This window comes from Rhinoderma darwinii, chromosome 1, assembly GCF_050947455.1.
Source record: "Rhinoderma darwinii isolate aRhiDar2 chromosome 1, aRhiDar2.hap1, whole genome shotgun sequence".
Lineage (NCBI taxonomy): Eukaryota > Metazoa > Chordata > Amphibia > Anura > Rhinodermatidae > Rhinoderma > Rhinoderma darwinii.
Window position 1 is genome coordinate 455,864,377 of NC_134687.1, and position 72,089 is coordinate 455,936,465.

Consider the following 72,089-nt stretch of genomic DNA (forward strand, 5'->3'; position numbering starts at 1 on the left):
TCTTGCAGAGCTGTGCTTATCTTCCCCTGGTTGATATTAGCCTGAATCAGCTGTTTAAGTATTTCATCCATTTTAACAGTCTCTTTTAGCCCTGTTGCCGCCTTCACCCAAGACATACTCTTCCAAGCACTCTCGGGGAGAAAAAATTGTGTTGTTGCCCCTAACAACGATTTTCCACTTGGAGCAGCAAAAGTCCTTTTAAATAGGTGTATGTCTCTTTAAGACCACGCCCGCATCGGCCACCATATGTGAGGGTTTAGCATCAGGAGAGGTTGGTACAGCGGTTTCTTTGTAGCCAGAGACAGGGACACTGTGCATTAAAAGTCATAACAGGGCTTTGCCTGTGTTTTTATTCTTGTCAAAGAAACAGCCTCTTGTACAACAAGGCAAAATACAAAATAAATCCTGCTCGTCTGAGCACTAACTAAACAAGATATTATCTAACTATACCAAGTGCCTTCCTACCAGGCACTGGACACAAAGTAACACAGGTCTTTACTCACATAGCATACAGGCTACTCCAGCCTTAGTAGTCTCCAGTCTGAGTCAGGGGTGAGACTCCCACACACTGTGTCTGCACCTTTTTATACACAGGCTACAGGTGCAGCTAATTGAGCAGCAACCTTGTCCTACAAACAGAGATGGACTAGGGATTGGGGAACCCGCCCTGCTCTTCTCCAATCCAACTCCAGGCCCTTTTTTCCGGCTTTTCCTTAAGCCGAGATTGGAAAACTAGAGCTTTCTATTGCAAGAACTACTCATTCCCTGGAGCCTAGGATACATATGACAGGACTCTAGGGGAAATATACCTTCCCTCAATGACTTTACCTGTCACTGTCTCACAGTATATATATATATATATATATATATATATATATATATATATATATATATGTGCATGTATGTATGTTTGCATGTATGTATGTATGTTGGCATGTATGTATGTTTGCATGTATTTATGTATGTATGTATGTATGTTTGCATGTATGTATGTTTGTATGTATGTATGTATGTATGTATATATATGTGTGTATGTATGTATATATGTGTGTATGTTTGTATGTATGTATGTTTGTATGTTTGCATGTATGTATGCATGTATGTATGTATGTATGCATGTATGTATGTTTGCATGTATGTATGTTTGCATGTATGTATGTTGGCATGTATGTATGTATGTATGTTGGCATGTATGTATGTATGTATATATGTGCATGTATGTTTGCATGTATGTATGTATGTTGGCATGTATGTATGTTGGCATGTATGTATGTATGTATGTATGTATGTATGTTGGCATGCATGTATGTATGTATGTATGTGCATGTATGTATGTATATATATATATATATATATATGCATGTATGTATGTTTGCATGTATGTATGTATGTTGGCATGTATGTATGTTTGCATGTATTTATGTATGTATGTATGTTTGCATGTATGTATGTTTGTATGTATGTATGTATGTATGTATGTATATATATGTGTGTATGTTTGTATGTATGTATGTTTGTATGTTTGCATGTATGTATGCATGTATGTATGTATGTATGCATGTATGTATGTTTGCATGTATGTATGTTTGCATGTATGTATGTTGGCATGTATGTATGTATGTATGTTGGCATGTATGTATGTATGTATATATGTGCATGTATGTTTGCATGTATGTATGTATGTTGGCATGTATGTATGTTGGCATGTATGTATGTATGTATGTATGTATGTATGTTGGCATGCATGTATGTATGTATGTATGTGCATGTATGTATGTATATATATATATATATATATGCATGTATGTATTTTTGCATGTATGTATGTTGGCATGTATGTATGTTGGCATGTCGTATGTATGTATATATGTGCATGCTTGCATGTATGTTTGCATGTTTGTTTGTATGTATGTATGCATGTATGTATGTTTGCATGTATATATGTGCATGCATGTATGTTTGTATATATATATATATATATATATATATATGTATGTTTGCATGTATGTATGTTTGTTTGTTTGTTTGTTTATATATATGTCTGTATGGCCATGTATGATACTGTCTGATGGCGCCCTGTATCTAAGCCAACTTTGCGGCAGGCTTCTATACATGGTATAACAGTCAGTATCACACATGAAACTGAAACGAAGCCTACGACATGTTTTATTCTCTTTTTTTTATAGAGTTTTTTCTACAGGTTTAGTCGTTGGACTACGTCGGTTTCGAGGACTACTTTGATGACTGCTTTTTTTTTCTACAATAAAATGGTTAATGAGGGTTGTGTTGGGGGTGCTTTATTTCAATAAAATATTTTATCTATATCTTTGTCTTTTCTTTTCAACTTTTATTACTACCACTTTAGTAATGGCCGCTGCCTGAGTGACAACGTCCATTACTAAGGCGAGGCTTAGTTAGTTAGCCGGTGCAGAGTCTAACACTAACCACCCTTATTACCCCGGTACCCACCACCACCAGGGGTGCCGGCAAGAGCTAGGTACGATCCAGTACCCGACCATCTGTTGTGATGGTCGGGCACTGGATCAGCCGCAGGCTGGTATTATGAGGCTGGGAAGGGTCAAAAACAGTGGACCTTCCCACCCTTGTAATGCTAGGCTGCTGCTGCTGTGTTGCATCTGGCTGGTTATGAAAAATGGGGGGGACCCCCACGTCATTATTATTTTTTTTTTTAAAAGGCATGGGGTTCCACGCCATGTTTCATAACCAGCCACATACAACACAGTGTTATTAGCCTGGGAATGGACAAAACCAGTGGCCCTTCCCACCCGTGTAATGCCAGGCTGCTGCTGCCTTGTATCTGGCTGGTTATTAAAAATGTGGGGGACCCAACGTCTATTGTTAAATTTGTTTAATTTAAAAAAAAACGACGTCGGGGTCCCCCCCATTTTTATAACCAGCCCGATACAACACAGCAGCAGCAGCCTAGCATTACAAGGGTGGGAAGGTCCACTGTTTTTGGCCCATCCCAGCCTCATAATACCAGCCTGCGGCCGCCCCAGTGCCCGACCATGACAACAGATGGTCGGGTATTGGATCGTACCAAGCTCTTCCCAGCACCCCTGGTGGCGGTTGGATACCGGGGTAATAATGGGTGGTTAGTGCTAGCCTCTGCACCGGCTAACACTAAGTACCGCCTTAATAATGGACGCTGTCAATCAGCCAACTGAAATTATCTAGGCACTAATAAAGTTTAAAAAAAAACCACAAAGACAATTTTTTTTATTGAAATAAGAAATCCCCAACAAAACCCTCATTAACCATTTTATTAAAATTTGAGAAAACGTAGATCTACGCAGTAGTCCAAAGAATCGAAGATGTAGTCCAATCGATACATCAAAATCTGCAACAGCATCAAAAAAAAGTTATCAATGTGAACAATACCAATACTTACACTCACCTACACACATATATACACGGACACACAAACAAACAACCATACACAAACACACACACACAAATATACACAAACACACACACACACATATACACAAACACACCAAGATATACACAAACACACACACATAAACAGACAAACACACACACATATACACACATATACACGACCACACACATACACAAACACACATATACAAACAAATACACACATACACAAACACACACACACACACACATACACAAACACACATATACACACACACATATACACAAACACATATATACAAACACACATATACAAACAAAAACACACACATACCCAAACACAGATATATACACAAACACACACCCATACACACAAACATACACACACACAAACATATACACAAACACACACACACACAAACACACACATACACACAAACATACACACACACATATACACAAACACACACATATACACAAACACACATATACAAACAAAAACACACAAACACACATACCCAAACAAACACATATACACAAACACACACACAAACATATACACAAACACACACATATACACAAACACACACACACACACACACATATACACAAACACACATGTACACAAACACACACACACACACACACACACACACATATACACAAACACACATATACAAACAAAAACACACATACCCAAACACACATATATACACAAACACACACATACACACAAACATAAACACACACAAACATATACACAAACACACATATACACAAACAAACACACACACACACACACACACACACACACACACACACACAAACACACACATACACATATACGCAAACACACACATATACACAAACACACATATACAAACAAAAACACACAAACACACATACCCAAACAAACACACACACACACACACACACACACATACACACAAACATATACACAAACACACACAAACAAACATATACACAAACACACACATATACACAAACACACACACACACATATACACAAACACACACACAAACATATACACAAACACACACATATACACAAACACACACACACACACACACACATACACACAAACATACACACACAAACATATACACAAACACACAAATACACACATACACATACACACACATACACGCAAACATACACACAAACACACACACATATACACAAACACACCCATATATACACAAACACACAAACACACACACATATATAAATATATATATATATATATATATACTACTGCGCATGCGCCGAGATGCGCGTTCGAATAATTACATCCTCTACAGAGGACGGAGAGGATGTAATTGCGCATGCGTGGCCACCGCTAAAGGAGCGGTGGCCGGATACCTAGACAACGAGCTACAAACAAAGAGGGACCGACGTGGATTTCAATCAACAACAGCAAGAAAACAACATCTCAACGCTACAGAAAGGTAATTACAAAATTTCTTAACTTTACATGGGTGAGCTTCCTAGCTACATTTATGAAGTTGGGAATAACCCTTTAAGGCCCAAACTAGGCTGCGTCCCTAAGGGGTTAAAGTGTGTTTCCTGGAAACAAGCAATATGTACCTTATGCTTATGGAGGTGGTGCAGGATCTGCGCTCTCTTCTCAGGCGTATTCAACCCCTTCACATTGAAGGAGGCTACAGTGAGGTCAGCCATGGGCGCATGCAGAACCGCATTCTGAAATGTTCCGGAGAGAACAGGAGAGGAAGGAGTCCAGGATCACCACAAGGAAGAGGACGAGAAGAGGGGGAAACAATCTAGGTAAAGAAAACACTGTGTGAGAGAAAAAACAAAAAAAAAGGCAGCAACACAGAGACTGCCAAAAAAGCTAAACACAAAAATGTGTGGGACCAGTAAGCGACAGCTGTGCTCTGGATTGGTCCAGTACCTATGGGGGGGAAAGTGACAACTATTCATGAGAGGGACCCGCTCTCCCAGCATATAATAACATAAATATAAATATACACAGCTATTATTAGAGATACATTGAGAATAGAGGGGAAGGCATATGGCATCAGTACTGAATACAATTTCTAAGGCAGAAAACAAACTAGGCATCTCACAGTAAACAAGAGCAAAAGAGGACTTCCAGGAACATAAAGAATCTCGTAAGGCAAACTAAGTCCCGGAGTAGACACACGAGGCTCCCATCAGCACAGGTCCTCATGCTGAAGGGGCAGTCTCATCTGTGCATGTTCCCAGCCGGGTCTTCTGGGACCTCTCGGAGGCCGTGTTTTTACTTTTTGACCAAGTGGGTGTTGTGGAGAGAAGTGTATAATGCTGACCAATCAGTGTCATAAACTTCTCTCCATTCATGTACTCACACACAGCGTGATCTTGCGAGATCACGCTTGCTGTCACTTACTCACACAGTAACGTTACTGAAGTGTCTTGAGAGTGAATAGACATCGCTTCCAGCCAGGATGCGATGTCTATTCACAATCCCGACACTTCGGTAACATTTGTGTGGGACTTAATGACACGCTGTAAATCATAGCACAGAGTGATCTCGATGTGCTGTGCTGTAAGTCCCACACAAACGTTACCGAAGTGCCGGGATTGTGAATGGCTTCCAGCCAGGACGCGATGTCTATTCACTCTCATAGCACTTCAGTAACGTTAATGTGCGAGTAAGTGACAGCATGCGTGATATCGCAAGATCACGCCTTGTGTGAGTACATGAATGGAGAGAAGTGTATGACGCTCATTGGTCAGCGTCATACACTTCTTTACAACGCCCACTTGGTCAAAAAGTAAAAACATGCCCAGTTGTCTATTAAGAAAGTCATTAGCATAAATCCCAAATAGGTCATAACTCCACATAAAAACCACTGCTGTGAAATACATTACAGCGCCTATCACATTATGTAAGAGATAGGGCACTTATAATGTGGTGACAGAGCCTCTTTAAATAAGACGCCGATTGTATCAGGTGGTAAAGGCTGGATCAATGATATATCGGGTCAGCAGCGCATGTGCCTGATACGAGATAACGTTCGAACCCTAGCTCCAGGTCGTCACACGCTAATGTGCATGCGCCGCTCCCCTGATGCGTCACCAGGGAGACGGTGCAGGCGTAAAGTGCACTACATGACAACTGAAGCAGACGTCCCGCGTACAGGATCACAACGCATGCGCAACCCCAGACATACATGAATAGCTTCTTTAGATGCATATATATGTAAGAACATATTTAAACGATGAATGTAAAAAATCTTTTTACCCTAACCCCACTTAGTTACCTCTCCACTGTGGATCTATTCATTACAGTGCAGTTAAAGTGCAGTACATATGTAAATATTACGTGATATATTAATCACCATAAATATATTCAGGAGATATTAATAATACAAAACAAGTGAGAAAAAATGAAATGTATTAAGTACATAATAGTGTAAATATCATGCATGATGACTGATATATCAATAGGTATTATCACACAATGCCCATTAGATTGTGAACATAATATAGTGTGAAAAGCAAGTATGAAGTGAATTTAGCATCAGTAAGAAAAAAAAGAGCAAATCCATATAAAAAGTTATGTGTAAATAGAAACGGAAAAACAAAAAAAAAAAGGGAAAATAAGGGGAGGGGGATTAATTGCGTGTGAAATTATTCACAACAGACACATGAAAACATTTGGCGAAACGCGCGTCGGGGCGCTATCACTGCAGGCTGCAGTGTGGGAACACAAACCTTGACTCTAATGGGTAAGCCTACCTCATAAACCAGCTACATTCATAGTGGTTCCTTTGTGGGCCAACGTGTATCTTTTATTTCTATTTAATCTCTTTCCCTTGGCTGGTTGTATCTCCTTAAGAGGGTCTTCTTTACACTTATTTCTCATCTGGGCAGCACAGGGTTTATAACCCTATGACCCCGGGCACTTGCCTTATACCTATTGTATGATGCACTTAATGTGCCTGTATATTGGACTGTTTCAGATATGCTCTTTACACCATTGAGATTTTACTGACATAACTATGTGCATTTGTCATGTACAACCATGCTAAGGCAGAACAGAATTGTAGGATACCCTTAACCCACTGATGCTATATCCCACATTGTTCCTTTTAGATCTCCTTGTATTTTAATGCAATTCTTATGTTGTATGTCCAATAAACTATTTATATTTTCTATTAATCTTGTGGCTCTTTGGCTTTTTGGTTCTAATTAAGTTTGTATAGGTACAATGCTGCATCAATATATAATACTGGCATCCTTTCGATCCAACATAGAAGGGATCAAAGGTCTTGAGTCCAAAATGGGGTCAAATGTCCGTTATTATAAACATATGGCGTCACACATTGTAGGAAGAATAAAATAATGCATAAAATTTAGAGATACAGAAACGAAGATTAGTACAAACACAGTTAAAAAGACTATTTAAAGATTTAAAAGAATGGCAACGGAACCACAAAAAGGATGCACAGCTCAATTTTTCATTAAGGCCAGTGGGAGCAATAGTCCCAAGCATTATGATCCATTTACATTCCATCTGGGCCAGCAATTTTTTCGCATTCCCTCCTCTCACACCACAGTGCACCATGTCGATCCCCCATACCTTGAATGTTTTTGGATTGTATCTGTGATGTAATTTAAAGTGTTTAGGGATCGTTCTAAGTAGAGTTAGGGTCTCAATCTCTTTTGCAGCAATGATATCCTGTACATGCTCCATAATTCTAATGCGTAGCTGCCTAGAAGTTAGACCTACATACACTTTCAGGCATCCACGAGTGGCATAATATATCACGGAGGTAGTACTACATGATATTTATTTTTACGAAGAGGTGAGCAGAAGCCTAGACGGGGCCGCTGTGGAAATAGTGTTTTTGAACTTTGCAAAGGCATTTGACACTGTCCCTCATAGACGTCTAATGGGTAAATTAAGGACTATAGGTTTAGAAAGTATAGTTTGTAATTAGATTGAGAATTGGCTCAAGGACTGTATCCAGAGAGTTGTGGTCAATGATTCCTACTCTGAATGGTCCCTGATTATAAGTGGTGTACCCCAGGGTTCAGTTCTCGGACCACTATTATTCAACTTATTTATTAATGATACAGAGGATGGGATTAATAGCACTATTTCTATTTTTGCAGATGACACCAAGCTATGTAGTAATGTTCAGTCTACGGAAGATTTTCGTAAATTGCAAGTGGATTTAACCCGTTAGTGACCGCCCCATAGTGTTTTTACGTCGGTCACTAACGGGCTTTATTCCGATGCAATAGACTTTTTACGTTACTGCATCGGAATAAGTAAACAGAGCAGGGAGCTGTCAAATCTCCCTGCTCTCAGCTGCCAGAGGTAGCTGAGGGCTGGGGGTGTCCCTGCTCGAACGTGTGAGATCGATATAAGTATCGATCTCACCCGTTTAACCCCTCAGATGCGGTGCTCAATAGCGTGCACCGCATCTGAGTGGTTTTGGAGAGAGGGAGGGAGCTCCCTCTCATCCCATCGGCACCCGGCGATAAAATCGTCGAGTGTCTTTGTCTCCGATGGCAGCCGGGGTCCTAATAAAGGCCCCCAGGTCTGCCTGTAGCGAATGCCTGCTACATCACGCCTCTGGCATGACCTAGCAGATGCCTGTCCGTTTTACACAGACAGGCATAATACACTGCAATACAGAAGTATTGCAGTGTATTATAAATGCGATCGGATAATCGCATAGTGAAGTCCCCTAGTGGGACTAGTAAAAAAGTTTCCAAAAAAGTTTAATAAAAAGTGAAAAAAAAAAGTGAAAAAAAAATGAAAAACCCACTTTTCCCCCTTAGGGTATGTTCACACGATGAGAGGCATTTACGTGTGAAAAGACAGACTGTTAACAGCTGCCTCGTTTCACACGTAAATGCTCCTCCTCGCATTTTGCGAGCCGTCTGAGACGCTCGTAAATCTTGAGCTGTGCTTCATTGAGTTCAATGAAGAACAGCTCAAATTACGTGGCAAAGAAGTGTCCTGCACTTCTTTGCTGAGGCAGTCCATTTACACGTCGTCGTTTGACAGCTGTCAAACGACGACGCGTAAATTACAGGTCGTCTGCACAATACGTCGGCAAACCCATTCAAATGAATGGGCAGATGTTTGCCGACGTATTGTAGCCCTATTTTCAGACGTAAAACGAGGCATAATACGCCTCGTTTACGTCTGAAAATAGGTCGTGTGAACCCAGCCTCACAAACTGCTTTATTATTAACAAACAAAATAAAGTAAAAAAGTTACACATATATTTTGTATCCCCGCGTCCGTAACAACCCCAACTATAAACTTATTACATCATTTAACCCGCACGGTGAACGTCGTAAAAAATAAAATAAAAAAACATGCAAAAATTGCTGTTTTCTTTGAATCCAGCCTTAAAATTTTTTGGATAAAAAGTGATCAAAAAGTCGCATCTACTCCAAAATGGTACCGATAAAAACTACAAGTAGACCCGCAAAAAAAAAGCCCACCTACAACAGCATCGGCAAAAAAAAATAATATTGAGTTATATATACAGTGGAGGAAATAAGTATTTGATCCCTTGCTGATTTTGTAAGTTTGCCCACTGTCAAAGACATGAACAGTCTAGAATTTTTAGGCTAGGTTAATTTTACCAGTGAGAGATAGTTTATATTAAAAAAAAAAAAGAAAATCACATTGTCAAAATTATATATATTTATTTGCATTGTGCACAGAGAAATAAGTATTTGATCCCCTACCAACCATTAAGGGTTCAGCCTCCTCCAGACCAATTACACGCTCCAAATCAACTTGGTGCCGCATTAAAGACAGCTGTCTTACATGGTCATCTGTATAAAAGACTCCTGTCCACAGACTCAATTAATCAGTCTGACTCTAACCTCTACAACATGGGCAAGACCAAAGAGCTTTCTAAGGATGTCAGGGACAAGATCATAGACCTGCACAAGGCTGGAATGGGCTTCAAAACCATAAGTAAGACGCTGGGTGAGAAGGAGACAACTGTTGGTGCAATAGTAAGAAAATGGAAGACATACAAAATGACTGTCAATTGACATCGATCTGGGGCTCCATGCAAAATCTCACCTCGTGGGGTATCCTTGATCCTGAGGAAGGTGAGAGCTCAGCCGAAAACTACAGGGGGGGAACTTGTTAATGATCTCAAGGCAGCTGGGACCACAGTCACCAAGAAAACCATTGGTAACACATTACGCCGTAATGGATTAAAATCCTGCAGTGCCCGCAAGGTCCCCCTGCTCAAGAAGGCACATGTACAGGCCCGTCTGAAGTTTGCAAATGAACATCTGGATGATTCTGAGAGTGATTGGGAGAAGGTGCTGTGGTCAGATGAGACTAAAATTGAGCTCTTTGGAATGAACTCAACTCGCCGTTTTTGGAGGAAGAGAAATGCTGCCTATGACCCAAAGAACACCATCCCCACTGTCAAGCATGGAGGTGGAAACATTATGTTTTGGGGGTGTTTCTCTGCTAAGGGCACAGGACTACTTCACCGCATCAATGGGAGAATGGATGGAGCCATGTACCGTCAAATCCTGAGTGACAACCTCCTTCCCTCCACCAGGACATTAAAAATGGCTCGTGGCTAGGTCTTCCAGCACGACAATTACCCGAAACATACAGCCAAGGCAACAAAGGAGTGGCTCAAAAAGAAGCACATTAAGGTCATGGAGTGGCCTAGCCAGTCTCCAGACCTTAATCCCATCGAAAACTTATGGAGGGAGCTGAAGATCCGAGTTGCCAAGCGACAGCCTCGAAATCTTAATGATTTACAGATGATCTGCAAAGATGAGTGGGCCAAAATTCCATCTAACATGTGTGCAGACCTCATCATCAACTACTAAAAATGTCTGACTGCTGTGCTTGCCAACAAGGGTTTTGCCACCAAGTATTAAGTCTTGTTTGCCAAAGGGATCAAATACTTATTTCTCTGTGCACAATGCAAATAAATATATATAATTTTGACAATGTGATATTTTGTTTTTTTTTATATATAATCTATCTCTCACTGGTAAAATTAACCTAGCCTAAAAATTCTAGACTGTTCATGTCTTTGACAGTGGGCAAACTTACAAAATCAGCAAGGGATCAAATACTTATTTCCTTCACTGTATAGCCTATAAATAAGGTCAATTAACACTTTTTTTTTTTTAGAAAAATGTAAAACATTCTTTAATTGATTACATACATTAAACATACAGATTAAAAAATGAATCATGCAATGCAAAACAAGGTGTCTATCAGGGCATGGAGCATATGTATATCAAAGAGTATGGTAATAATATATAACCACAAAAATAGATATAAAAAATGTCAGAATGCGTACAAAATTATAGGGAAAATCCCCATGCATGTAATAGAAAGAGCAGGGATAAAAGATCAAAAACATTGCAAGAAACACCAAATTGTCTGAATAATGTGGAAAACCCTGGTAAGTAAACTATTCGATCAAAGAGTAATGTCAATAGCCTGACAAATCTGAAATAAGGTACTAGAGATGTTGCTCCTGAACTGTAAGGACACCAGACCCGACGCGCGTTGCGGCGGGATGCTTTCGTCCGGGGGTCACTGCCCTACTAAATTTTCAGCACATCATCGTTATACCTCAACCAGCACTGCACATGATCGACGGCATGGGTGCCATTGCCATAAAAAACCTGCCTCTTCCATGAGCCAAAAAACAGGTTTGCATATGATGGCGCGCAAGCCGCCCCCATGGCAGTGTCTTTGTAGATAGAACACCTCCTTAAACACAAAAAAATCTAAATGTACTGCAACAAATCCAGTACAAGTTCACAAAGTAGGCTGTCCCAGTTGCTCATCCCCAGAAAGAGACGAACCACCTCAATACCGTCATTATGTCGAATGCCGGTGTAGAGAGATTCTACATCAGCCGTTACCAAAATCATATCAGGATTAAGAGAGATCCCATGAATTTGTGTTAGGACATCTGTTGTGTCCTTCACATAGGAAGGTAGGCATTGAACCAACGGTTTCAAGTAGTGGTCAATAAATTTACAGACTGGGTTACAATGTCCACCAATGCCTGACACAATAGGCCGTCCTGGGAGATCTAACAAATTTTCGTGGACCTTGAAGTGAAAGTATATGGTTGGAATCTTAGAATATTGAACCATCAAACCATCCAAAAATTTTTGGGCAATTATCCCTTTCTCATGGGCTGCATGTACAATCCTAGACGGCTCTGTTGAAAAAAGATTAAGAATGCAAGTCTTCTATTCGTTCATGATTGACGATGATTAATTTAAAACAAAATGGGAGGAATTATCTACTGATTGTTCCAGGGGCTTTATGCACCTCATTATTCAGTCTAACCAAGCTTCCTTGACTGAAATAGAAAATGAGATAGAGGAAGCACAGTGTAAGATCAAAAAAGACCTTCCCAGTGATGCACTTGATAAATTAAATGCTGATCTAGTCAAAGAATTCCAAAAATGGGAACAAGACATTTGCTCAATTAAATTAAAAAAATGCCAGAGGGATATGAGTGATCACCAGCAAGCTCAAGTATATAGATGGCGAAAATCTTAATCTCATTATCTGTCCCGTTCGAAGTCTGGTTCAGTATCTTCCTCAGCTTCAAATGATGAACACCTAAGTAAGTGAGTGAGAGGGGCAGGCGACATAGCCAATAATCAGGAATCCATCTACCCACGTAGAAATAGAGAAAGACAAGCGGCTAAATGTAAAACTACTCCTCCATATCAGCAAGGATAGAAATCTAAGAATAATCTGGAGGTAATGAATTTATCTTTGCATACCCTCTCTGATACACAGTGTGACGTTTTGAGTAAGGGGCTCACTTTTTCTCTAAGTAACTCCTTTCATTTTTTACAGCAATGAAAGACCTATACTTATTCTCCCGTAAACTGATTTTGAAAAAACTACACAGTAGGGGAGAAGCAGATATGGGATTAAACAGTGATTTGGAGAGAGAGGCATTGAAGGCTCTTGAAGACCTGTTACAAGAGCAAGTCTCTACTGAACAAGGTAGGTTTCCAGCATCGATTGCATCCAGATCAACGAAGTTCCCACCCCTGTCTGTATGCCCACAAGTGGAGATTTTCACTAAATTGGTGGTCAATTACTTTAAACAGATGTCAACAAATAGAGAACTGGACAATTTGACATCTGCCCAGCGTGCAGCCTTGAGAGAGTTACAGTCATACGATGACGTAATCTACACAGCTGCAGACAAGGGTGGGAATGTCGTGATCTGGCCGGTAGACAAATACGAGAGGGAAGCCTTTCGCCACTTAAAAGACAAACCTATAATAAACTGATATATAACCCAGTGAACTCATTTTCAAATGAGCTATCTAGGATTCTACATCCAAAATTTTTTTGTATGGTTTGATGATTCAACATCCTAAGATTCCAACCATATACTTTCTCCCCAAGGTCCACAAAAATTTGTTAGATCCCCCAGGCCTGCCTATTGTGTCAGGCATTGGTGGACTTTGTGATCCAGTCTGTAAATTTATTGACCACTACTTGAAACCGTTGGTTAAATGGCTACCTTCCCATGTGAAGGACACAACAGATGTCCTAAGATGAATTGATGGGATCTTTCTTGATCCTGATATGATTTTGACATGACGACGGTATTGAGGCAGTCCGTCTCTTTCTGGGGATGAGCAACTGAGACAGCCTAATTTGTGAACTTGTACTGGATTTGTTGCAGTACATTTTGACGCATAATTTTTTTGTGTTTAAGGAGGTGTTCTATCTACAAAATCAAGGCACTGCCATGGGGGCGGCGTGCGCGCCATCGTATGCAAACTTGTTTCTCGGCTCAAGGAAGAGGCAGGTTTTTCATGGCCATGGCGTCCACACCGTCCATCATGTGCGGTGCTGGTTGAGGTATATCGATGATGTACTGATAATTTGACAGGGCAGTGAGGCCCAGCTGGATTTTCTGGATATCGCCATTGAGGTGGATGAAGATAGACACTTACAAACAAATGTCTTTAGCAAAAAGATATCTGCGAGTTCCCTGTTACATGCAACATCGGCACACATCCAATCCACGATTAAGGCTGTCCCAGTTGGGCAATTCCTCAGAATGAGACGAATTTGCTCATCTGATACGAAATTCGAAAACCAATCTAGGAACGGAGGGGAAATACCTGGAAAGAGGATTTAGCCGCAGATGTATTAAGCGTGGATATAGATGCGCAAAGTTCACTGAACGAAAAATACTCTTACATCCAGCAGAAAATAAAAATATTACAACAGGGGAAAATACAATTAGGTTAATTTCTACATACAACAACCAGTGGCAGTCAATGAGGCACCATACTAAATAGGCATTGGCCTATATTACAAATGGAGCCTACTTTGGCACTAAATTTATCAAAAACTTCCTTAATAACCGCGAGAAGTAGAAATCTTAAGGAGATGCTGATTAACCCCTTAGCGCACCAGGATGCACCGGTACGTCCTGCATTGAAGTGCTTTAAGGCACAGGGACGTACCGGCGCGTCCTGGCTAAAAACTGTCACCCTGTCAAAGGACAAGGTGATAGAACTGTGCCGTCAACTGTTTATGACAGTTGACCGGCACAGTAAGACGGCAGGGGACCATTCACAGCGGTCTCCTGCCGGCGATCGCTGTGATTGGTCAGTCAAAGCAGACTGACCAATCACAGCTCCATGACGTAGTGTATGTGATGGCGCTGGCTCAGAAGCTGAGCCAGCGCTATCACCGCTGGGAATCAGCTGTCCGACGCCCCTCTGTAACGGCCAGGACCGGAGCTAGGCTCCGATCCGGCCGATTAACCCCTTCGATGCATCGATCAACGTGATCGATGCATCGAAGTGTCTTGTAGCCTGTCGGCAACCACGATGGTTGCCACGGGCGCAGGTGTCAGCTGTTTGTCACAGCTGACATCGTGCCCTAACGGCCAGGACCGGAGCAAGGCTCCGATCCGGCCGATTAACCCCTTAGATGCAGCTATCGCTGCATCTAAGTGATTAGATCGTACCCTATGGTTGCTAATGACAACCATCGGCACCCGCGGGTGTTCCGATGGTTGCTATGGCAACCATAGCCTAACAATCGCTTCCTAGTACGGAAGCCTATTAGGCCCCGCCGGGAGGCGAAGCCTAATAGGCTTGCTGTCAGTGAATAGCTGACAGCTCTAATACACTGCACTATGTAGGTAGTGCAGTGTATTAGAATAGCGATATGGGCTTCATGCCTTCAAGTTCCCTAGTGGGATAAAAAAAAAAGTTAAAACAAGTTAATAAAAATGTTGTCAAAAAGTTAAAAAAAATAAGTTTCATGTTAAAAAACACTATAACAGCCTTTTTTCCTATAATAAGTCTTTCATTATAGGAAAAACAAAAAAACATTAAAAAAAAGTACACATATGTGGTATCCCCGCGTCCGTAATGACCCAAACTATAAAAATATCACGCTATTTTACCCGTACGGTGAACACCGTAAAAAATTTGTTCGTTTGTTAGTCGCTACCCCTCGCAAAACAGAATAAAAAAGGGATCTAAAAGTTGCATGTACCCCAAAATTATACCATTAAAAAACGCAGCCCGTCCCGCAAAAAACAAGCTCTCCCACCGCTTTTTTGACGGAAAAATAAAAAAGTTATGGCTCTCAGAATATGGTGACACCAAAAATAAATTATTTGAAATAAAAGTGATTTTATCGTGCAGACGCTTCAAAGCATAAGAAAAACTATATACATCTGGTATCACCGTAATCGTATCGACCCGCAGAATAACGTAAAATTGTCATTCATAGCGCATGGCGAACGCCGTAAAAATATAAATAATAAAAATCATCAGAATTGCAGGTTTTTGGTCACCTTGCTTGCCAAAAAAATGAAATACAAAGTGATCAAAAAATCGCATGTACCCCAAAATGGTACCAATGAAATCTACAGATTGTCCCGCAACAAATAAGCCCTCACACGGCTCCGGTGGAGAAAAAATAAAGTCGTTTTGGCTCTCAGAATATGGCGATGCAAAATGTGCAAAGTGTCCAAAAGCGGATAAGATCGGGCGCCATTTGTCAGTGCGACACCGGCCACATATCTGTGGATAATTATTTATTTACCCCATTATTATACTCTCTTATTATACCCCTGATGTTCTCCGCACAGATTACATATGCCCCCCCCCACATCATAACTGAAATACCAGCATAACCCCAAACAAAACAACTAGCGAGCAAAATCCACTCTCCAAAAGCCAAATGGTGCGCCCTGCAGCGTGCCCAAGCAGCAGTGTACGTCCACATATATGGCATCGCCATACCCGGGAGAACCCGCTTAACAGTTTGAGGTATTTGTCTTCAGTGGCACGAACTGGGCACAAAATATTGTGCACTAAAACGGCACATACCTGTGGAAATTTGCAATTTTCACTTTGGACCATCCACTGAGCATTCATTTCTAATAGAAAAAAACCTGTGTGGTCAAAATGCCTTGACGGTGCAGTTTCCAAAATGGGGGTCACTACTTGTGGGTTTGTTTTACTATTTGACCTCAGAGCCCTGCCGTTGTGGGCTAATGCTGCGAAAATCACCAAAATAGGTCTCACATGCGCCTGTCACTCCTAAGCCCTGTCATATGTCCAGGCAAATGATAAATGCCTTGAGGGGTGTAGTTTACAAAATGGGGTCACTTCTCATGGTTTTACACTCTACTCTGGTACCTAAGAACGCTCTGCAAATGCGACATGGCGCCCATACACCAGTCCAGCAAAATCTGTGCTCTAAAAGCCACATGGCACTCCTTCCATTTTGAGCTCTGCCATGTGCCCAAACAGCATGGGGTATTGCCGTGCTCGGGAGAAATTGGGTAACAAATTATGTGTTGTTTTTTCTCCTATTACCCCTTGTGGGGAAAAAAAATTGGGTGCAAAACTACATATTTTTGGGAAAAAAAATAATTTTTCATTTTTACTGCCTCATTCTAATACAATCTATGAAACACCTGTGGGATCAAAATGCTCAGTACACCCCTAGATGATTACCCTGAGGGGTAAAGTTTCCAAAATGGAGTCACTTCTCAGGGGTTTCTACTGTACGGGTACCTCAGGGGCTCTGCAAATGCGACATGGCGCCCAAAAAACAATCAACCAAAATCTACCTGCCAAGTAGCACTCCTGCAATTCTGAGCCCTGCGGTGTATCGAAGCAGCAGTTTATAACCACATATGGGATATTGCCGTATTCGGGAGAAATTGCTTTAAAATTGTTGTGGCGCTTTTTCTCCTTTATTCCTTGTGAAAATGAAAACAATTCAACATTTTAGTGGAAAGAATGTAGATTTTTCATTTTCACTGCATAATCCCAATAATTCAGCAAAAAAAACAGTGGGGTCAAAATGCTCACTATACCGCTAGATAAATTCCACGAGGGGTATAGTTTCCCAAATGGGGTCACTTTTGCCGGGTTTGCACTATTTTGGCCCCTCAGTGGCTTTGCAAATGTGACATGGGGCCACAAACCATTCCAGCAAAACTTGAGCTCCAAAAGTCAATGGCGCTCCGTCCTTTCTAACTTCCGCCATGTGTCCAAACAGCAGTTTATTACCACATATGGGGTATTGCTGTGCTCAGAAGAGTTTGCTTTACAAATATTGGGGTGTTTTTTCTCCTTTATCTGTTGTAAAAATTAAAAAATCTGAGCTAAAACTACATTTTATTAGAAAAAATTTAGATTTTCAATTTCACGGCATAATTCCCATAACTTCAGCAAAAACCATGTAGGGTCAAAATGCACACTATACCCCTAGAAAAATTCCTTGAGGGGTGTAGTTTCCAAAATGGGGTCACTTTTGGGGAGTTTCCACTGCTATGGTCCCTCCAGGGCTTTGCAAACACGACATGGCACCGAAAACCAATGCAGCAAAATCTGCGCTCCAAAATCCAAATGGCCCTCGTTCCCTTCTGAGCCCTGCCGTGGGTCCAAACAGCAGTTTATTACCATGTATGGGGTATTACCGTAATCGGGAGACATTGCTTTACAAATGTTGGGGTGCTTTTTCTCCTTTATTCCTTGTAAAATCTAAAACATTGTATGTTTTTTCAGAAAAAAAGTAGATTTTCATTTTCACAGACCAGTTCCAATAAATTTAGCAAAAACCCTGTGGGCTAATAATGCTAACTATACCTCTTGAAAAATTCCTTGAGGGGTGTAGTTTCCAAAATGGGGTCACTTTTGGGGAGTTTCCACTGTTTTGGTCCCTCCAGGCCTTTGCAAACACGACATGGCACCGAAAACCATTCCAGCAAAATCTGCGCTCCAAAATCCAAATGGCCCTCGTTCCCTTCTGAGCCCTGCCATGGGTCCAAACAGCAGTTTATTACCACATATGGGGTATTGCTGTAATCGGGAGACATTGCTTTACAAATGTTGGGGTGCTTTTTCTCCTTTATTCCTTGTAAAATCTAAAACATCGTATGTTTTTTCAGAAAAAAAGTAGATTTTCATTTTCACAGACCAGTTCCAATAAATTTAGCAAAAAACCTGTGGGCTAAAAATGCTAACTATACCTCTTGAAAAATTCCTTGAGGGGTGTAGTTTCCAAAATGGGGTCACTTTTGGCGGGTTTCCACTGTTTTGGCACACAAGACCTCTTCAAACCTGACATGGTGCCTAAAATATATTCTAATAAAATAGAGGCCCCAAAATCCACCAGGTGCTCCTTTGCTTCTGAGGCCGGTATTTCAGTCCATTACCGCACTAGAGCCACATGTGGGATATTTCTAAAAATTGCAGAATCTGGGCAATAAATATTGAGTTGCATTTCTCTGGTAAAACCTTCTGTGTTACAGAAAAAACTGTATTACAAATTAATTTCGTAAAAAAAAAATTACATTTGTAAATTTCACCTCTACTTTGCTTTATTTCCTGTGAAACGCCTAAAGGGTTAAAATAATTTCTGAATGTGGTTTTGAATACTTTGAGGGGTGCAGTTTTTAAAATGGGGTGTTTTATAGGGGGTTTCTAATATATAAGGCCCTCAAAGCCACTTCAGAACTGAACTGGTCCCTGAAAAAATAGCCTTTTGAAATTTTCTTGAAAATGCGAGAAATTGCAGCTAAAGTTCTAAGCCTTGTGAGGTCATAGAAAAATAAAAGCACGTTCAAAAAACAATGCAAACATAAAGTAGACATATGGGGAATGTTAACTAGTAAATATTTTGTGTGGTATTACGATCTGTTTTACAAGCAGATACATTACAATTTAGAAAAATGCAGATTTTTGCAAATTTTCTCTCAATTTTGGTGTTTTTTACAAATAAATATTGAATTTAAACGACGAAATTTTTTCAGTATCATAAAGTGCAACATGTCACGAGAAAACAATCTCAGAATCGCTTGGATAGGCAAAAGCATTCTGGAGTTATTACCGCATAAAGTGACACATGTCAGATTTGCAAAAATAGGCTGTGTCCTTAAGGCCAAAACAGGCTCAGTCCTTAAGGGGTTAAAAGTCACTATGTGTCACGATCTGTGGGTATGTGGACCCACTAGGCCGCACTGCCGCAGCGGGGAGGCAGTGGTCAAACCACAGAGCACGCCAGCAATACAAAGTCCCGCACGAAGGTACCTGAATAGTCCAGACAGTGGCCGAGGCTTAGGCACGGATGGAGGTGGGTGCAGCAGGTTACGCAAGACGTGGCAGATGACAACAGGTGCAGCACGTTGCACCAGACGTGGCAGATCACACTGGACGAGGAAGATGGCACTGGATGTGGCAGATGACAGCAGGTGCATCACGTTGCGCCAGACGTGGCGGATCACACTGGACGCGGAAAATGACACAGGACGTGGATGATGACCCAGGACGTGACAAACGACAGAAAGTGCAGTAGACACGACTCCAACACTATTAGGCAGAGGAACAGGAACACAGCACAGGATACAGGAACAAGTAACAGGGCACGGGTAACAACTGGACGTACCATATGGGACACAGCGGACCGGAGCGGAAGTAAGCGCTGGTGTCTCCTAGGAAGGAGAAGCGAGCCAGCGCTCACTGATCCATGGCTGCGGGCATCGGGAGGTGAGTAAGCCCGACGGCCCGCGACCATGGACGCTATAGTATCCCCCCTCTTACGCCCTTCCTTTTGGGGCCAGAGCGAGAGAGGAATTTCTTATTGAGAGCAGGAGCACTGAGGTTCTCTTCCGGCTCCCAGGACCTCTCCTCGGGACCAAACCCTCTCCAGTCCACCAAATAGAAAGTCCTTCCTCCTACCCTTTTGCAGTCCAGGATCTCCCTCACCTCGAATACATCAGAAGAACTGCTGGGAGCAACTGTGTAACTGGAAGTCTTACTGTAGCGGTTCAGGACCACTGGTTTCAGGAGGCACACATGAAAGGAGTTGGGGATTCTGAGGGTAGGAGGCAGCCAAAGCTTATAAGAGACAGGGTTAATCTGTTGCAAAATCTTCTTTTTGTCTCCGCTTTTCGCTTCATGCGATCGACTGCCAGCAAAAATAGAGGATCGGGTCTGTTGCCAGATTTGCAGAAAGTCCCCAAATGCAGAGTCAGCAGCGGGTACCTGACATGTAGTCGACACAGGAAGAGGGACAATAGGATGTTGACTGTACATAATGTACAACGGTGTGGAAGTGGTGGACTCACTTATGTGGTTGTTATACGAGAACTCGGCCCATGGAAGAAGCTGTACCCAGTTATCATGCTGCAAGGAGATGAAGTGGCTGATAAAATTCTCCATGATCTGGTTGATCCTTGCCCATTGGACTGGAGGTAATAGGCTGAGGAAAAGTCCAATCTCACATCCAGGAGTCTACGGAGGGCTCTCCAGAATTTTGAGGTAAATTGAACTCCCCGATCGGACACAATGTGAAGGGGCAAGCCGTGCAAGCGGAAGATGTGCTGAGTGAAGAGACTCGCCAGTCAGGGAGCAGAAGGTAGGCCGGTCAGTGGGATAAAATGTGCCATCTTCGAGAACCGGTCCACCACCACCCAGACAGTGTTGCATCTTGCTGAGGGAGGAAGGTCCTTGACAAAGTCCATTGCAATGTGCTGCCAGGGGGCATTGGGTACAGGCAGAGGTTGAAGCAGGCCGGCAAGCTTGGAGTGAGTAACGTTGTTAGAAGCCCACACCGTGCAGGAAGAGATAAAGTCCACAACATCTATGGGTAGCGTGGGTCACCAGAAGTGATGAGCAATCACTTACGAACACCAGCGTGCCCATTTAGTCTAGAGCTCTGTCAACAGCGGAGAATTCTTCACCTGTCTGCCAACCAAAAAAAAGTCCTCCCCGGAGGGATGTCTCTAACCTGCAAAGGATTAGCAGTGACAATGCAGGACGGGTCTATGATACTCTGAAGGGACTCCACCGTGTCATCCGACTCAAATAACCAGGACAAGGCATCGGCCCTCACATTCTTGTCATTGGGACGGTAATGGAGCACAAATTGGAAACGGGTGATGAACAGCGACCACCTGGCTTGATGGGGATTTAGTCGTTGATCTGACTGAATATAAGTAAGGTTCTTGTGGTCGGTGTAGATCAGGATAGGGTGAGCTGTGCCCTCTAGAAGATGTCTCCATTCCTCCAGAGCCAATTTGATGGCCAGTAGCTCCTGATCCCCAATAGAGTAATTGCGCTCTGCAGAAGAAAAAAGTCTTCAGTAAAAACCACATGCAACTGCCTTTCCTTTGGAGAACCTCTGGAACAGAAGTGCACCTGCACCAACAGAATGAAAACTGCCGAGATACGTCAGGATGATGGAGGATCAAGGCTGAAGTTAAGGCTTTCTTGAGGCTAATAAATGCGGATTCTGCCTCTGGAGCCCACACCTTGGCGTTCATACCCTTTGCTGTATGGACCTCAGGCCTTGAGGACGTGGCCATTCCAGGACAGCTCTTACTTTTTCAGGATTAATCTTGAGACCTTGATCCGAGATGATATAGCCCAGGAAGAGCAGAGAATTATTTTCAAAGACGCACTTCTCCAGCTTGGCATATAAACGATTCTCCCTTAATCGCAATAGAACTTGACAGACGTGCCTCCAATGAGTCGTCGGTTCTGGGGAGAAAATCAAAATATCATCAAAATAAACTACAACACAGACATAGAGGAGATCTCAAAAGATATCATTGACAAATTCCTGGAAGACCGCGGGAGAGTTACACAGTCCGAATGGCATCACCAGGTATTCGTAGTGCCCATGTCGAGTGTTGAACACCGTCTGAAGCGGCGAAACATGTCGGGGGGGGGGGGCTAGCGCTCTTTTAATAATCTTAGTCGGTACAAGCTATAGCATCTTACTCAGTGTGACAAAGAGGTTCCCTAGCAGTCTGCAGCTGCTGACTGTGCCTGCCACACTATTCCTATGAGATTCTAATACACACCGGACCTCAAACGTTACGCTAACCGACTTGGAACCATTTTAACTCACCTCAATGTTGTACGTCTTTCTTCTCTCTGCTGTGCTTCATTTCTAAATTAAAATAATAAAAGTTACGTTTTAATGAATTCAACAATTTAATAGCAGCTGGGAAATTGGGATCATCAGTGCTTTTGCACACCAATTTGCTTTTGAACACCGTCTTCCACTCGTCCCCTTGACGGATTCGGATTAAATTATAAGCCCCACGGAAGTCTAGTTTCGAAAAAAATGTTGGCTCCTCGTATACGGTCAAACAGTTCGGATATAAGTGGCAACGGGTATTTGTTCTTGACCGTGATCTGGTTGAGACCACGGTAGTCAATGCAGGGTTGAAGGGATCTGTCTTTCTTTTTAACGAAGAAGAACCCAGCCCCGGCCTGGGAGGAAGACTTTTGTATAAAACCCCTCTCCAAATTCTCCTTGATATAGGCCGACATGGATAGAGACTCTGGCTGTAATGGCGGGGTAGGGAGACAGACAGGTGAGCCCTAATCTACCCGCCACTCAGTCCCTGCCTACTTGCAACGACCCGTCCTAGGCGACGGGGTACAACTGGGCGACGGTCCCTACGCTCAGTAAGTGCACGACAGAAAAACAGACAAGGGTACACAGAAGCTAGGGAAACGGGGCAGCTGCCCACGGAGACACCGTGAGGAATGAGAGTAATGAACGAGCCGAGTCAAACCAGGAGTGCACAAGGTACAAAACGCTGAGCAGGAGAGTGGTCAGTAAGCCAAGGTCAATAACAAGCAAAGGATCAGTAGTTCAAGCAGCAGCAGAGCTAGGAAACAAGCAGAGCAGAATCACAGGCAAAGGAGGAACAGGAAAGGCAGGTATAAATAGACAGTGGGCGGGAGCTAGCTCCATCTGGTCAGGCTGTGATAGGCTCTCCCACTCCTAAGCCTGCCATCCTGAGTGGTGGAAGATGGAGTCAGTCTCACAGACATAGGAGTAGGTGCAGACTGATTACCCACGGGCGTCGACACAGAAGCTGTGTCTGGCAGATCCTTTACACTGGCAAGGAGAGAAGATATACCCGTCCATGGGGGAGAGAGGCATTAGGAACCAGTTCAATGGGGCAGTCGTAATTCCGATGTGGAGGCAGCGTCTCAGCCTCCCTCTTGCTGAAGACATTCGTAAACGGAGCAAAATGGGGCCGCAGTCCCGCCAATGACTGAGGCAGAGGAGGCTGGACAGGATGGATCTGCAACAGACAACGACCGAGGCACTTGGGGCCCCATTGAAGAACCTCTTTAGAATTCCAGTCCAGGACTGGGGCATGCAGTCGAAGCCAAGGCAGGCCCAGCAGAACAGGATTGATGGCCTTGGGCAAAACAAGAAATTAAATTACTTCAGAATGAAGGGCTCCAACTTGGAGTTTCAACGGCTTGGTCTTAGATACGATCGGATCGGGCAGAGCCAGTCCATTCACTGAGGCAACAGCCAAAGGTGTTTCCAGGGGAACTGTGGGCAACTGGAGATGATCCACTAGCTCCTTTTGGATGAAGTTTGCAGCGGACCCGGAATCTAGATAGGAGGAAACCTGATGCGTCCTCTCGCCGGATACTAGGGTCACAGGAATAATCAACTTGGAGCAGAATGCTTTATTTGGTACCGTTCCACCTAGGGTTGTCTCTCCAACCAATCCTAGGCACTGGGGTCTCTGGCCTCTGGGGACACAAACGCACAATATGGCCTCCGGGGCCGCAATGCAGACAAAGTCCAGAAGTGCGTCTGTGTTGTCTCTCCTGGGTAGACAATTTGACTAGGTTCATCTGCGTAGGATCCTCTGGTGGGGCGACTGAGGAGGATAGTAAGGATTGCTGGAAAGTAGAATCCAGCCTAGGAAGTTCTCTCTCCCTGAGAACCTCTTGGGAACACTCCCGGATCCTCATGTCAACCCGGCTGGCACGTAGGATGAGATCATCCAGAGTAGATGGCAGATCGCAAGCGGCCAGCTCGTCTTTAATCCCAAAAGACAGTCCCTGCTAGAATGTGGCCACCAAAGCCTCGTTGTTCCAAGTTAATTCAGCAGCCAGGGTATGGAACTGGATGGCATATTCGCCCACGGAGTTGTCTCCCTGGTGTAGGGTCAGCAGTGATGCAGCAGCCAAAGAAACTCTCCCAGGTTCTTCAAAAATCAAGCAGAAACTCCGTAAGGAGCACTGCAAGTCACGGGTCTCTGGTCCCTGATGTTCCCACAGAGGATTAGCCCATGCTAGGGCTTTGCCAGTAAGGAGAGAGAGGATGAAGGCGATCCTGATGTCATCAGAAGAGAAGGCCCTGTAGTCTGAAGTGGATCTGGCACTGATTCAGAAATCTCCTGCAGGTCTTCGTGTCTCCGTCATAACGATGAGGTAGCAGCAAGAAGCACAGGGGATCGGCACTGGTACTGACAGGAAGTTTAGTAGGAGAAACAGCAGAAATGGGTGCGGTGACGTCTGTGGTTGGAGCAACCAGCCGATGAGCAATGGCGTTCACAGACAGGAGGAGTTGATCTTGCCGTGACTGGAGGTCTTGCATCTCGGCCAGAATGGCTTGTGTCGTCAAGGTCTCACGTTTACCAGCGGAGTCTATGGCCTTATTGTAATGTCACAGTCTGTGGGTATGTGGACCCACTAGGCAGCACCGCTGTAGCGGGGAGGCAGCTGGCCAAACCACAGAGCACCCCAGCAATACAAAGTCCCGCACAAGGGTACCTGAATAGTCCAGACAGTAGCCGTGGCTTAGGCACGGATGGAGGTGGGGGCAGCAGGTTATGCCAAACGTGGCAGATGACAGCAGGTGCAGCACGTTGCGCCAGACGTGGCCGATGACCCAGGATGTGACAAACAATAGCAGGTGCACTAGACACGACTCCAACACTAGTAGGCACAGGAACAGGAACACAACACAGGAACAGGTATCAGGGCACGGGTAACAAATGGAATGGGAAAACACTAGGGACCATTTGCAAGATAGACTTGGGATACACTAACAACGCTCAGGCAAGGATCAGAAGGGCAGGGCCCTTCTTATTCTTCAGGTAATCATGTGTAGTTGATGATGATGATTGTTCACATGTGTGCATACTGGTCCTTTAAGACCGGGCACGAGTGTGTGAGCGCACCCTACGGGACACAGCCGACCAGAACGGAAGTGAGCACTGGCGTCTCCTAGGAAGGAGATGTGAGCCAGAGCTCACTGATCCATGGCTGGGGTGTCGGGAGGTGAGTAAGTCTGATGGCCCGCGGCCATGGACGCTAGACTATGTACCTAAACAACAGAACCCCTTTCGGATCTAGGGCCCCTATTTGGGGTTGCTATCCATGTGGTGACTCTGTTTCAAGCACTAGCATCGTTCGCGCGACCTCTTTCACATCAATGAGTGATGGGCAGCAATTCAAAATTCAACATTATATTTCATGTCGTACTACCTCCGTGGTATATTATGTCACTTGTGAATGCTCTGAAGTATATGTAGGTCTAACTTCTAGGCAGCTACGCATTAGAATTAGGGAGCATGTACGGGATACCATTGCTGAAAAAGACATTGAGGCCCTAACTCTACTTAAAACTGTCCCTAAACACTTTAAATTGCATCACAGATGCAATCCAAAAACATTCAAGGTATGGGGGATCAACATGGTGCACTGTGGTGTGAGAGGAGGGGATGCGAAAAAATTGCTGGCCCAGATGGAATTTAAATGGATCATAATGCTTGGGACTATGGCTCCCACTAGCCTTAACGAAAAATTGAGCTGTTCGTCCTTTTTGTAGTTCCTTTGCCATTCTTTTGAATGTTTAAATAGTCTTTTTAACTGTGTTTGTACTAATCTTCGTTTCTCTATCTTTAGATTTTATGCATTATTTTATTCTTCCTACGATGTTTGACGTCGTATGTATATAATAATGGACATTTGACCCAGTTTTGGACTTAAGACCTTTAACCCCTTCTATATTGGATCGAAAGGATGCCAGTATTATATGTTGATGCAGCATTGTACCTATGTTTTCATGTGTCTGTTGTGAATAATTTCACACGCACTTAATCCCCCCTCCCCCTCTCCCTTATTTTCCTTTTTTTTTGTTTTATTTACACATAACTTTTTATATGGATTTGCTCTTTTTTTTCTTACTGATGCTAAATTCACTTCATACTTGCTTTTCACACTATATTATGTTTACAATCTAATGGGCATTGTGTGATAATGCCTATTGATATATCAGTTGTCATGTCTGTTAGTGCATGATATATACACTATTATGTGCTTAATATATTTCATTTTTTTCTCACTTGTTTTGTATTATTAATATCTCCTAAATATATTTATGGAGATTAATATATCACGTAATATTTACATATGTACTGTATTTTGATGGCACTGTAATGTATATATCCACAGTGGAGAGGTAACTAAGTGGGGTTAGGGTAAAAAGATTTTTTACATTCATTGTTTAAATATGTTCTTACCAATATATATGCATCTAAAGAAGCGATCCATTTATGTCTGGGGTTGCGCATGCATTGTGATGTTGCGGGACGTCTATTTCAGTTGTCATTTAGTGCGCTTTGCGCCTGCGCCATCTCCCTGGTGACGGGTCATGGGAGTGGCGCATTCGCATTAACGTTTGATGACCCGGAGCTAGGGTTCTCGCGTTATCTCGCATCATGCGTATGCGCTGTTGACCCGATATATCATTGGTCCAGCTTTTACCTCCTGATACAATCGGTGTCTTATTTAAGACCAGATACGAACATCCTTTTATTACCCCTTGAAAAAGCTAATCACGTGAAACACACATCGGGGTGCTTCCTGGGCACATTGATTACTTAAATATAATGGGTAAGATACTCTGACTTTTACATTCTATGGGACTTTAACAAGTGTGTGCACATAATTTTTAGAAGGACGGCATGGGGGTTTTTGTAGTCTCTGCCATTGTGCAGGATTTAGTAAAAATCTTGAGTTATATCTATTTCACATGTGGCCCCGTGGACTCTTTCTTGGAATAGATATTACTAACCCCCCCCCCCTTCCACTATGGATATATACAATTACTCTGTTCAGTTGCTTCATCTGTCATTAGGATTCTGAGGCATGCTCATGTGTCATTCTATTTAGATTATGACTGGTTCCTTCTTTTCCCATTTATGATTAGTCATACCCTTTGTATTAGATCAGTGACATCATCTAATTTTTGTATCTATATATGTTTGATAATTACGATTTATTGATGTCCTGGTACTTCATATGGCCCTTATACGTTTGATTGTGTTGGGTTCTCCTGTGAATTTTTTAACTACTGTGACTTAATGTATTTAATAAAATTTAGACTTTTTTGTACCATATATAATATATGACTCCCTTCTTTTTCTATGTATATTGTAACGTCCGCAGTCGCAGACTCCTATCATTCTGCAGACGTCCTCCTCCCCAGAGATGCCAGCAAATGCGGCCGTCCTGTCCCGCAGTGACCACTAGGGTGTGCGCTCAAGCTCATTCCCAGCCTTAATGAGCCAGAGCACACACAGGTTTTAGATTGGCTGATTGCTCCCATGATCACCCTGGACTATAAGGGCCCTGCCCCTTTCTTCATTGCCTGAGCTTTGTTTGTGTAACCCATGTTAGGCTTTGCAAATGGTCCCTTAGTGTCTTCCAGTTCCCAGTGTTCCCGAACCTGCTACCTGTATCCTGTATCCCGTGCTGCCTTGATCCTGTGCCTTATAGAGTTGGAGTCGTGTTGTACCACCAATCTGTCTGCTGCCAAGGTCCCATCTGAGCCTAGTCATCGCTACTGTCGGAACAACAAGAAGTACCCTTGCTTGAACTATAGACTTTACTTGGTATTCTGTATTGGCCAGCTGCTATACCGCTACGGCGGTATGGCCCAGTGGGTCCACATACCCACAGATCGTGACATATACGATATTTGGAGTTTCTATAAAAGTTACTACGGAGGCGTTATACCTTACTCAGAGATCGCCTAGCCACTCATTCTGTCCTGAGAGACATATGTTTACTGTATTTTCTTTTGTAGTGCTTTGTGACTTGACTGGCCAAATACTCCTGGGAGTTTTGATCACTGTTTTAAGTCTTCTCCAGAGAAGAAGAGAGACATAGAAATACCTTTTTAAACCCTTTTCAGACTGATCAGTTTTTTCATCTTCTGAAATTTCCTTTGGTTGTGACATAGTGTTCTTGCTGAAACATTATTGTGACTACTTCACTCTCAGTTAGGTTCAGTATATAGTAATGTCTAGATTCAGTATGGGTAGCTGCAGTAAAGCTTGCGTTTGTTCAATTTTCTAAATCGAAAAATCACTTAAAAATTCTGTCATTTGGTGGAACTTACTTTCCCACATGGGTGAAGGTGAAATGGGTGCTGCTTAACGTTATTCCTAAAATATTATGTGATTACTCTGTTCCTTTGTCTAATATTTAATGTCCGAGAAAGATCAGAAACCATTCATGCTGGTAAATATGCAATAATAGTGGATACCTGGTAGAGAAAATTTCTAATTTTTCGTACTTTTTCGCACAGCGCTGTAGTACAACACTAGATATTTTTGGACATCCTCAAGGAGATAGTGTTAGTGAAAGGTATATTACTTGCAAAGGTTTTTGACCCTAAAAAGCGGGGCCACCATAGTAAAGGCAGATTAAGGCTGGATTCACACGACCATGTTACGTCCATAATGGACGGAACGTATTTCGGCCGCTAATCCCGGACCGAACACAGTGCAGGGAGCCGGGCTCCTAGCATCATAGTTATGTACGATGCTAGGAGTCCCTGCCTTGCTGCAGGACAACTGTCCCGTACTGTAATCATGTTTTCATTAACTATGATGCTAGGAGCCCGGCTCCCTGCACTGTGATCGGTCCGGGATTAGCGGGCGAAATCCGTTCCGTCCATTACGGACGTAACATGGTCGTGTGAGTTCACACTGAGTTTTTTGCAGGCAGAAAATTCTGCCTCAAAATTCAGTTTGGAATTTTGAGGCAGATTTTCATCTGCCTGCACGCCGTTTGCCGAGTTTTCCGCTCGCGCCCATTGAGTGCCACGGGCAAAAACGCCGCCCGTGTCAATGGGAGGTCAGAGGCGTAAACGCCCGAAGATAGGGCATGTCGCTTCTTTTTACCGCAAGCGTTTTTCCACGTTAAAAAAACTCTGTGTGAACAGGGCCTAACATGGAAAAATACGGACTAAAGAGTATGTATCTAGGCCAAATACAACATACATTGTTACATAGTATCAACCAAATTCTAACATTGTTGTTTTCTATGGAAAGTACATAAATCTGTGCTGTACAAAAAATAAAGCATTTGCAGAAATAATATTATTAGGCTCCGCAGGGAATAATGAATCAAATATCAAGCGTAAAACAAAAAATACCTAAAAATACAATACTTTGAATATTTTCCTTTGTTTAGTTGGGTGTAATATTTCTCATCCAGTTGCTCAAGCCAGGGGAAAGATTTATTACTTACATGCATGTATAATGCAGCATGACCATTTCATTCTGTTCTGGAGGTTTTCTAATATTATTTAGCTTCAGATTTGAATTCTGTATAAAGTGATCCTTTTTATTCACTGAATAACATCTTAGTTTCTAGCTTGTAAGTTATTTTTTTTTTTTGTAAAGACACTCCACAGAATAAAAGGCAATGCCTTAACTTTGGTGTCATCATTATTTTTCATAATCTTAAAAATAACAACCTTTATTTATATAGCACCAACATATTTTACATATTTAGAGCAAACAGATTACATGACAAAACTAAAGTGAAAGCAAATGAACCAGGAGGAAGCATATAGTTGGGTCATCATTAGAATAAAGATGGTACTAAAAACCAAACTGGGACTGTGCAAATAGTAAACAAGACTGGACCCAAGGGAGTAACCCCAAAAGAGAGAAGGTGGTAAGCAGCAAAAGACACACTGGAAGTGTCATCAGAGAGAGTGGATGGAAACCAGTATAGAAGTGTCATTTAGGCCAAAGGATTGGAGCGTGTGTAGTGCGGGGTGCCTGGCTCAAATGCAGGAAGGTATTGTTTATTACACTCCTCAGCATTGGAATTGCAACACCAAGAAGCAATTGTTTTGGAATTGTGGAAATCACTGGTTCGATAGATATGTTATTGATATGCAAATTATAAAAAAAATGTTAACAAAATATTCCAAAAACCTTGATTTATTCAATGTCGAGTATGAGCGCCATGCGCAGAAAAACATGCACTTACAGACCTTGGCATGCTATCGATGAGGTTATTAATGGTTGTCTGAGAAATGTTATGCCACGCTGAATGCACTTGGGCACGCAAACCATCAAGATTGGCTGCTGGCAGCTCCTTTTGCAATTGCCGACTAATGAGGTCTCAGATGTGCTCAATGGGAGACAAGTCTGGAGACGCTGCAGGCCATGGTTGCACGTTTAGGCCACACAGGCTGCTCAAAATTAGCACAAGCAACATGCGGCCTAACATTGTCCTGTTGAAAAACGGCGTCTGGGATAATTTGGAGAAATGGCCGTACCACTGGTTTCATGACCAAATCAATGTAACGCACAATTGTTAGTGTACCTGAAATGAAAACTAGAGGGGTCCGACTGCCGTACATTATGCCACCCCACACCATAATCCCGAGAGTAGGACCGGTGTGACGTTCCCTCTTCATGGCGTTGCCCTCGTGGTCTTCAGACCAATCTCCGACTATCATTGCGTCCGAGACAAAAGCGGGACTCATCGCTGAAGTGGATAGAACTCAATTGCATTGTCGTCTGGCTGTGCACCATTATAGCCTTTAAGAGTGGTGGCGTGTGGTCAATGGAACACCTGTAGCTGGACGTCTGGCTCATAGCCCAATGTCGTGCAAACGCCTTCTGATTGTTTGTGTCGACACTGGTTGCCTCCCAGGCTTGAGATGTGATGTCCAATTTCACATGTAGTACAGAATGGATCACCATTCTTCCAATCAGACGATCCATCCGTGCAGACGTTCGCCTCTACGCACCTCGTGCTGTCATTCCCGTTCATTGTTATTATCCCAACCTCCAGGACGTGCAACGTTGAATAGTGTTGACATCTCGGCCTAGGTGCGTATCGATCTGCCGGAGTCCAAGGTCTCTCAGTTCAAGGAATCTGTCACTCTCAGTTTGCGACAAGTGGCGATAACTGGCAAATCGATGTACAGGGGGCATCGCACGTGGACCCACTGGGCCATATCGCCTTGATGGTATGGCAGCTGGCCAACAGGACACAGGTCACAGTCTATAGTTCGTATAGTGTACCTGTGGCAGCTCGGACAGTAGCAAGACAGGCTCGGCTGGGACTAGGCACCAGGATTACGTCAGGCGTGGTGTAACAGGACAGGCATGGTATACCGCACAGCACGACTTCAGCTCAGCACGGCACTTGACCAGGATAGCATGGGACACGGTACAGGAACGGGGAACACTGGGAACTGGAAAACACTAGGAGACCATTTGCTTAGACACACTTTGGGTACGACAACAACTCTCAGGCATTGCAGGAAGGGGCTGGACCCTTCTTATAGTCCAGGGTGCTCATGGGCTAATTAGTTCTGCGGGACCCGGCCGGGAGAAGCGGAATTGAGCGCTGGCGTCTCCTGAGGAGGAGATGGGGACCAGCGCTCTCAGTTCCATGGCTGCGGGCGTCAGGAGGTGAGTGAACCTGACGGCCCGCGGCCATGGGCATGACACACAATCATCCCGCACTACTTCATACAATTTTTGAGGTTTCATGTGGCTAAAACAACTGTGCTTTCAATCTGGCTTTTATGCCCCTCCCACACGCCACAGATTGGAGCTAGGTGATTGAAAATTTGATCATTTACAGATCTTAGCGACACCTGCTACGTACTCAATTTGCATAACCTTAAGGCTTGCCCTTCTTGGTGTTGCAATTTCAATGTTGAGGAGTGTATATTAGAGGTTGTTAGAAACTTTGGAATAACTGCATGCAAAGGTTGGCACCAACAACACCTTCAAGTACAGAGCGTGGGAAGGGCTACATTATCCAAAGCCCATTATAGTTTTTTGGTCATAGTTCTCTGTGGCCAGGTAAAGAGAGAAAATTCAGGTGTTTGGAAGATGTTCCAAATAAACGGTATATCGATTTTTGTGCATATAGGAGACAAAGGAGAGGGGGAAATAAGTTAATGATGCTGGGAACATTGCAGGACATGATAGTAAAACATCAGATTAAGTGAGATGCTAACTTCATGTGTAGTTAGTATATTGGGAAAGTCCTATGGTGGAGGTAATGAAGAGGAGTTTAAAAGCTGAAGGGGATGTTGAATTATTATAGAATACCATGTTGAGAGTTACCCTTAAGAGAGGTTTTCCAACAACCAACCCTTTCCAACTGTCGATGAGACAGGACACAAAAGTAAGTTGCTGAGGACAAGGGTCTCTAAATTCCCATTCTTGGCCAGAGATCAGGGTAAGTATGGGTGCCATCTTTATTCATAGAGATGAATGGGAGCATCAGAAACTGTGTGTGCTCACTCCGCTCTTTCCGTCTCTTCCTGTGTCCATATAGGTGCTTTCCATAAAAGAAATCCAAAATTTATGGAGAGTAAAAATGGTAATTGTTATGGTTATTGTGTTCAACGTGTAATAAGGGAAAGGAAGCCAATAACTAATGCTGTAATAACTATGGTTATGGAGTCCTGTATTTTCATTAATCTGGGTATGGTAAGCAATAGACTCGGAAAGATAAATTTTTGGAGGGGCATAGAAAGCTTTCAAGACTTTCCCTCTATTATAAGTAATTTATCAGGCAGCCTTAGAGGAACCCTACGTCAGGAGGTTAAGGTAAACATGTCACAGCACCATGTTGTTGTGTTGGCTTGGAAAGATTATCTTGTTTGATAGTCGATATTCCCTTATCTTATCCCTACTATCCTAGTTATTTTTGATTCCCCTTCTCATCTCTACAATTATCTATTTATGACTTTTGGCACAAACTAGCTCTTTAATGTTATTATACAGCCAGAGAAGAAAGATCTTCCTCCAGAGAAAAGTTACCAGAGTGTGGGGAATTTTGGGAAAACATCTAAGACTCACAGATAATCTCTAAGAATGGACTCGGTTGTGCATTCCTCAACCAGATGAATATGGGCGAGAGTATAAGCATTCCTGTACATGTGCCCAACTGTGAGTCACCCACATGCAAACATTTCCCTGCTCTTTTCTTTCTCATCCATCATTGCCTCCATGTCAGTCTTGTGCCTTGGTTTTGGAAATGTCAGTCCATTGGTGTATGATAACCCAAATGACTGCCCAAATGCAATAGTATGTTATAGGAGTTCTCTAGGATGTATCTTATTGTATTTAGCCCCTCTTATTCTTGAAGAATAAGAGGGCTTTTCAACTAATTAGTTTAAAAAAATATGCCTTTCCTTTCTACAGCACCAATTAAACTCAGTCTGTGCAATGTACAGGGCACCCAGGGCATCAATTGCTCAGGCATTAAAACATTCCTGTCCCTCAAAATGTTTGTTACCCCAAGTAATAATAGCCACCAATTTTTGGCTTTAGCACCTTCATTAATAAAATTCTGTACCCGGATGACAACACTCATGTACAGATGCTAGCCCACATTTACTAATGCTGTCTAATAAACTTGTAAACTTAGATCAGGTAGGCAGAAAATGTGCCAAATTTATCACAGTGGTGCAGGCTGCATGATAATTTTGGCACATTTTGCTCTTCTTTATACTACTGATTTAGCTGCTTTTGTGACAGTTTTTTTGTGCATTTTTTGGCGCACATTAAAGTCACACCCCTTTCTGACAAGCCACATTCCTTTCTCGTTAAACTACGCCTCTTTTTCAAAGGTGTCTACTGAGGTGCAAATATATATTATTTCTTCTTTTCTTGTTTTTTATTATTTTTCTTAAATAGGACCTACAAAATGAAACAATATCAGCTCTAATTTGAAATAATAACAAAACCATATGTGTCCCACAAAAAAAAAACATTTGCGCTTGCAGCATTACAAAAGGTGACATTTTACTCTGGGCATCAAAAGACCCCCAGTCATTAAAGGATTAAAATAATAGCAAGTGGTCAGAACTCTGTAAGCACCTAAGCTGCCCCTAGTGGTGGCTTCATACAGTCAAAATTTTATAATTTTCAGATCTGTATCACAAAAATAGAGATTCGACCACTAAAAAGATATTTGATGAAATCAATAAAACAGTTAGACCTAAAAATGACAATGATAGTGTAAAAAAGTCGAAATTCCCTTTGATACTAAGGCTGTGTTCACATCAGCGTTGCCCTACCGTTGAGGGGTTCCATCGGAGGTTTCCGTCAGGTTAACCCCTCAACGGAAAGGCAAACTGAAACCTTGGCTTCCGTTTCCCACAGTCAACTGCGCTATTGATTCCATTAAAACAACGGAACCCTGTCACAACGGTGACAAACGGAAACCTTTAGCAACGTTTCCGTCACCATTGAGATCAATGGTGAGGGAAATGGAAGCTAAGGTTTCAGTTTGCCTTTCCGTTGAGGGGTTAACGCGATGGAAACCTATGAATGAAACCCCCAACGGAAGAGCAACGCTGATGTGAACAGGCCCTTATACTGTACACTGTGCGCATTACAATTATTTATTATAGATGCCATAAACACCGATGTTTCCTCAAAAAACATAATAATTCAGTATATGAAAAAACATCTATGAGTTTAATATTCAGTTATAAAAAATATGGTCAAAAACAACATACACTTATATACAATAGTTTAATCATTCAAATGAAAGCAGCTTTATTCGCATCTGCATGTAGATTCATTTAAACTGTCAAATAAATGAAGCTGATAAACAAATCCAAAAGTTTCCATACCAGATTTTTCTTTAGCTAAAATAACACGATATACTGTTTGGTGTTTGTAAACATTTTTAGCTGAAAGTAGGACATTTTACTCACTGTAACTCCTTACTTATTAGCTGCGTTGGAAATAGGGGCTCACTAATTAAAAACAGAGATTTGGGGACCACCCAACTTGGATATTGCAACCCCCTCTGGGGAGGTCACAACCCCAGCTTTAAGAACCAGCGGGCGATGACATACGATCCTGGAATATTTTTTCCATAATCTCACTGCATGTTCATCTAGGATCGGTGAGGCTGCATGTGCTGTGATCACTGCAAGCAACATATGCTTTTCAGGAAGCCAAGAACCTTTCACAAATCATTTGACGGATGAAAAAAAATAAAACTCTATGCAACATTACAGAACAATTCTTGCCTTTCTGTCAAGTAATTTGAACGTATTGTAAGTCAACTACTTTTTCCCCCTTAAAAAAATATTAACTTTATTTACATGTAATCCAAGGCAGTTCTGTGAATACTTGCAAAGTAATAAGTAATGTCCGAAATATCTTTACAAACAATGCTGGATATATACAGAATCCTAAGAGAGAAGAGTGTAAAAAAATCTCAATGTAAAATTGTAAAAAAACAAGCATCATCTCTATGTATGGTATACCAGGAAGAAATCATTAACTCTCTCAAAGCTTATAGACAAGGATACACAGGAAGGAGAAAACGGCTTGCGAGTGCATAGGCCATGGCCATTTAGAATGAAGGAATTTTAAGAACTCTCACTGTATATTTTGACTAGAAACTAATGCCCAGTTGACAAGCTCTACCAGTTTTGGATCCCCTTTTTGTCTTCCTCCCCCACCCCTACACCACATCTTTGGCAGGAAACTATGCAGTCCTACAAGCCAAACCTAGCTTGCTCTCAGCGCTCAAATGATTAATGAACCTACAGGACAAGGCTTTTTAAAGAAATGTTTTTCTACCGATCAAGCACTACCAAGGCAAAAAAACATTATTATAGGGAGTGGAGACAGACCCTAGGTAGTCCAGCTTTCTAAACAAGTGTCTAATGTAATGTTTTGGATATATGTAAGAAGGAGTGCATATACAGATGTTTGTATATGTGTGTGTATAGAAGTGTGTGTGTATACAATCAATTGCATACACACACACACACACACACACACATACACTTATATTACACACATAAAAATAAATAAATGTCAACGTTTGCTCAGAAATATGTTTGCATCTGCAGTGCTGCTAAATTCCATTCAATTTTCGTGGCTTTCATTAACTCATGTGTTCCATAAGCATCTTCTAACAGGAAACATACTTTGAAAAAAGTTAAATGTTCACATAGGAAAGATTATGATGCACACTTTAGGTGTCTTCCATCAATAGACCAGAATTATGCCTTAGTGGATTAGCGTTTTACCGGAAAATTAGCTTTAGGTCTCATGCCCACTTCAGTTATTTTTTTCAGGGTGCTATGTTTTTTTTTAACGGATAGCACCCTGACACATTCATTTCAATGGGGCGATGCACACTACCGTTGTTTTAACGGAACCGTGTGGCCGTTCCAACAAAAATAGGACAGGTCCTACTCCTGTCCATTTTTGACGGAACAGTCTCGGCCTTTTCATTCATTTGATCCGTTGAAACAACGGACTGCACATGAAGGCCATCTGTGTGCGGTCCGTGTTTCACGCATCCGTCATTAGCGGCCGTACGACGTCCAACGGAAGTGTGCATGAGGCCTTAAGCCTCACAAAATTAACCTGTTAGCTACTGATTTTGTTTTGCAAAGCATTTGTATTGCTCTTTAAGTTAAAGTTAAACATGTTTAAACTCATCCAAATTTTTGGAGTTAAAAATGAAATGATGCTCATAGTTGGACGTACATGGCTTTGCATAGAGCCGTAATATGGCAGCTATATACTTCTATAGGACCCTACTGTAGCTTCATATTCCTTGGATTTCATACTGAGGCATATAAATATTTTTTTCTGTTGGAATCCGTGGCATGCTCAATCACATGTTGTATTACAGAGCTATATCTCTGAGATATGGAGCACCATATGGTTGCACATGGAGCCGCTTAAATACACTATATGGAACACCTACATATTACACCTACAGGAGTTTTTATGATATTCCATTCTAAATCCATCGCATTAATATGGAGTTGGTCCCCCATTTGCAGCTAAAATAGCTTACACTCTTCTGGGAAGGCTTTCTACGAGATTTTGGAGTTAGTATGTAGGAATTTTTGCCCGTTCATCCGATAGAGCATTTCTGAGGTCAGACACTAATGATGAACGAGCCCGGCTCGCAATCTCTGTTCTAGCTTATTACAAAGGTGTGCAATAGGGTTGAGGTCAGAGCTCTGTGCAGGCCAGTCAAGTTCTTCCACACCAAACTTACCCAACCATGCCTTTATGGACCTTGCTTTGTGCACTGGGGCACATTCATGCTGGAACAGGAAAGGGTCTCCCCAAAATGTTCCCACAAAGTTGTAAGCAAACAATTGTTCAAATGTATTTATATGCTATAGCATTAAGATCTCCATTGACTGGAACTAAGGGACCTAGGCCAACCCCTGATAAACAATAGCATTATCCCTCTCTTCCGCTAAACTTTACAGTTGGCACAATGCAGTCAGGCAGGTAACATTCTCCTGGCATTCGCCAAACCCAGACTCATACATCAGAATGCCAGATAAAGAAGGGTGAATCGTCACTCCACGGATCACGTTTTCGAGGTGTTGGGTCAACAACTGGCTCAGTGATAGAAAAAAGAGGGTGGTTATTGATGGTACATCCTCAGAGTGGGTCACAGTTACCAGTGGGGTTCCACATGGGTCAGTATTGGGTCCCCTTCATTTTAATATGTTTATTAAGCCTTTCATGGCTAAGGATCATTGATGCCCCTGTGTCCAGGTCAAATTTTCCATTTTTGATATGCACTTCTTTAACCCGTTAGTGACGGCCCCAAAGTGTTTTTACTTCGGTCACTAATGGGCTTTATTCCGATGCAATAGACTTTTTACGTCACTGCATCAGAATAAATAAACAGAGCAGGAAGCTGTCAAATCACCCTGCTCTCAGCTGCCAGAGGTAGCTGAGGGCTGGGGGCATCCCTGCTCGAACGTGTGAGATCGATATTAGTATCGATCTCACCCGTTTAACCCCTCGGATGCGGCACTCAATAGCGTGCGCCGCATCTGAGTTGTTTTGGAGAGAGGGAGGGAGCTCCCTCTCATCCCACTGACACCCGGTGATAAGATCATCGAGTGTCTGTGTCTCCGATGGCAGCCGGGAGCCTAATAAAGGCCCCCAGGTCTGCCTGTAGTGAATGCCTGCTAGATCATGCCTCTGACATGACAGGCATAAAACACTGCAATACAGAAGTATTGCAGTGTATTATAAATGCGATCGGATAATCGCATAGTGAAGTCCCCTAGTGGAACTAGTAAAGAAGTAAAAAAAAAAAAAATTTATAAAAAGTGAAAAAAAAAAAAGTGAAAGAAAAAAATTAAAACCCACTTTTCCCCCTTACAAACTGCTTTATTATTAACAAACAAAAGAAAGTAAAAAAGTTACACATATTTAGTATCGCCGCGCCTGTAACGACCCCATCTATAAACTTATTACATCATTTAACCCACACGGTGAACGTCGTAAAAAATAAAATAAAAAACCCTGCAAAAATTGCAGTTTTCTTTGAATCCAGTCTTAAAAATATGTGATAAAAGTGATTAAAAAGTCGCATCTACTCCAAAATGGTACCGATAAAAAGCTACAAGTCGTCCCGCAAAAAGAAAGCCCTCCAACAACTGCATCGGCGAAAAAAACAAAACGTTATGGCTCTTCAAATATGGAGACACAAAAACAAATAATTTTGAAAAAAAAAAGTGTTTTTACTGTGTAAAAGTAGTAAAACATACAAAAACTATACAAATTTGGTATAGTTGCAGTCGCAACAACCCACTGAATAAAGTTATTGTGTTATTTATACCACACGGTAAACGGCGTAAATTTAGGACGCAAAAAAGTGTGGCAAAATTGCTGTTTTTTTTCTATCCCCCCCCAAAAAAAAGTTAATAAAAGTTAATCAATAAATTCTATGTACCCCAAAATGGTGATATCAAAAATTACAACTTGTCCCGCAAAAAACAAGACCTTATACAGCTATGTCGACGCAAAAATATAAAAGTTATAGCTCTTTGAATGAGACGATGGAAAAACTTAAAAAATGACTTGGTCATTAAGGTCTAAAATAGGCTGGTCATTAAGGGGTTAAACGATAATATCTGTGGAACCGCTTTGGATATCATGACTATTTTTACTTTTTCCAAGACTTATGAGGCTTTCGTTTTTTAGATTAGTTTAATTTAGTGTTTCTTATTTTTATTATGAGCAGACAAATCACAAAAAAAAACCAAAAAAAACTTTTTTGTAATTGTTTCTATCTATCTATCTATCTATCTATCTAGACAAACGAATGGATCCAGCAGCACCGGCAAACAGTGGGTGCAATTCCTCAGGAACAGACCACGTTCCAAATGACGTAGTATTCAAAAAATTGGCAGCACTCCGCAGTAAATGTGAAAAAATTGGTACTTCTATTGTCCCCTGTGCAACGTTTCAGCTCTGTCCTCTAGAGCCTTTCTCAAGCTTGAGAAAGGCTCTAGAGGACAGAGCTGAAATGTTGCACAGGGGGCAATAAAAGTACCCATTTTTTCACATTTACTGCGGAGAGCTGCCTATTTTTTGAATACTATCTATCTATCTATCTATCTATCTATCTATCTATCTATCTATCTATCTATCTATCTACACATACACTGTAGAGCTCTGTAACAATTAGTCCTCTTCTCTCTCCTTCACCCTGGATCACTGTGAGGGGAGAGTGAAGAGGGCTATATACACACAACCGTGTGAAAAAATTGTCAGTCAACAACGAATCAACTGTCAGTGTTTCATGGCTGTTTTGCATCAATGTGTCTCAAAATTTGAATCCATTTCCCGGCCATCTGACCGCTTTTAACCGCCATTTGCCATCCGTTTTTCATGGATGTTAAAAAAATTGATGAATTTTATATTCTAGGGTTTTTTTGTCCCAACCGCCTGAAAACACCACAGTGCCCATGTAGATAGTGACGCAACACCACTCTAGATAGTGCCACATTGGCCACATAGATAGCGCCAGTGCCCACATAGATAGTGCCCACTGTAAATAGTGCCACAGTTCTCCCTGTAGATAATGGCCACATAGAGCAACACACAGTGCGCGCCACAGTGTCCCCTGTAGATAGTGGCAATATAATTCCACAGTACCCATGTAGATAGTGCCACATCCCCTGTATAAAGAACCCCCTGTAGTTAGCACCACACCCCCTGTAAATAGCACCACCCTCCTGTAGATAGCAACATCCCCCTGTATAGAGCAATATCCCTGCTGCAGATAGCGCCCCCCCCCCCCGTAAATTGCACCCTCTTCCTGTAAATATAACCACTGTAGCTCCCTGTAGGAGCGGAATCCCTCTGGCCGAAGATATGGACAGTGACGTCAGGGGTTAACTCTAAAAGCGGAATCCCATGACACTCTGGCCGGGGATTCCGCTACTGGAGTAGCCCCTGACGTCACTGTCCATATATGTCAGAGCGATCTGAAACTGGGGATTCTGCTCCTAGAGAGAGCCGCTGACGTCACTGTCCATAAATGGATAGTGACACCAGGGGCTTCTCCACTGGCGGAATACCCGACACAGAGCGATCTGACACTGGGGATTCTGCTCCTAGAGAGAGCCACTGACGTCATTGTCCATATATGGATAGTGACACCAGGGGCTTCTCCAGTAGCGGAATCCCCGGCCAGAGTGTCGGCCGGGGATTCCGCTCCTAGAGAGAGTCACTAACGCCACTGTCCAAATGGACAGTGACGTCAGGGGCTCTCTCTAGAAGAGGAATCCCCGGCCAGTGCGATCTGACACCGGGGATTCCGCTCCTAGAGTCAGTTCAGGTGGCGCTATCCACAGTGATGTCTGCGATGCTATCTACAGTGGGGGGTTGGTATCTGCAGGGGGGTGGCACTATCTACAGCGGGGATGGATAGACGGTGGGGGCTGCCTCTAGGTGGGGAATCCTCGGCCAGAGCGCTGGCCAGGGGATTCCGATGCTGGAGGGAGCTTAGGTGGCGCTATCTACAGAGGGTTTTGCGCTGCCTGCAGGGGGTTGTGGGTGGCACTATCTACAGTGGGGGTGTATTCCGCGGCTCTTAAAGCCCCGGCCAACATGAGAGTGCAGTGCTGCTCATACTGAAGCAGCACTGCACTCATTAAACCCATTCCAGGCTGTCAACGTTTATACATGTGCTAACTGCACAGGGTATCGACAGTTAGAACGTATATAGTTGTATGGCAGTCGTGAAGGGGTTAATGACCTTGTAGAAGGCTTACAGAGTATAACTTCAGTATTTGCAGATGAAACTAAGCTCTGTAATGTAATAAACACATAATGTTACAGACAGGGCCGGCCTTAGGATAGATGTGGCCCCGTGCGAAATGACCCCACTCAATCATTTAAAAAAAATGCCCCATAAAAAAATTAAGGTATTTTATGTCTCCTATTAATTTCAATTGGAGCTCAGAGGTGGAAACCACTTGAAGACCATCAGCCCCCCACTCACAGTAAAATAACCATCAGCCCCCCACTCACAGTAAAATAAACATCAGCCCCCCACTCACAGATTCCCCATGTAGATAGTGCCACACAGCCCCCTTGTAGATAGCGCCACACAGCCCCCTTGTAGATAGCGCCACACAGCCCCCTTGTAGATAGCGCCACACAGCCCCCTTGTAGATAGTGCCATGCAGCCACCTGGTAGGGAGTGCCACACAGCCCCCTGGTAGGGAGTGCCACACAGCCCCCTGGTAGGGTGTGCCACACAGCCCCCTGGTAAGGAGTGCCACACAGCCCCCGGGTAGGGAGTGCCACACAGCCCCCTGGCCCCTGGTAGGGACTGTCACACAGCCCCCTGGTAGGGAGTGCCACATAGCCCCCTGGTAGGGAGTGCCACACAGCCCCCTGGTAGGGAGTGCCACACAGCCCCCTGGTAGGGAGTGCCACACAGCCCCCTGGTAGGTAGTGCCACACAGCCCACAGCCCCCTTGTTGGTAGTGCCACACAGCCCACAGCCTCCTTATTGGTAGTGCCACACAGCACACAGCCCCCTTGTAGATAGCACCTCCCTTCCTGTAGATAGCGCCACTGTAGCTCCCTGAAGGAGCGTAATCCCTGTGTGGCCGGGGATTCCGCTCCTGGAGCATTCCCCTTGATTTCTCTGTCCATATATGGACAGTGACATCAGGGGAAACTCCTGAAGCGCAATCCCCGTCCACATTCCGCTCCTTCAGGGAGCTACAGTGGTGCTAGTAGATAGCAGAGCAGGGAGATACCTTTGCTATAGTGGCATCGCTACCGCTATAGCAGCCGCAGCGGCTGCTAGCGGTGCCGCCGCCCTTGCGGGGGTGGCCCTGCATGGGCGCTCTCATGACCGGTGTCGCTGCTAGCAGCCGCTATGGCTGGTACAACGGTAGCAACGCTACTGAATGAAGAAGCACCCGGGCAGAAAGGCGACTGCTGAGTCGCCGGGCCCGGGCGCTTATGAAACAAGCAGGGGAAGGGAGCCAGCGCAGCGCCCCCTTCCACCTGCTGGAGTGATGCGCCCTGTGCAAAGCCACAGGTCGCACACCCCTAAGGCCGGCCCTGGTTGTAGAGGTATTTGGGAAAGTTGGAGGCGTGGGTAGAGAAATGGCAAAGTTTAATGTGGATAAATATAAGGTTATGCACATGGGCCGAGGAAAATAAATCTACAATTATACATTAAATAGTAAAACTGCTATTGAAAAAGACTTGGGGATATTGGTGGACAGTAAATTTAACTTTAGCAACCAGTGCCAGGAAGCAGCTACCAAGGCAAATACAATCATGGGATGCATCAAGTAGAGGCATAGATGCTCATGACAAGAATATAATCCCTAGTCAGACCACACATGGAATATTGTGCACAATTTGGGCACCTGTATACAGGAAGGACATATCTGAACTAGAGCAGTTGCAAAGGAGGGCGACCAAGGTAATTAGGGGAATGGGTTGATTGCAGTATCAAAAAAGGTTATCAAACCTTGGGTTATTTAGTTTAGAAAAAATATGGCTTAGGGGCGATCTAATTACAATGTACAAATAAATAAATGGACAGTACAGAGATCTTTATAATGATCTTTTTACACCTTGGCCTGTAACCATGACAAGGGGGCATCCTCTACGTCTAGAGAAAAAAGCTTTAACCATAATCATAAACAGGGATTCTTTAAGAGCAGTGAGAATTTTGAACACTCTGCCACATGATGCTGTGATGGTTGATTCATTAACCCCTTCCCGAAATTTTTCGTAAGTATACGTCATGGAAAGCCAGTGCCTCCCGCAAAATGTCGTATACTTATGACAAATGCATGGCACCGACTCAGAAGCGGAGTCGGTGCCATCATCCCCGGATGTCAGCTGTATCTTACAGCTAACATCCTGCTGTAATGGCGGGGACCAAAGTTAGCTTCGATCCCCACCATTAACCCCTTAAAAGCAGCGGTCAAAAGCAATCGCTGCATTTAAGGTGTTTGCAGCTCATCGGAACCCCTGCAATGAAATGGTGGCTGCAATGGCAACCGGAGGCCTAATACTTGCCTCCCGGTATGCCTAGCATGGAAGCCTTCCAGAACCCTCCCGGCGGCGGAGCCTGAAAGGCTTCCGTAGCCGCCAGCAAGATGTTTCCCGGCTCAGGAGCTGAGCCGGTGTCATCAGCGGTGGATGTCAGCTGAATGTCAGGAACCGGAGCTAGCTCCGATCCCTGCCATTAACCCATTAGATGCAGCGATCAGATGTGATCACTGCATCTTTGTGGTTGTTAGCAGATCGGCAGCTGTGCCCTGCAATCGCACGGCTGCCGACTGCTACTATGACAACAGGACACTTAACAATGGCCTCTGTCTGCCATTACAGAAGCCGATTAGGCCCCGTCCGGAGGCGAAGCCTAATCGGCTTGCTGTCAGTGAATGACTGACAGATCTAATACATTGCTCTACATAGGTAGTGCAATGTATTAGAAAAAAAATCTGACTGTTGGACCTTCAAGTCCCCTAGTGGGACTACAGAAAAGTTTAAAATAAAAAGTATAAAATAAGTTGGAAAAAATATTATAAAAGTTTCAAGTAATAAAATAAAACACAATTACCTTATCAAGTCCTTTATTATTAAAAAAAATAAATGAACCATACATATTTGGTATCGCCGCAAAAAAATAATATGTTATTTATTCTACGCGGTGAACGGCGTAAAAAAAACCAGTAAAAAACAATGCCAGAATTTCTGTTTTATGGTTACTTTGCCCTACAAAAATTGAAATAAAAAGTGATCAAAAAGTTGCATGTATCCAAAATGGTACCTATAAATACCATAGCTCGTCTCGCAAAAAACAAACCCTCATACAGCTCTGTTGACGAAAAAATTTAAAAATAATGGTTCTCACAACATGGCGAATAAATTTTTTTTACAAAAGTAATTTTTTTTGTACAAAAAGTTGTAAAACATAAAAAAAAGTGTTAGAAATGAGGTATCGCCGGAATCGTACTGGCCCGCAGAATAAAGTTAACATGTAAATTATAATGCATGGTGAACGCTGTATTAAAAAAAAAAAAAAAAAACTATACCAGAATTGCTGTTTTTTGGTCACCTTGCCTCTCAAAAAATAGGATAAAAAGTGATCAAAAAGTCGCATGTACCCCAAATAAAAACGACAGCTCACCCCGCAAAAAACAGCCCTCATACCACTACATCTATGAAAAAATTAAATTAGTTAAGGCTCCAATAAGTCAGGAAATAAAAATATGCGGTTGTGTAGATCAGAGGGGAACATTTCGTCTGTTTCAAGAGGCGATTTATCGGGGCCCTAAAATTATGGAACCAGGACGGGGAGGGCCCAAACATATCTGCTGGAAGTGAGGGCACCCGTATTATACCAGGACAACACTTTCGAGCAAAATTCCCCAAACTGCAAAGGTGCGAAGTGTGGACCACAAGGCAGATAAGGAAGGACATTTTCTCAGTGCGACACTGGCCTGTGCAGAAAGGATTGTGTCACAGCGTAACACACATCTATGGATTATTTTATTGTTTACTCCATTATTATACCACCTGACAATGCCCCTGATGTACTCCGCACAGCTTAGATATGCCCCCTGACATTATAAACTGAAATACCAGTAAAACTCCAAACAAAACTACTACCAAGCAAAATCTACGGTTCAAAAGCAAAATGGCGCTCCCACCCATCTGAGCCCTAATTTTTACTTTGCACCATCCGCAGCACATTTATTTATGGAAAAGACCTGTGGGGTGAAAATGCTCACTACACCCCTTAATAAATGCCTAGAGGGGTGTAGTTTCCAAAATGAGGTCACTTCTCAGGGGTTTCTTTTATTACTTCACATCAGAGCCCTGCAATACTGTGTAAGTCGCCAAATTAGGCCTCAATTTCACATGGTACTCTTTCATTCCTGAGCCCTGTCGAATGTCCAGGCAAAAGATTAGTGCCCCATGTAGGGTGATTATAAAACCGGGAAACAACATAATAATTAGAGAGCTGTCTTGTTCTGGTGGCACAAGCTGGGCACCACATATTGGCATATCTATGGAAAAAATCCAATTTTCACTCTGCAACATCGAGTGCACTCCAATTTCTTCAAAACACATGCAGGGTTTACATGCTCACTACACCCCTAGGTGAAGTTTCCAAAATGGGGTCACTTCTGGGGGCTTTCCACTGTTTTGGTCCCACAGGGGTTTTGCAAATACGACATACCGACCAGAAACCAATCCATCAAAATCTGCAATCCAAAAGCGAAAGGGCACTCCTTCCCTTCCGAGCCTTGCCGTGTGCCCCAAAAGCAGTTTATGACCACATATGGGGTATTGCCGTACTCGGTAGAAATTGCTTTACAAATGTTGGGGTTCTTTATCTCCTTTTATGTTTTGAGAAATGAAAAATTTTGCGCTAAAGCTACATCTTATTGGAAAAAAATGAAATTTTTCTTTTCACTGCCCAATTCAAATAAAATCTATGAGACACCTGTGGGGTCAAAATGCTCACTACACCCCTAGATTAATTCCTCAAGGGGTGTAGTATCCCAAATAGAGTCCCTTTTTGGTAGTTTCCACTGTACTAGTACCTTCGGGGCTTTGCAAAAGCGACATGGTTTCAAAAAATCAATCCAGCAAAATCTGTGCTCCTAAAGCCAAATGGCACTCCTTCTCTTCTGATTCTTGCCGTGTGCCCAAACAGCAGTTTATGACCACATATGGGGTATTTACGTACTTCAGAGAAGTTGCTTTACAAATATTGTTTTGTTTTTTTTCCTTTATTTGTTGAAAAAATGAAAAATTTTGAGCTAAAGCTACGTCTTATTGAAGAAAAAGGATTGTTTTTACTTTCACTACCCAATTCTAATAAATTCTATGAAACACCTGTGGGGTCAAAATGCTCACTACACCCCTAGATGAATTCCTCAAGGGGTATAGTTTCCTAAATGGAGTCACTTTTTGGTCGTTTTCACTGTTTTGGTCCCTCAGGGGTTTTGCAAATGCGACATGGCCTCCGCAAACCATTCCTGCTAAATTTGAGCTCCAAAAGCGAAATGGCGCTCTTTACCTTCTAAGCCCTGCCGTGTGTCCAAACAGCCGTTTACGACCACATGTGGGGTATTGTTTTAGTCGGGAGAAATTACTTTACAAATGTTGTGGTGCTTTTTCTCCTTTAGTCCTTGTGGAATAGAGAATAAATTAGCTAAGCCTACATTTTCACGGCCTAATTCCAATAATTTCTGCAAAAAAATTGCGGGGTTAAAATGCTCACTGTATCCCTAGATAATTTCCTCAAGGGGTGTAGTTTCCAAAATGGGGCCACTTGTGGAGGGTTACCACTGTTTTGGTCCCTCAGGGGCTTTGCAAAATGCGACATGGCCTCCGCAATCCATTCTTCTAAATTTGAGCTCCAAAAGCCAAATGGCGCTCTTTCCCTCCTGAGCTCTGCCGTGTGTTCAAACAGACGTTTATTACCACATATGGGGTACTGTTTAACTCGGGAGAAATTGCTTTACAAATGTTGTGGTGCTTTTTTTCCTTTAGTCCTTGTGGAAATGAGAAATTAGCTAAACCTACATTTTCTTTGAAAGAATGTAGATCTTCATTTTCATGGCCTACTTCCAATAATTTCTGCAATAAACCCTTAGGGCCAAAATGTTCAAGGGGGATAATTTTCTCAAGGGGTGTAGTTTCCCAAATGGGGTCACTCTTGGGGGATTTCCACTGTTTTGGCACCGCAAGAGCCCTTCAAACCTGACAAGGTGCTTAAAATATATTCTAACAAAAAGGAGGCCCCAAAATCCTCTAAGTGCTCCTTTGCTTCTGTGGCCGGTTCTTCAATCCAGTAGCACACTAGGGCCACATGTGGGATATTTCCTAAAAAAAATGGATTAAAAATGAATTTCTGCAACAACAAAAAAATGAAATTTGTAAATGTCACCTCTACTTTGCTTTAATTCCTGTGAAATGTCTAAAGGGTTAAGAAACTTTCTAAATGCTGTTTTGAATACTTTAAGGGGTGAAGTTTTTAAAATGGGGTGACTTATTGGGGGTTTCTAATATATAAGGCTCTAAAAGCCACTTCACACCTGAACTGGTCCCTGAAAAAATAGCCTTTTGAAATTTTCTTTAAGATGTGAGAAATTGCTGCTAAAGTTCTAAGCCTTGTAACGTCCTAGAATAATAAAAGAATGTTCAAAAAATGATGTCAATCTAAAGTAGACATATGGGAGATGTTAATTAGAAACAATTTTGTGTGGTATAACTGCCTAACTTACAAGCAGATACATTTAAATTTTTCACAAAATTTTGGTGTTTTTCACAATTAAATACTAAATGTAACGAGCAAATTTTACCAGTAACAAAAAGTCCAATGTGTCACGAGAAAACAATCTCAGAATCACTTGGATAGGTAAAAACATTCCAAAGTTATTACCACATAAAGTGAAATATGTCAGATTTGAATAATGAGGCTCTGTCAGGAAGGTCAAAAGTGGTCAAAGCGGGAAGGTGTTAAACAAGTTCAAGAAGGATCTTGATGCATAAAAAATATAATATTATAGGTTATAGGTACTAGATTCTGGAGATGGGATGTTGATCCAGGAATCTATTCTGATTACCATATTTGGAGTCGGGGAGGAATTTCTCTTCTAATGAGGCAATTGGCATCAATCTCATGGTGTTTTTGCCTTTGTCTGGATCAACACAATAGGATTAGGTTGGACTTGATGGACCTGTGTCTTTTTTCAACCTTATCAAATATGTAATTTTGTGTGCCCAGCTTTAGACTATCAGAATAGCTTGTCTCTGCACAATTGCAGAACAACATTGCGGAAAGATAACAGTACTTTTTTTCCCCCAGTATGTTCAAGGATAGGCAGATGTCTGCCTTTCCTTGAACCTTTTAGGCTGTGATCATGTTTTCAGTGTATATTCGGCGTATTCAATATGAAAGTTGCCAGTGCATACACTGAACATTTCCGTAGGGCCCCACATAAGCCATAGTGTCCTTTTGACATACGTTTGGGGGTGATGCGCGGGCATTACTTTTTATCAACTGTACCGAAAAGAGTAGAAAGGGAAAACATTTCTTTTTTATGGGACCCTATGTGTGACATATGCCACTGTATCGCATACAGTGGCATATGTCGGGGGATATAAGTACGCCGAGAGATTTTGCTCGGATTAACATGCAATTTACAAAGCATTTGCAAAAGTATTAACCCCTCTTGGTGATTTCCCTGTTTTGTTGCATTAAAACCTGCAATTAAAATGGATTTAAAATGTTAGTCTACAACACCACTAAGCAGGAAACATAAAGACCATTGAGCTCTCCAAGCAAATCAGAGACAAAGTTATGGAAAAGTATAAATCAGGGTTGGGTTATAAAAAAATATCCCAAACGTTGAACATCCCACAGGGCACCAATAAATCCATTATAATGTAATGGAAAAATATAGCACAACTACAAACCTGATAAAAAAGCCACCCACTAAAACTCATTGACCGGGCAAAGAGGGCATTAATCAGAGATTCAACAAAGACATCAATGATAACACAGAAGAAGCTCCAAAGAGCCACAGCGAAGATGGAAGTACCTGTCCATAGGACAACTATAAGGGTATGTTCACACAATCTATTTTGGGCCGTTTTTCGGGGCGTAAATGCCCAAAAAACGGCCAAAAAATCGGAAGCAGAATGCCTCCAAACATCTGCCCATCGATTCCAATGGGAAAAATGGAGTTCTGTTCCGACGGGCCATTTTTTTACGTGGCTGTTTTGAAAAACGGCCGGGTAAAAAAACGGCCGCGAAAAAGAAGTGCAGGTCACTTCTTGGGACGTGTTTGGAGTAGTTTTTCATAGACTCTATTGAAAACAGCTCCAAAAACAGCCGTAAAAAATGCAGCGAAAAACGCAGCGGAAATCGCGAGTGACTTAGAAAAACGTCTGAAAATCAGGAGCTGTTTTCCCTTGAAAACAGCTCCGTATTTTCAGACTTTTTGAGTTTGTGGGTGAACATACCCTAAGCCATACACACCACAGAGTGGGGTCTTTATAGAAGAGTGGCCAAAAAAAACCATTGTTTAACCCCTTGAGGACGCAGCCGGTTTTGGCCTTGTGGCACAGCTGATTTTTTCAAATCTGACATGTTACTTTATGCTTTATATGGCAATAACGTTGGAATTCTGAGATTGTTTTCTCGTGACATATTGCAGTTTATGTAAGTTAAAACATTTGGTTGATAAATTCAATACTTATTTGTAAAAAACACCAAAATTGTGTAATTTTCTAAATTTAAATGTATCTCCTTGTAAAACAGATAGTAATACCACACAAAATAGTTACTAGTTAACATTTCCCATATGTCTAATTTATATTTGCATTGTTTTCTAGGACGTTACAAGGCTTAGAACTTTAACAGCAATTTCTCACATTTTCAAGAAAATTTCAAAAGGCTATTTTTTCAGGAACAGGTTCAGTTTTTAAGTGGCTTTAAGGGCCTTGTATATTAGAAAGTGGCTATAAATCACCCCATTTTAAAACTGCACCCCTCAAAGTATTTAAAACAGTATTCAGAAAGTTTCTTAACCCTTTAGGCATTTCACAGGAATTAAAGCAAAGTAATAAACATTTTTCTGTAACACAGAAGGTTATACCAGAGAAACGCAACTCAATATTTATTGCCCAGATTCTGAAGTTTTTAGAAATATCACACAGGTGGCCATAGTGTGCTAATGGACTGAAACAGAGGCCTCAGAAGCGAAGGAGCACCTAGAGGATTTTGGGGCCTCCTTATTTTTAGAATATATTTTAGGCACCATGTCAAGTTTGAAGAGGTTTTGTGGTGCCAAGACAGTGGAAACCGTGCAAAAGAGACCCCATTTTGGAAACTACACCCCTAAAGGAATTTATCTAGGTGTATAGTTAGCATTTTGACGCCATAGTTTTTTGCTAAATTTATTTGAATTAGTTGTGAAAATGAAAATCTAAATTTTTCTGAAAAAACATAGAATTTTTTAATTTTTGCAAGGAATAAAAGGAGAAAAAGCACACCAACATTTGTAAATGAATTTCTCCCGATTACGGCAATACCCCATATGTGGTAATAAACTGTTTGGACCCACGGCATGGCTCAGAAGAGAAGGAGCGCAATTTGGAGCACAGATTTTGCTAGAATGGTTTTTGGGTGCCATGTCGCGTTTGCAGAGCTACAGGAGGTACCAATACAGTGGAAACCCCCAAGAAGTGACCCCATGTTTGAAACTGCACCCCTCAAACAATTTATTTAGGGGTATGATTACTTTTATGACCCCATCTTTTTGTGCTGAATTTAGTGGAAATCTGGCATGAAAAATCAAATATTATATTTTTCACAAATGCATCATTTATTGAACAGATTTTTCAGGCACAGAGCTTGTAAGTGAAGCAAAACACCTAAATATTTATTGAGCTATTTCTTATTGAGCTAGTTCAGAAATACGCCCAAAGTGGTCTAAATATGTTGTCTGGACACATAGCAGTGCCTGGAATTGAAGGAGCCCCACAGGGATTTGGAGGCCTTATTTTTGGCCACAAGCATAGGCCTAAAAAAAATTGTGCAAATCATACACATTTGTTATAGTATTAGGTATTCATCTAGAGGTATAATGACAATTTTGAATTTTGCTATAGGTTTTTTTTTTGTTAGTGTCTCCAATTTTAAAAATGGGTAAAATACCAGAATGATAAAGGGAGGGGTGGGGGTTTTAAAAGTATGACATTTTTAATCCAGGGAGGTGTGGAAGATACGGAAGCAGTCCTTCATGCAGAGTCCGGATTTGGATGGACAAGTTTCACATTGATATATGGAATGCTTTCGGATACCCCTTTTTGCGCACACAGCACCTTTTTTTGTATCCTGCATTTTTTTGGTGTGGCAGGTACTTCACTTGGAAAGTGCTGCCCAGGAACAATACAGCAAGAACTACTTGAAGCAGAAGAAGGTTCCCCCACCTCGTCTCCAACCAAAATACATTTTATAATGTTTCCGTGGTACACCAAGTCTGTAACTGGGTGGCCAGCTTTACGAAAAATTTAAAATTAATTGTATACTGCCATCTGGACAAGTTACACTGCCAATTTCTTGTACCAGATTTTGATTTTCGCATTACACTATACGGTTTTAAAACCTGATCATCATTAAGGTCAACCCCACCCCATGAATTTATTATATGCCTGAATACACACAGGCTTCATTGTGGACAATGTGAATCCACATGTGGGAACAGGGGTGCAGCTGGCGTAATGCATAGATTTCAACATGCAGACATCTTTTTATTCCCTGTATTTTAGACAAAGGACCCCATCCTGCAGCAATGCCCTGCTTTCGCCAATTTGCAGGGATTGGCTGATGAGGGTCTTGGGAAGGCACCTCTGTTGTTTTCAGACCGTCCCAGACGCCACAGTTTTTTTGTCTTTTAGACATTTGAACAGGGGTACACTTGTGTACCAGTTGTCCAAGTTGTTGCAGTAGGTCCCACACGATCTTCCCAATGGTTGCTATGCAGGGTGGACAGTCTGGGGGCTGTATTGTCCTGTTCTTCCCCTCATAGATCTGGAAAGCGTGTGTGCATCCGGTCTCAGATTCACACAGCTTGTAGACCTTGATCCCATACCTGGCACGCTTATTGGGCAAATATTGGCGAAATTTCAGCCTGCCCTTTAAGTGCACCAGGGATTCATCGATTTAAATTTCTTTATCGGGGGTGTAGATGTCCGAAAAATTTTGGAAGAAAGTGCAAAAATTTATGGAGGGCCCCAAAGCGGGGTCTGGTCATAGTATTGCGGTACAGCGGACAATGATATAAAATGTCCATGGAACGCAAGGATCTCACTTTGGGCTTTTTAGTGAGACCCATGTTGAGTACTAACCCCAATATTTGTGCATTTCGGCACGATTCGTTGGTTACCAACGATTGGGCTGGGCATAAAAGAAGTTGGGGTGTTCGGAAATAAATTGGTGGGCATAAATGTTGGTTTGGTCCACCATAAGCTGTATCAAATTGTCGGTAAAGAAGAATTTGAAAAAGCCGATTACAGGCAGCCCTTTCGTCTGCACATGAATTCCTGCTGCAGCAGTAAATTCGGGGATTTGGGGGGAGTTTTTGGTTGGGGGTGACCAATCACTGCTGGCAGTACCAGGGAGAAGGCATAACACTAGTTGCCTGGACACACATAAAAGGAAATTAGGAGGTTTCCCAGTCCCCAGCTACAGGATCAAGATGGACTTGGATACACTATAGAACGGGTAGGGGGGTGAATTACCCCAAATATACCTTTTGAAAAACCTCTTCCTTATGCAGTAATATTTGGAGCTTTGCATTCACTCTGTACAAACGTATAGAATGTCAGTTTTCTCTCACAAAAGGGAGCACAGTTTTAGCTTAAAATTTGTCCTGTGTGTATGTTTTTGCACATTTTTAAACAAATAAGAAGTAAAAGTTATATTTTATAAGCTCTATCCTTATTCCAGTGATTTTTCAGTACCAGGGTCCGGCAGAACGTCAGTTTCAGGGTCAAGCAGATCATGGGCACTAACCCTACTGCGACTACGAGGAGGTTCCTCACTGTCACTGGAGGAGGACAGAAAGAACTTTGGTTCCTCACCGCTCGCTGAGTCTGTATCGGACACAATCATGGCATACGCCTCTCCAGCGGCGTATGAAGAGGCGTTTTATAAATTTGTGTATATATATATATATATATATATATATATACACACACATATAGCTCTGTGAAATGTAACAAACAGTTGCATAGCAAAGATTTCTTTATTTTTCACATAAAACATTAAAAACACTAACGCTTGCTAACGCTAACACTGAACCACTAAGTTTTTTTTAAAAATTCACGTAAAACACGAAACACTGGCAAACACAATTTTTTATTTATAACACTTAGTCCGGATTCACACGAGCGCGTGGTTTTTGCGCGCGTAAAAAACGCGACGTTTTGCGTGCGTTGTAGTTGCGTGAGGCATGCGTTTTTGCTGCGTTTCTGTGTTTTTTACGTGCATATGACATGCGTTTTTCACGCGCGTTAAAAAAACGGAGGGTGGAATAATGTAGAGCCCAGCCTACAAAAAGGCACCCTTCCCAAACACCTGCTTGATGTGAGCACATGTTCTCATCCTTTTTGCAAAATACTTTGGGTCATTTACAGTGCTTCTTGGCTTGTTGGCGTCTATAAAAGGCAAACTATGCCGTTGACTCCGCTGGGCCGTGTGCTGCTATGTTGGATGGTTTCTCGGCGATTTGGCGACCGGCGTCCCATGCTTCAGGAGGGAACGTGGAGAAGAGGGAGGATTTGGGTTCATCCTCTTGTGGCACAGGGCACCTCCAAAGGCCACTTTCATACCCTCTATGATGACCTCCGCCGTCACCCTGACAAATTTAGGTCATTTTGCCGCATGACTGTGGCCACGTTTGATATTCTGCTGGAGCAGATTCGTACAGGAATCATCTACCAGGACACAAACATGCGGCGCTGCATTTCCCCCGAGGAGCGACTCCTTGTGACGTTGAGGTATGTGTGTTTTTCTACTATTAGGGCTTACAGGATGGTGTGTGTGGGTGTCAAGTCCTACATAAAGTGTCTATTTGTTTGTGGTTTTTTTTCTTACCCTTGTAGATTTCTTGCAACAGGAAATAGCTACCATTCGTTACATTTCGAATTCCTTCTGGGAGTGAACACAATTTCTGGCATTGTGACAGGCACATGTGTGGTTCTTGGCCAACAGTGATGCCTCAGCCCACAACAGAGCACTGGCTCAGTATTTCCGAAGATTTTCTGGCCGCCACCCAATTTCCGCATTGTATTGGTGCCCTAGACGGGAAGCACATTCGTGTTAAGAAGCCCCCCCACTCTGGCTCTAGATACTATAATTACAAACAGTATTTTTCCATCGTCTTACTGGCCTTGGCCGACAGTAATTATTGTTTTACAATTGTACACATTGGGTCGTATGGTAGCTCGGCTGATGCACGCATATTTCGCTCATCCCGAATGGGCCATCGTCTTATGGGCAATCAACTTTCTGTGACGGTGCCGAGCATCCTGCCTGGCTCGTGAGGACCACCATTCCCATATGTCATCGTTGCAGATGAGGGTTTTGGGCTCACAAGCCAAGTAATGCATCCATTTGCAAGAAGAGGGTTTGGATGACCGTAGGCGCATCTTCAATTACCGGCTAAGCTGAGCTCAAAGATGTGTTGAATGTGCGTTTGGCATTATGACAACCAAATGGCAGGTGTTTCTCACAACGATGCAACTCACACCGCAGAATGTGACCCGTGTCATAAAAGCGTCTGTCGTTCTTCATAACTTTTGCCACATACATGACGCAGGTTTTGATGCGGAATATATTAGTAGAAATGCTACCACATCAACCATTCCGGCCCAAATTCCACTAGGAAGGGCACAAACATCTGGTATCCGAGTGCACAAGTTTTTTGCAGAATATTTTGACAGCCCCAATGGAGCACTGCCATGGCAGGACGATGCTCTGTGAAGGGTGGCTTCATGGAGATTATGGCCACAATGTATCAATACTGAGGGAAAACATAGGAAATTTTGGGGGGGAGTTTATTATTAGGGACTCGCAAGACATGAGGACCCTTGACGTGGGTTGCGAGTTTATATCTTTTGGTGTTTCGCCGTATTGTTTTGCAGGCAAACAACTAATTGTATGTGAACCACATTGGCATATGGTATGTTCGCAAATATAATCACAAATGCCCTTCGTGCGTCCTTTATCATAGCACTGCAAGTCCTCCCAAATGATTTTTTAGATTTGAGCAAAACCCCAAAAGATAGACTAATACCTCATTTATGGCATGCAACTATCTTGTTGCAACGTTAGCTAACGACATGTTTGGGAAAGATTGATACACCACATACAGTGAAGGAAATAAGTATTTGATCCCTTGCTGATTTTGTAAGTTTGCCCACTGTCAAAGACATGAACAGTCTAGAATTTTTAGGCTAGATTAATTTTACCAGTGAGAGATAGATTATGTAAAAAAAAAAAAAAAAAAAAAATCACATTGTCAAAATTATATATATTTATTTGCATTGTGCACAGAGAAATGAGTATTTGATCCCTTTGGCAAAAAAGACTTAATACTTGGTGGCAAAACCCTTGTTGGCAAGCACAGCAGTCAGACATTTTTAGTAGTTGATGATGAGGTTTGCACACATGTTAGATGGAATTTTGGCCCACTCCTCTTTGCAGATCATCTGTAAATCATTAAGATTTCGAGGCTGTCGCTTGGCAACTCGGATCTTCAGCTCCCTCCATAAGTTTTCGATGGGATTAAGGTCTGGAGACTGGCTTGGCCACTCCATGACCTTAATGTGCTTCTTTTTGAGCCACTCCTTTGTTGCCTTGGCTGTATGTTTTGTGTAATTGTCGTGCTGGAAGACCCAGCCACGAGCCATTTTTAATGTCCTGGTGGAGGGAAGGAGGTTGTCACTCAGGATTTGACGGTACATGGCTCCATCCATTCTCCCATTGATGCGGTGAAGTAGTCCTGTGCCCTTAGCAGAGAAACACCCCCAAAACATAATGTTTCCACCTCCATGCTTGACAGTAGGGATGGTGTTCTTTGGGTCATAGGCAGCATTTCTCTTCCTCCAAAAACGGCGAGTTGAGTTAATTCCAAAGAGCTCAATTTTAGTCTCATCTGACCACAGCACCTTCTCCCAATCACTCTCAGAATCATCCAGATGTTCATTTGCAAACTTCAGACGGGCCTGTACATGTGCCTTCTTGAGCAGGGGGACCTTGCGGGCACTGCAGGATTTTAATCCATTACGGCGTAATGTGTTACCAATGGTTTTCTTGGTGACTGTGGTCCCAGCTGCCTTGAGATCATTAACAAGTTCCCCCCATGTAGTTTTCGGCTGAGCTCTCACCTTCCTCAGGATCAAGGATACCCCACGAGGTGAGATTTTGCATGGAGCCCCAGATCGATGTCGATTGACAGTCATTTTGTATGTCTTCCATTTTCTTACTATTGCACCAACAGTTGTCTCCTTCTCACCCAGAGTCTTACTTATGGTTTTGTAGCCCATTCCAGCCTTGTGCAGGTCTATGATCTTGTCCCTGACATCCTTAGAAAGCTCTTTGGTCTTGCCCATGTTGCAGAGGTTAGAGTCAGACTGATTAATTGAGTCTGTGGACAGGAGTCTTTTATACAGGTGACCATGTAAGACAGCTGTCTTTAATGCAGGCACCAAGTTGATTTGGAGCGTGTAACTGGTCTGGAGGAGGCTGAACTCTTAATGGTTGGTAGGGGATCAAATACTTATTTCTCTGTGCACAATGCAAATAAATATATATAATTTTGACAATGTGATTTTCTTTTTTTTTTTATATATATAATCTATCTCTCACTGGTAAAATTAACCTAGCCTAAAAATTCTAGACTGTTCATGACTTTGACAGTGGGCAAACTTACAAAATCAGCAAGGGATCAAATACTTATTTCCTCCACTGTATATGTAGGGAAACACACACACTTTTGTTCCACACTTTATTGTGTACTGGGCCCGCAGCACTACAACTGCTGATATCGTTGGCCTGGGGAGTTGCAGCTGCCCATATCAGCACCACTATGCTGTCCATGGGCCTGCAGAGGATGTTCCTCAACAGCATAGTGGTGCTGATGCTGAGTGTGGTAGCCTGCAGGTGGGCCGTGTGGAAAGTTTTCCAGGGGTCGGATGTAGGGTGGTAAAGGCCGGTCCCGCACCGGCACTTGACCAGGTGACATGCGGGACGACATCGGGCGCTGGTACTGTTGGCGTGGCAAGGGGGTGGCAGGCTGGGAAGGGCCAGGTGCAGTGTAGGGCACCAATGGCTCCGGCAATCCACGCCAATGCTCAATTGCCTAAAAGCACTGGCGTGGATTGTTAGGAGGTGTGGCCGAGTCGATTAGGCCGAGTATGGAGCCGCGCCATACGGTGCTCGGGTACTCGCCGTTGTAAAGGCGCAATGCTGCGGCCAAAGGCGTCACAGCCGTCCTCCTCGGCGCAGCGACGCAGGTACTCGAGTACCCTGGAGTCCACCTGGGCACCTGCGGAACCAACGTGGCTGCACCTGCGCCTGGCTGCTGCCGTCGTTTCGTGCGCTCGGTCCCGTGGCACCTGGGGTTGGCTGCACGCCTGTGGGGCTGGTTCTGGTGCAGTCACCTCTGGGGTTAAGGGCAGCACGGGATGTTGTTCTTGTGGCGCCTGCACCTCCTCATGGCCAGCCTCCTCTTCTGTGTCAAGAAGATTATCACTGCATCTGTTATAAAAATGTCCAGTTAGATTCCGAACATTGCCACAAGGGACACACAACCTGTTTTGGTTGAATGACATGTGAACACAGACATTTCTTCAAAGTACACTCATTACTTACGGCCGCATCTCCATATTGTCCTTGAGGAACATCAGCTGCTGGGTATAGATGTATTTCCGCTTTTTGCTGGCACCGGCACCCCTGCGCCCTCTGGCGCCATATTCATGGCGGAATTGATCCCGGCAGCTCCTCCACCGGGTTTTGACATCATCAACTGTAGAAAGGAACCAAAACACAACATTTAAAACATACACGAGGTGACATCACCGAAATCTGCACTTGGTGGCAACTTTACCAGTCCCTTACACACCAAGATACATTCTACCCAAGCTCAATGATGCTGTGACACACACGCTACGTTGGCCATGTGGAACATGTTATTAAACACAAGGATACACTACAGCATGTGTGTTTTCCAGCGCATATATCAAACAATGTACTTACCTATGCTCTTGCGGTCCCGTGTGCTGCCTTTAGCCCACTCATGGCTGAAGAGGGTCTGCGCTACCTCATCCCAAGCAACCTCCTTGCCCGTGCGGTCGTGGTAGGCCTCTGCCCACGTGTCCCACAACTGTGGCCTCTCCTGGACCAGGCAGATTAGCTTCTCTATGTCACAGGCACAAGGCATTCGAGCAGTTGTCGGTCTCAACAGCAAGCATGTGGTCAACAAGTGAGAAGCTACTTCCTGGTGCATGCGTGTTTGGGCAAGTTTGGTCAACTCATTTACATGGACTTAACAAGTCCAGCGTGAAAAACGCTGTTCGCACGGAAGTGCTTCCGTGTGGCATGCGTGGTTTTCACGCACCCATTGACTTCAATGGGTGCGTGATGCGTGAAATACGCCCAAAGAATGGACAAGTTGTGACTTTTTCGCAACAGACCAACGCTGCGTAAAAATCACGCACGGCCCCATAGACTAATATAGGTCCGTGCGACGCACGAAAATCACGCACGTAGCACGGACGTATATCCCGTTCGTCTGAATAAGCCCTAAGTAACACTTACTAACTGACCCTTACTGAAGCTGACTAATTGACTAGTGACGCAACTGACAGTGATGGATTGACGCTGACTAACTGACGCGACTGACAGTGACGGACTGACACTAACTGACAAATGACGCGACTGACAGTGACGGACTGACACTAACGGACAAGTGACGTGACTGACACGACGGATTGACGCTGACTAACTGACAAGTGACGAGACGGACACTACGGATTGACGCTGACAAACTGATGCGACGGATTGACGCTGACTGACGCGATGGGCACTATGGATTGACGCTAATTGACAAGTAACGCGACTGACAGTGATATATTGACAATAACTGACAACGACGGATTGATGTTGACTAACTGACAAGTCACGCGACTGACACTACGGATTGACGCTGACAAACTGATGCGACGGATTGACGCTGACTGACGCAATGGGCACTATGGATTGACGCTAATTGACAAGTAACGCGACTGACAGTGATATATTGACAATAACTGACAGCGACGGATTGATGTTGACTAACTGACAAGTCACGCGACTGACACTACGGATTGACACTGACAACTGACACAACAGATTGACGCAGACGAACTGACTCTGACTGACAAATGATGCGATGAATTGATGTAGACGAGCTAAACAACTACCTAACAACTAAATCTAATTATTATTTTTTGTGAATTATGATGGTGGAAAAAAAAATTCTAAAAAATCTCCCTTATACACTGGGAGGTGGTGGGGTCACTGGGAACTGAAAATTGGGGTTTATTCTCTTTTTTACTTTGACTGACACACAACTCGACACAGGCTGTGATCTCTTCTACTTCTCTTTACCAACAAATTGATCAGAGCCTGTGTCCGGTATTTTTTACCCGCCTTGGCTAAAAACGCACTGTCATTGGTGGGTCTAAACAGAGTCACCAATCACAGCAAGCGTCAGCAATGGACCTCTGCTATTGGTCTATTACCAGTCACATGGGACATGGGGCAGGGGGGGGCCATAGTAACCTTTCCCGGACTTAACTACAAGTCCCGGGAACTGTTTTTAAAACTTTTTTAGTAGAAACAATGTGATAGGTGGATCTGTACAGATCCACCGATCACATCGAATGCCAGCATTGGACCGCTTTTTTGGGCCAATTGCCGGTTACTGGGGAGTGTTAACTGTCGGGGACAGATGCTCTCCTAGTTCCCGATGCACATTGTTACTCACAGTGTGCACCGGGAACATCTCAGTAACTGTACGTCCTGGTGTGCGAAGTAACTTCCCACCAAGACATAAAGTTGCATCCTGGTGTGCCTAGGGGTTAAAGAAAAACATAAAAAAACATAAGAAAACAACATGTGGCAGATTCTCCAAACACATTGAAGAAGATTCTCTGGTCAGATGAGACTAAAATTTAACTTTCTGTCCATCATGGCAAACACTATGTGTGGTGCAAACCTAACACTTCCCATCACCCAAGAACACCGTTTCCACAGTGAAGCATGGAGGCGGTAGAATCATGCTTTGGGAATGCTTTTCATTGGCAGTGGCTGAAGGAAAACCTGTTTTAGTCTGCCTGGGATTTGAACTGGGACGGACGTTCACATTCCAACAGGACAATGACCTAAAAGAGAATCTTTCACCTCCCCATGCATGTGCAGCTGAGTTCAGCATGTAATGGGGAGGGCTGCACAAACCCTGGGGCACTTTAAAAAAAAATTCTACCTCCCTCCGATATTTATATATCAGTGCTGTTATATTTGGCGCCCAATATTTAAATAACCCTCTGAACTGTCAATGGGGCGTGTACTGGCAAGGGGGCATGTTACTATGGCTGTAGCGCTCTCCAGCTCTTACACTGTCCGTAGCAGTGACACGCCCCCTTGCCAGTTCGGCAGACAAAGTACAAGACTGATCTCTCACAAGAGCTCAAGAGATGAGAGCGCGAATGCATGCTCTCCTCTCCACAGATCTTACACTGTCCGTAGCAGTGACACCCCCCCTTGCCAGTTCGGCAGGACTGATCTTGAAAGCTGGAGAGTGAGAGCGTGCACGCGCGCTCTTGCACACTCTCACCTGTAGCGTCCATGGTCGCGGGCCGTCGGGTCTACTCACCTCCTGACGCCCGCAGCCATGGATCTGTGAGCGCTGTTCCCCATCTCCTTCCTAGGAGACGCCAGCGCTCACTTCCGCTCCGATCCACTGTGTCCCGTAGGGTGCACGCGCACGCTCGTGCCCACTCTTAAAGGGCCAGCGCGCACACATGTAAGAAATCATCATCAACACACATGATTTCCTGGACTATAAGAGGGCCCCATCCCATCTGATCCTTGTCTGAGAGTTGTTAGTTATCCCTAGTTTGTCTTGCAAATGGTCCCTTAGTGTTTCCCACTCCAGCTGTTACCCGTGCCCTGTTACCTGTTCCTATATCCCATGCTGTGTACTTGTTCCTGTGCCTACTAGTTGGAGTCGTGTCTACTGCACCTGCTGTTGTTTTCCACGTCCTGTGTCATCCGCTAACGTCCTGTGTCATCTGCCATGTCCAGAGGGATTCGCCACGTCTGGCCCAACCTGCGGCACCTGCAGTCATCCGCCACATCTGGCATTACCTGCCGCACCCACATCCATCCGTGCCAGAGCTGCGGCCATTGTCTGGACTATCCAGGTACCCTTGTGCGGGACTTTGTATTGTGGGTTCACTGTTGTTTGGCCAGCTGCCTCCCCGCTACGGCGGTGCGGCCTAGTGGGTCCACATACCCACAAACCGTGTCATCTCCTCTATCCTCGCTCTTGCTGTAACACTGTCCATATCTGATTGGACAGTGTCACAGCCATAGTAACATGCCCCCTTGCCAGTACACGCCCCATTGACAGTTCAGGGGGTTATTTAAATATCGGGCGCCAAATATAACGGCACCGATATCTATCTAAATAACGGAGGAAGGTAGAACAAAAATGTAAAGTGCCCCAGAGTTTGTGCAGCCCTCCCCATTACATGCTGCACATGTATGCGGAGGTGAAAGGTTCTCTTGAAACATGCTGCTAAAACGACACTGGAGTAGTTTAAAGGCTAAAAAAAAACAACCTATATAAAATTTGATATCGCTGTAATCGTACTGACCCGCAGAATAAAGTTAAAGGGAACCTGTCACCAGCATTTCACCTATTAAACCAGCAATACCAGGTGGTAGTGGGTGAAAAATAATTTCTGTATAACCTATAATCGTCTTCTTAGTCGGCTCTGTAGCTTTAGTATTCAGTTTTTTCGTGTTCCCCCACTGTATGCAAATGAGCATAAAAGAGTCAGATCTTCATTTGAAAAGAGTCAAATCTTCGTTTGAAAAGAGTCATATCTTCGTTTGAAAAGAGTCAAATCTTCATTCCTCAAGTCTTCCCGAGTTTTTCCCGCCTCCTTACTTTTGATTGACAGCTACTCGCCTTTCCCCAGCACACAAAATCCCACGCTTATGCACTGATGTCCTCTTCTGGTGTGTGCGCACAAAGGGACACCGGATTATTACGACAAAAAGCGCCAAATGTTTGCAGACCGTTATTTACAGTCGGAGGAGGAGTTTAGGAGAGGGGATAACGGCAATGAACTTTTTATAGCAGCGGCCAGTGAGGGATAAGTAAAGTTCAATAGGTGAAATGCTGGTGACAGGTTCCCTTTAATATTTAATTTATACTACACTGTGAAAGCCGGATAAACGAAACCCAAACAACAATGGCAGAATTGCATTTTTTTTCTGTCCTCCCTATACATTTTTTTTTTTACAGAAGTTATTTAATACATTATATGTACCCAAATCTGGTGGCGTTTAATAATACAACTCATCCCGCAAAAAAACATTACCTGTTACGTATAGTTTTCGGAATGCGGAGATGAAAAGATGAAAAAAATATTGCTGCGTCCTTAAGGGGTTAAATAGCCAGCTAGACAGATTCCGTACAGACTAATTCAACCTGATAGATCGTTGAATTTGCACCGTTTGATGCAAGAAAGTTGTTCCCACAAAAGTTTTATTCTGATGCAACCGAATTTGTCACTAACACATGTCCCAAACTTACTACAGTCTTACATCAAAATCCCATTAACCCCTTAATGACCACCAATACGCCTTCTCACGGCGGTCATTAATGGGATTTTTATTCTAGGCCGCCGCCTTATGGCCTAATCAATGTCCTGCACTGGTATCCCGTGCAGGCTGGAGCCGGGGCTCGGCTGTCTGATGATCGAAGTTTACTTAGATCACGGTCGTTTAACCCCTCAAATGCCATGGTCATTAGCGACTGCTGCATTTCAGTTGTTTACAGAGGGAGTGAGCTCCCTCTGTCACCCATCAGCGGCCCGCAAATGCAATTGCGGGCATCCAATGGGGTGCCATGGCAGCCGGGGGGCCTAACAAAGACCCCCAAGGTCTGCCCTGGCTATATATCTATTAGGACGTGGCAGAAGTACGTCCTAATAGATGCCTGTCCGTTTTATACTGACAGGCAATAATGCTCTGGTATACGAAGTGTACCAAAGCACTATATCTGCGATCTAAAGATCGCATAGTGAAGTCTCCTAGTGAGACTGAAGAAATAATTAATGTGAAATAAAAAAAAATGTACACATTAAAAAAAAAAACAAACATTTTTTTGCCATAAAAAAAATGGTTTTATTTAGTAAAAGTGTAAAAATAAAATAAAAACTACACATGTATGGTATCCCCGCAAATGTAATAACCCAAAAAATAAAGTTATCATATTAAACCGCAAGGTGAACCCCGTAAAGAAAACGCAAAAAACAACGGCAAAATTGCTATTTTTTTCCATCACCCCCCCAAAATAATAATAATAAAAGGTTAATCAATAAGTCCCACGTACCCCAAAATGGTAGCAATGAAGTCCCGCAAAAAACAAGCCCTCATATGGCGACATTGACGTAAAAATAAAACAGTTATGGCTCTTGGAAAGCGGCGATGCAAAATAAAATTATTTTAGTTCAAAAGTGTTTTTATTATGAAAAAGTAGTAAAACATAAAAAAACTATGCATATTTGATATCGCCGTAATCGTACCGACCAATAGAATAAAGGTAGCATGTTATTCACGCCGCACAGTAATCGGCGTAAATGTAAAACGCATAGAAGAACTCAAGTCCTCATACAGCCATGTCCACGTGAAAATAAAATAGTTATAGCTCTTCGAATGTGACGATGGAAAAACTAAAAAAAATTGCTTTGTCATTAGGGCCCAGAATGCATGCAGGGGGAAGGGGTTAAAGGGATTGTCCAGTCTTATGTAAATAAAGCGTGATTGTTGCATAATAAAAAATTACATAATGCATCTTTCTAATGTACTTTGTGTTTCAATTCTTCTCCATTTTCAAGATCTCGGCTTGCTCAGAGAATAAAACTTTCCTGTTTACCTCCAGAGGAGCGATTCCCAACCAGGGTTCTACGGATCCCTGGGGTTCCATGAAGTACTAGACCGGGAATCGCTACCCTACACCTAGTAAAAATCCTGACACTGCCACCGTCTACTTGCCTGACCTAAACCCCATAATCTATGGGATATTGTCAAGAGGAAGATGAGAGACACCAGACCCAACAATGCAGACGAGCTGAAGGCTGCTATCAAAGCAACCTGGGCTTCCAAAACACCTCAGCAGTGCCACAGGCTGATCGCCCCCATGCCATGCCACATTGATGCTGTAATTCATACAAAAGGAGCTCCGACCAAGTATTGAGTGCATATACAGTACATACTTTTCAGTAGGCCTACATTTTGGTATTAAAAATAATTTTTATATAATATTCTAATTTTCAGAGACTAAATTTGGGGTTTTCATTAACTGTTAGCCATAATCATCAAGATTAAAAGAAAAAAAAAATGCTGGAAATAGATCACTGTGTGTAATGAATATATATAATGTGAGTTTCACTTTTTGAATTGAATTACTGAAATAAATTAACTTTTTGATGATATTCTAATTCATTGAGAAGGACTAGCGTGTGTGTGTGTGTGTGTGTATATATATATATATATATATATATATATATATATATATATATATATATATATATATACATATATATACATACACACTACCGTTCAAAAGTTTGGGGTCACCCAGACAATTTTGTGTTTTCCATTAAAACTCACTCTTATGTTTATCAAATGAGTTGCAAAATGACTAGAAAATATAGTCAAGACATTGACAAGGTTAGAAATAATGATTTTTATTTCAAATAATAATTTTCTCCTTCAAACTTTGCTTTGTCAAAGAATGCTCCATTTGCAGCAATTACAGCATTGCAGACCTTTAGCTGTTAATTTGCTGAGGTAATCGGGAGAAATTTCACCCCATGCTTCCAGAAGGCCCTCCCACAAGTTGGATTGGCTTGATGGGCACTTCTTGCGTACCATACGGTCAAGCTGCTCCCACAACAGCTCTATGGAGTTGAGATCTGGTGACTGCGCTGGCCACTCCATTACAGATAGAATACCAGCTGCCTGCTTCTTCCCTAAATAGTTCTTGCATAATTTGGAGGTGTGCTTTGGGTCATTGTCCTGTTGTAGGATGAAATTGGCTCCAATCAAGCACTGTCCACAGGGTATGGCATGGCGTTGCAAAATGGAGTGATAGCCTTCCTTATTCAAAATCCCTTTTACCTTGTACAAATCTCCCACTTTACCAGCACCAAAGCAACCCCAGACCATCACATTACCTCCACCATGCTTGACAGATGGCGTCAGGCACTCTTTCAGCATCTTTTCAGTTGTTCTGCATCTCACAAATGTTCTTCCGTGTGATCCAAACACCTCAAACTTCAATTCGTCTGTCCATAACACTTTTTTCCAATCTTCCTCTGTCCAATGTCTGTGGGCTTTTGCCCATATTAATCTTTTCCTTTTATTAGCCAGTCTCAGATATGGCTTTTTCTTTGCCACTCTGCCCTGAAGGCCAGCATCCCGGAGTCGCCTCTTCACTGTAGACGTTGGCACTGGCGTTTTGCGGGTACTATTTAATGAAGCTGCCAGTTGAGGACCTGTGAGGCGTCTATTTCTCAAACTAGAGACTCTAATGTATTTGTCTTGTTGCTCAGTTGTGCAGTGGGGCCTCCCACTTCTCTTTCTACTCTGGTTAGAGCCTGTTTGTGCTGTCCTCTGAAGGGAGTAGTACATACCATTGTAGGAAATCTTCAGTTTCTTGGCAATTTCTCGCATGGAATAGCCTTCATTTCTAAGAACAAGAATAGACTGTCGAGTTTCACATGAAAGCTCTCTTTTTCTAGCCATTTTGAGAGTTTAATCGAACCCACAAATGTAATGCTCCAGATTCTCAACTAGCTCAAAGGAAGGTCAGTTTTATAGCTCCTCTAAACAGCAAAACTGTTTACAGCGGTGCTAACATAATTGCACAAGGGTTTTCAAGTGTTTTCTAATCATCCATTAGCCTTCTAACACAGTTAGCAAACACAATGTACCATTAGAACACTGGAGTGATGGTTGCTGGAAATGGGCCTCTATACGCCTATGTAGATATTGCATTAAAAACCAGACGTTTGCAGCTAGAATAGTCATTTAGCACATTAACAATGTATAGAGTGTATTTCTGATTAATTTAATGTTATCTTCATTGAAAAAAACTGTGCTTTTCTTGCAAAAATAAGGAAATTTCTAAGTGACCCTAAACTTTTGAACGGTAGTGTATATATATATATATATATATATATATATATATATATATATATGTGGCCATATAGGAACGGCTCTAGGTTTATGTGGGCACTCGGGCGACACAGACTTAGTAGGCCCCTTTGCGGGGAAACTCTCAGCGGCAGTGAAATGCCAGAAAACGTCACTCTGTGCCCCCATATAGACGTTAGGTCCTGTTTATGCCCCCATATAGAAGTTAGGCCCCCAGTCTGTACCCCCATAAATTTTGTGCCCTCTGTAGATAGTGCCACACAGCCCCCCTCCCTGGTAGTGCCACACAGTCCCCCAGCTAGTGCCACAGCACCTCTCCCAGGTAGTGCCATACAGCCCCCCACCCAAGTAGTGCCACACAGCCCCCACTGCCAGGTAGCGCCACACAGACTCCTGCCTAGAAAGTGCCACACAGCCCCCCTCCCAGGTAGTGCCACACAGCCCCCCTCCTCCCTGGTAGTGCCACACAGCCCCCCTCCCTGTAGGTAGTGCCTTTTGGGGTTCCCTCTAGGAAATGCACTGGCTGGGGATTCCGCTTCAGGAAAAACACCTGACGTCACTGTCCATATATGGACAGTGTTGTCAGGGGCAACCCCAGAGCCATAATCCCAGGCAGAGCACTACTAGCACTCTGCCTGGGACTCCTGCTCTACCCCTGACATCACTGTCCATATATGGATAGTGATGTCTGGAGCAGAGCTGAAGTCCTAGGCAGATCGCTAGTAAAGACTCTGCTCCGGTACTCCAGCTCTGGGGAAGCCCCTGGCATCACTGTCCATATACGGCTAGTGATGTCAGGGGCAACCCCATAGCCAAAGTCCTGGGCAGACCGCTACTAGCACACTGCTCTGCTCCTGACAGCACTGTCCATATATGGACAGTGATATCAGGGGCTTCCCCAGAGACAGAGTTCCGGAGCAGAGCCGCTTATAGTGCTCTGCCTGGGACTCCTTCTCACCCTCTGACATCACTGCGCATATATGGACACTGATGTCAGGGGCTTCCCCAGAGACGGAGTCCCGAAGCAGAGCCGCTAGCGCTCAGTCTGGAACTCCTTCTCTCCTCCCGACATCACTGTCCATATATCGACAGTGATGCCGTGACGACGGCAGCGTCAGCCCACCTGCGGCCGAGTGGGCCCACCAAGGGTTGTCCGGGTTCGCCGGGTGCTGACGCCGGCCCTGTGTCCATATATAAGTCTACTAAATATAACCCAGCTATGCACATATACTGTATAATATATGCCATTGGCTGGGGTATATTTAACAGACTTTACAAACTGCATATATTTTGAGTCCATATATAAAGTCTGCTAAATATACCCCAGCCCTGCACATAAATATTTATACATACACATATACACAGTCATACACATTGACATGTGCTCAGACCCCAGACCTAATGTGAAGTATATTCAGTCACATGGTGTTGACTGGACTAGAGAGCACACATATTAGGCTTCGTTCACATCTGCGTCGGGGTTCTGTACGTGGGTCATGTCGGACCTTTCTGTCAGGGGAACCCACAAACGGAAACCATAACTTTCCGTTAGCATTACCATTGATTTCAATGGTGATGCTTCCTTTGCTAATGTTTTCTGTTTGTCTCCGTTCCATAAGGTCCCAGGTTTTTGGGCAGAATCAATAGCATAGTCGAATGCACCATTCCGTCAAAAAAATGGAAACGGAGACAAAACGGAAACCATTAGCAACGGAAGCGTTACCATTGAAATCAATGGTAATGCTAACGCAAATCTATGGTTTCCGCTCGTGGGTTCCCCTGACGGAAAGGTCTGATGGAACCCATGTATGCAACCCTGACGCAGATGTGAACGAAGCCTAAAATGTGTATGACTGTATATATATGTGAAAATATGTGTATATGTGTACATATATATATATATATATATATATATATATATATATATATATATATGTGTGTGCAGGGCTGGGGTATATTTAGCAGACTTTATAAACTTTATATATGGACTCCATACATACTGCATATTTATTTATTTGCAGGGCTGGGGTATAATTTTTCAGACCAGCCACATGGTGTTGATGGGTAGAACTTGCTCAAGGAATCTGGAGCCCATTTTGTGCAAGTTTTCCTGCTTGTTTAGTCTGAAGGTGTGGTGTAATTGGTTGTAAAGGTGCAGCAAATTATAAAGTACTGTACATGTTATTTTTCAGACCAGCCGCATGGTGTCGAGAGGTCGTCTGACATCCATGAATTTGCTGAATGCTTTTTATATATTGCACTGGGCTTTTGTAAAAAATTATTTGGTAGGAGCTATCCAAGATAAAAATATATTTTCCAGAGGTTCCCCAAGGCTGGAAAGGTTGGGAAACACTGATCCAGAGGTTTAAAACCCATCTTGAGCTTGTCCAAATGACACATGTACACGGCTCAATACAACTAAGATATTGAGTACACTTAATGACCCGTGAACCTGTGTCAGTGTTAGGGCATGTGCACACGACCTCTTTTCAGACGTAATGGAGGTGTTTTACGCCCGAATTACGCCGGAAAAGACGGCTCCAATACGTCGGCAAACATCTGCCCATTGCTTGCAATGGGTCTTACGATGTTCTGTGCAGACGAGCTGTCATTTTACGCGTCGCTGTTAAAAGACGGTGCATAAAATTACGGCCACGTCAAAGAAGTGCAGGACACTTCTTGGGATGTAATTGGAGCTGTTTTTCATTGACTCCAATGAAAACCAGCTCCAATTACGTCCGTAAAAGACGCCGCGAAAAACGCGTGCACTTGCAAAAACGTCTGAAATTCTGGAGCCGTTTTCTCCTGAAAACAGCTCCATAATTTCAGACGTATTTGGCGGTCGTGTGCACATACCCATAGACTCTGGATGTATACAAGCCTATTTCCATTCACCAACAGCAAGCAGATATTTTCAAACTGAAGAGGAAATGAAACACAAAGTATATTATAAAACATAATTCCTCATCCATAATACTGTAAAACCCCTTTAAGACTGAATTCATACGCAGCTTTTTGCTGTGTTTTACGTGGCAAAAAAAACGCTGTGGCCAGATATTACTTTAGTCTAAAGTGAAATATTGAAAAGTCTACACAGTTTTTTGGTCTATGCAGTTTTTTTCAAAATGCAGCATGCTCCAGGTTTGGCGTTTTTTTTCCCATAGACTTCTCTATAGGATTTCAAAAATACCAGGAAAAAAACACTGTTTAGAATGCTATAAAAAGAAAACCGCCACCAAAAATGCTTAAACGCAATAAAAACGCCTTGAAATTCATGTGTTCTTTTTTTTTTTATAATCATTTAAAAACGCTGAAAAAGTAGTGTGTGTGTGTGTGTGTGTGTGTGTGTGGCCTAAGGGCTGAAATGTGGCTATAGCCTTGTGATATAGAAGAAATAATGTTGCAGTAAAATGCCTGGCATCTCTTCACTTAAACTCTGTAATATTTTTTCAACATTACATATTATAAAGAATATTTTTTTAAAGTTTGTTTTAGCAATAGACATACCACTATGACTATATGTAAACACATATGCACATACATTTTCTAACATTCCTTTTATTATTATAAATGCATATGTGCAAAGTATTACATTATAGCAAAATGGCATGATGAAAAGCACAGTTCTATGAAAACATTGTTTCATGTGCTAATTAGTAAAAGTCCATAAACTATACTCATTTGGAATAAAAAAACAGCATGCCTTGGGAGTGACAGCCTTAATTTATCATACGGCTCCCATAACTCAGTTCAAGCAGAATAACAGAGTAAGCCAGCACCACCCATTCCAGATGCAAGGAACGCACTCACCCTGGCTGCTTACTACCAGGATGTAATCCGAAATCGCAAGCTATAAGCACAAACCTATATTTCTCTAAATGTAAACTACTTTTCACATCTAATTTCTCATGTTTCATTATACTATATTAATTGTAGAAAGTAAGATTAACTAAAGAAATACATATATAATAGACACTCAAGAACATTCAATTCCTAAGAATGCCAAGAATCAACACCAATCCTCTAGGTAACCAAAGAATACTGTGCTGTAAAAGAGATGTGAAGACTTTATTGAGCAAATGTCTAACTGATGCACATAAGTGGAGTGGCCCATAACAATCACTGCTGTCATTTTTCCAGGCAGCATAAAAATGTAAGCAGCAGCCTCAATGGCTGATATGAGCAATTCAACCACGTTTTCTTTGGTCAATTCATTTTATTTGATCTAGTTTTCACAATTCTCTTCCACTTGCTCCAAGGATATCTAGACATGGTCATACAATGCAGATTTGGTACGTTTATTTTTACATAGGCTTCTCATATTTTATGTTTAAAATAAACATTTAAGGCCTTATTCACAGGAACGTGTGTCAAATCGACCGTGAAAAACGGCTGTTTTTCACATCCAATTTGTATCCGTGTGGGATGCGTTTTCACAGATCCCTCATAGACTTGAGTCTATTGAGGGATCCCTGAAAACGGGCAAAAATTGGACATTTCCTATTTTTTTTCACGGGCCGTTCACACGGTCCGCTAAAACAACGCCCGAATTTGTAAAAGGACGTTAGAAAGGTCTTTTTAGCAATGGATTTTTGCGGGAAATGGTATAGTAGAGGGATTAAGCCCTGCTTTGGTTACTCTTGATGCT